The following is a 69,881-nucleotide window of genomic DNA, read 5'->3' as shown; positions in this document are numbered from 1 at the left end:
GTGGATTTTAAGGTGAAAGATTCTGATAAGAAGAGATATCTAATATGTTGTAAAAATAATATGTGCAAGTTTTGTCTATTGGTGTCCTATAGAAAAAGAAGTGACTTATGGGAGATAGGCATTATGAACCCCCAACATAGTTGTTCAACAACTATCTTTAATCAAGACAATCGGAAACTTAACTCTCACCTGATATGTCAATATTTAATGCCTTTTGTAGACAAGGATACTTCATTCAAGGTGAGTGTTTGTATCAGTAAAATTGTTTATGAATACAAATTTACTTCGTCATACAGGAAAAGATGGATCGGAAGGAATAAAATGATTGAACAAGTATACGGTAACTGGGAGAATTCATATAAAGAACTTGCACATTACTTGTTAGCACTTAAAAAATTTGTTCCTGGTACAGTGGTAGAAATGGAAACACTACCCATATATATAGATGAAGACACTATTGTTGAAGGGGAACACATCTTCCATCCACTATTTTGGGCATTCCATCCATGCATGAGAGGTTTTGCATATTGCAAGCCTATACTTCAAATTGATGGAACTTGGTTATATGATAAGTACAAAACGAATCTACCTATGTCGGTAGCACAGGATGGCATCGATAATATTTCCCAGTTACTTTTGCCCTTGTGGAAGGTGATACAAATGAAGGTTAGGGGTTTTTTCTACAGAACTTGAGAAGGCATGTTGCTCCTCAACCTGACATATGTTTGATTTCAGAAAGGCATGCATCAATTTAAAGTGCATACAATAATCCAGATAATGGTTGGCAATAATCTGCCATTTATGCATCTCTATTGTACCAGACGCATTGCGCAAAATTTTATGAGAGAAATCAAGGACAAGAACCTCCGAAAAAAGTTATTAACATGGGTAACTATCTATCTATTTGTTAACGTTATATCTTAGTCAAGAATATATATTATAACATTAACCAATTTTTTAACATATAGGGTATGCTTTAAACCAACCAACATTTCACTATTACTGGAATGAAATTGGCATGGCTAGTAGTGATGCTTTAAGATGGGTAGACAATATTCCAGTAGAAAAATGGACGAGGGAATTTGAAGGGGGTCGGCATTGGGGTCACATGACAATGAACCTCGTCGAGTTGAATTCAGTCTTTAAAGGCACCCGTAATCTTCCCATTACAATATTGGTAAGTGCAACATACTATAGACTGAGATCACTATTTGCTGAAAGGGGTTCACAATGGAGTGTTGTGTTGGGATCAGGGAAAACATTTATAGACAATTGCATTAAGGTGATGAAAGAAGAAACATCAAAATCTAACACGCATCAGGTAAGAATTTTTTACTATAATTAAAACACTTTCAAGATGAAGGAAACAATGTACCACATTGAGGGGAAACCTATGAGACATTACAAGGTCAACCTAATAAATGGTTGGTGTGACTGCGGAAAGTTTCAGGCATACAATGTTCCTTGTTCACATGTTATCACTGCATGTTCTATGGTGCGCTAAGACGCATATGCTCTTTTGTCCGACATTTACAAGGTCGCAAACCTATTTGGGGTTTACAACACAAGATTTCTAGTGCTACAATACGATGAATATTGACCCATTTATGAAGGATATCAAAATTTCCATAATCCAAGAATGCAGAGGAACAAGAAAGGTCGCCCAATGAGCACACATGTTAGAACAGAAATAGACACATATGATGTTGGAGAGAAAATGTTCCATTGTCATATTTCTGGACACAACTGAACTCGGTGTCACAATGTTGGAACTAGTAATAATTAACTTTTTACTTTGTTATCAATTATCATTTTTAGACAGCCATCAAACTTCTCAATTATTTGAACCATTACTAATTAAGTAACAAATATAAATAACAAGAATCCAGATAACACAAAGAGAACAACAACAAGTCTAAAAAAATAACACATACAACAAATATCAAAACATAAAAAATACTTAACCACAACATTTAATCACAATATTTCTAACTGATTACAACAATCAAACTGATATCATTTGATCCAAACATCATTTCCCTAGCATCCTTATCATTTCTAACTCGCACCTACCCACACTGGGCATCGTGCCTCTCAATACTTCTATTTTTTTTTTTGCCTTCAGGTATGTCTCAGTCTAAGAAACGAATCAACTCCGTCTGTAGTTGCTTGAAACTTTGGATGTTTCAAAAGAGCATCTCCATCGGAGACTTGTCTCTCGAATGAATCAGTTTCCCTTTGCGGCGAATCATGTTAGCACTATTACAAGAAAATGAGAACATATGTGAAAAATGGATCACACTACACCTCTATGTATATTAGATTTGCCACGTGGATCCGCCAAAATAATTGGCGGACCCATTATAGATAGATAAAAGGATCTGCCCATTGTAGTGACGAAGTTGTACTTAAATAATAAAATAATCAAAGGATTTGTCCATTGTATTGACAGAGTTGTACTTAAATAATAAAATAATCAAAATATTCGTCCATTATAGTTACAGAGTTGTACTTAAATAATAAAATAATCAAAGGATCCACCAATTGCAGTGACAAATATGTATTTCTTTAATAAAATAATCAAAACATCTATTAATTGCAGTGACAGAGTTGTACTGTAATTACTAAAATAATTATATACATATAAATCAATTAAAATTATTTAAAATTAATTTATAATAATTAAAATCTAATTAACATATATTCATTAATAATTAAAATATAAAAAATCATTCAATTAAAATGATTACATACATAAAAATAAATTTAAATTATTTTATTATAACTTCAAAACTAATTAATATATATTCATCATTATTTTTTATATTTTTTTTAAATACTAATTAATATATATTCATTATTAATATTAATTATATTCATTATTAATATTAATTATATTCATTGTTAATATTCGTTATTAATATTAAATTTTAAAAAAAAAAATGTTATATGGTGTCGCCCATTCAATGGGAGGGTGTTATACTATTTTATGAGGGAGCACCCATTCATTGGGTTGTAGCTCTATAAATCAATTTTTTTTTGTTTGGAATAATGGTAGTTTGGAATGTATGAGTGAAACACATGACATAATGGATATTTGTTTCTAAAAACAAAGTAACATGGTAAAAAAATTCTAAATAATGAGTGTTAGGTATACTTGGAAAAGAAGAAAAAAACTTTAATAAAGTCCAAATCTTGAGATAAATGACGCCGCACATATAAGTTGGTAAACACGATTCAAATTGTATGAAATGAGCCTTAAGTAATAGGGAATGATGAGACGGAGTTTCTCCTATCCTTGTCTAGAGCGAATTTGCGTATGGGGCGTAGGCCCCAAATATTCAAAGCGTTCGCCCTTATTCATAGACTTTAGTACAATATGAATCGATTAAACTACCAAGTCTTCTTCATACAAAATCAACATCAACACAAGGATCAACAATGAAGATTTTTCACCAACAACTTGTCAATTAAGAGAAGTATCATGTGCTACGAGCCTTAAGTAGTAAGAAATGATGAGACAGTTTCTCCTATCCTTATCTAAAGCGACTTTGTGTATGGGGCGTAAGCCCCAATTATTCAAAGCGTTCACCCTTATTCATAGACTTTAGTGTGATTCTTATAAACCGACTGTCAAGTCTCTTATTAATCCATCTCACCATTCAAATCATTTATATCCAATCATTCAGTCACATTCTTTTGCCTCCAATCATCCTTGCTTTCAGCCATAGTGGGCTGAACTACGAAAGCTCTGATTTCCTTATTTCACTATAAGGATACGTAGGCATAAGAGCCCAATTTCTTTGCGAGCTACCCTATTTATTAATCAATCATTCTTCATTCATCAATCAATACCATCTTTTTGAGATCAAATATCACTTTTCCTTGGTTCCCATGTTCATCCTTTTAGGACGCCTAATGAATAGTCTGCCTTGTGAACCAAGAGCTGTTTAGATTGCGCCCAAACATTTAATTCGCTTTGTTTATGGTTATGACAGGAGTGGGTATGCCTAGTTTCCTCCACATCCTAGTCAATACCCCTTTCGCTCTTTGGTTCTAAGTTTATTCCTTCATGGATCCAAGATACTATCCTTCTTTGATCTCGAATTATTTGTACTCCAGGAAGTGATACATTCTTCCTTACATCCAACGATACTTTCTTGTGGATATCATACTCATCCTCTTAGGATGCCTAATGAATAGCCCGCCTTGTGAACCAAGAGTTGTTTGTGCTATGCAATCAAACACTTAATTGAATATTTTTTTGGTCGTTCCACTAGTGTTGTAGGCCCTCACTTGTTGGTTCATACCAGTTTTACTCTTGGATTAGAAGCCAGTTATTTTGAGTTCCCTTGATACCATTCTGTTGGTGTAAGTTATACTTTTCATCACTGTATATCTTCCTCCCTATTCTCGTAGTTGCGAACTACGATTGCTCTGATTTTCTTATTGCACAATGAGAATACGTAGGCACGAGGATCCGAATCCTTGGCGAGCACACTTATAATTATTCCTTCTTCATCCCTAGGCATCACTCATATCTTTCATAATCCAGTATCTACCTTCAATCGTAAATTGTTCACCCAGTGACATACTATTTCTTTGAAATCTGATACATCTTCTTTGGATACCCATATACACCCTTTTAGGACACCTAATGAATAGTCCGCTTTCGTACCTAGAGTTGTTTGGCTTATTGCAAGATATTTGATTCCTTCTTTTTGGCCCAGATGCCCGTTTCCCTCTATGGTACGAATCCCATTTCTCTTATGGATTCCAATATACCTTGACTTTTGGTTTCAAACTATACATTTTTCAGCCACTTATCACCAAATACTCTATTCTGTGACTTTGATCACTTCACTCCATTCATCTCCATGATGCATTCATACTCTATCTCCATTCACGCCATGTGATATACCTATTCTTTGAGCCAAATACAATATTTTTTTGTGCTCTATCTTGTACCTCTTTGTGAACCAAGAGTTGTTTGTACTATGTAATCAAACACTTAATTCAATCTTTTTTTGGTTATTCCAATACAGTGTTGTAGGCCCTCACTTGTTGGTTCATACCAGTGTTACTCTTGGGTTCACATTTTCACCCTTGTTGGAGTTCAAACCACACAATCCTTCGTTTCAGACCATACTTCGATCACAACTTATTTTCATCTCCCACCATTAGTTCTTTTAACTACGGAGCTCTGAATTCCTCATTGCACTATGAGGATACGTATGCATGAGGGCCACAATCCTCATCGAGCACTTTATCTATTTCTTTTCCTTTTCCCATTCTTTTACGAGTAATTTTTAGATATCACACATATTCAAGCGAGAACAATCAATACGGTTCCCATGGAGTACCATGGATGTATGGGGTGCTAATACATTCCCCTTGCATAACCGACTTCCTTACCCAGCATATCTCTTTCCCCCGGGTTTTATCTATGTTTTCCCTTTCCTACGGGAATAAATAAAGTTCGATGGCGACTCTGTTGTATGTTCGAGTGTGCGATACGTTTGGGTATATTTCCGCTAGCTTCACTTATCACGGTTAAAAACACTCTTAAACCTAACACATGCCCAGTCCTAGGAGAGGGATTTATCCAAAAGAAATATGTCTACATCACGAGGATGCCCCCCATTAAAAAGAATATTATTTTTAGAAAGCTAAATTTCCCTAACGGTTGCAAACCAAAATAAGAACCTAAAGCCTTTAATATTATTCCTTTTCATCATCCTGTCAAAATTCATCACATGATCAAAAATACTGGTGGCAGAAGTAGGAGTTCAACCAAGCCCTATCCACTCCAACACCTTATCTCAAATTAACACATACTTTGAACACAACAAAAATAAAACCCAGAGATGATACCACGCTTCACTAACTCGTAATTTGTTTGGAGACGGTTGAGGAAAAGCCTCCACAAGAACACTTGGATGTTAGACGTAATATTAGCCTTCCACTGTCTACACAAAATCGAAAAGAGCTCTGGAGAGATAGGAGAGTTGTCACACAAGAGAGCTTACAGACGAAGGAAAAAAGTTAAAAACTGACACTTAAAAAGGAACGAAAGAAGTATCATTTTTTAATTTTCTTCCATTTGTAGCACCTGCACACTAGTCCTAGTGACTGAACATGATTCAATAACATCTCTTGGTATTTTCTTTGCGCTTTCTTGCTTTGAACCAATCACATACACTCTAATATTTCCCTTTCTTTCACAAACTTTGTCAGCACCTATTAACTCATAAAAGTGGATAAAAACTCCAAAACTCACCGAATTAGAGAGAATCACAATATTTTTTTTCATAAACTAATAATGGAAATCTTAATATAAAAGTATCAAATTCTAAAGCAACTACTGAAAATACATAAGTAATGATTTAAAATAAACAAATAAAATTAATAAAAAAATGATTAATCACAACACCAAACTTATCTTACCTTCTTATTTATACTCAAATAACCATATGGATTATAGAGTTTATTGAATTTATTCTTTAATAGAACTTACTCATGAACACAAATTTATTTTCTCCGTGTGTGAAGAAATCATAAATAAAATCAATTAAGACCTAATGCATGTGCTGAAGAATTAACACATATTATAATACTCATAATAGAGTTGTTGAGAGTTTGGATTTCGTTGCTCACAATGTAGGTTTCTGAAAGACACAATGCTGAAATGCCATAAAAAGTCATGTAGAGTTAAAATCTGTTAAGGTTGCTTTGTTCAACTATCATGATAACTTAATACTACATGAGCATTTGTTTGAATTTGTAGCAGGTGAGATAAAAATAACCAGTATATTGTATAAAATGGACAACTCTTAATAATTTTGAATATAAAATCATTATTCAATTTAGAATTATCATGTGATATTTTGGATCGAACTCTAGTCTCGACAGAGATAGTTTCATGTTTTGAAAGAGGTGTGCATGTCAAGAAAATTGGCTTGATGCATTTTCATTGCATTTGATACTATATATAATAGTGTCAGTAATTATAGGTAATTACAACTCGTAATGACTAATTTTTTATTCTATGAAAGTAAATTATTTACAATAAATGCAAAGATTATTTCCTGATTAACATCCCTCCTTAAATTGATGCGGCTGGTCAAGGAGCATCAATTTGCTAACAAGAAACTAATGTCGTGGGTGTGGAACAACCTTGGTAAGAATATATGCAACCTGCAACTGAGTACTGACGTGAGGAAGTGATATCACTCGATCATCGTAGGCGTCACATATTGAATGACAATCAACTTCTATATGTTTGGTGCAATTTGAATGACAATTGAATGACACTTGTATTGTCAGCATAAAGTGAAGTTGACTCTGTTTGGGGAAATCCAAGTTCAGCCAAAAGACCATGAAGCCAAAGTATTTTTGAACAAGCAGCAGACATGGCACAATACTCTGATTCAGTAGAAGATTTAGAAACTCTTGCTTGCTTCTTACTTTTCCAAGAGATCAATGAAGAACCAAGAAACATGCATCAATCAGTAACAAATCGACGAGTATCAGGACATCTTGCCCAATCAGCATCACTATAAGCAATCAACTGAAGAGAAATTCAAACGAAAAAGAATAATTTGCGGTGAGAGGTTCCCTTTAAGTAGAAAATTATACGACGAACCGCAACCAAGTGAAGATGGAGAGGAAAATGCATGAATTGACTTACTTATTGAACAACAAAAGATATGTCAGGGTGAGTAATAGTCAAGCAGTTAAGGCTACCCATAAGTTATCGATACAATAAGGGATAATGCAAAAGATCACCATCATCACAATGATATTTAACATTAACCTCAAGAGGAGTATCTACTGGATTAGCCGATTGAGATCGGCCATAGAAATCAAATCTGTAGCATACTTGTGTTGATGGAGAAAGATGCCCTTGGATGTAGTATGAACCTCAAGACCAAGAAAATAATGTAGATTACCCAGATCATTCATGTGAAATGAGGCATGTAAATTTTGCTTAAGTCGTTGAATGGAAGCATGATCAGAACCAGTAACAACCATATCATCAACATACAAAAGAAGCAGAACAATACCCGCAGACGTGCTATAAATAAATAAAGAGGAATCATACTGACTCTGAGTAAATGAGAATCCAAGTAGAGTGGAGCAGAATTTCTCGTACCATGCTTTGGGTGCTTGTTTCAAACCACATAAGGAGCGTTTGAGCTTGCACACGCCTTTAGACGAAGAGAATAAGCCTTGAGGTGGAGTCATATAAATATCTTCTGTCAGGTCACCATTAATAAAATCATTCTTCACATCCATTTGATGAAGAGACCACCCACTAGAAACGACTATAGAGATGATCGTGCGAACAATTGTCATTTTGGCAACCGGTGCAAATATCTCATCATAATCAATTCCATATTCCTGCTTGTTTCCTAAAGCAACCAAACGAGCCTTATAACGGTTGAGGGATCCGCCAGAATTCAATTTCACAGAATACACCCATTTGAAACCTATAGGTTTGACATCAGAAGGACGGGAGACAATGTCCCATGTGAAATTCTCTTGAAGAGCTTGAAGTTCTTCATTCATTACTTTCATTCGTCGCACTTCTTTAACAGCCTGTGAGTAACAAGTAGGAATAGATATGCTAGAGAGTATGTCAGATAGAGAAGTATGTGAGGAATCATACCTGTCTAGTGAATATCTATCTGGTGCGCAAGATATTCGACCAGAACGCCTTGGTTCAACTGCTACAGGATCAGGTGGCGGTTCAACATCAGGAAGGGGTGTGGGAACCTGCTGTCTGTGTTTTCTGACATATACATGACTTAGTTTATAATGTTCTATAGATTGAGGCATAATAGAAAATTTAGAAAGAGTAAAAATATCATTAATGGCAGGGAAACACATGGAAACATAAATTGGTTATCAAAAAAGTCACATTCCTAGAAATGCGAAAACGATGGTTAGTGACATCATAACATATAAATCCCTTATGAGAGTGACTATAACCCATAAATGTACATTTAACGTACTGTGCTCCAAGATTATGCTTTTCAAATGGAGGTAAGTGAACAAAACACACACACCCAAAAGTATGTAAAGCACTACAATCGGGATGGATTTTAAAAAGACGAAAGAAAGGAGAACCAAGATCAATAACCGTAGAAGGAAAATGATTGATCAAGAAGACAATTGTGGAAAGAGACTCCACTAAAAATCGGGATGGTACAGAAGCTTGGAGAAGTAAGGTACATGTTACATCAAGCAAATGATGATTCTTACGTTCTGTCATACCATTTTGTTGATGGGTATTGGGACAAGATCGTTGAAACAAGATTCCTTTTTATTGAAGGTATTCCTAAAACTTATGAGATATGTACTCACCACCAGAGTCAGAGTGAAAATTTTTAACACTTGCTTGAAATTGAGTTTTAACACATGTAAAAAATTTTGTAAACATAGAAAACATTTCAGATTTAGAATGAATAAAATATATCCAAGTAAAACGACTATAATCATCAACAAATGTGACAAAATATTTATAGTGAGCATGAGAAACTATAGGAGACACTCCCCATACATCACTATGAATCATCTCAAAACAAGTGGAGGCACGGTGAGCATCAGACGAAAAAGGAAGTGTTTTACTTTTAGTCAATTTGCAAACAGAACATGAAATAGAGGCATTAGAAATAACAATTGTATTTCCCAGCAAACCAGTTTTACATAAATGAGACAAAACAGAAGAGTTTGAATGACCCAATTTTCTATGTCAATCCTCATAAGAATTAAAAACATTATTACAAGCAAGCGATAAATGACCTGAAATAAACTGGAGTGGAAACATTCTTCCCACTTTAGGCATATTCACGATCACCTTCCCTGTCACCTGCTCCTACACAAGACAACCAACACTAGAAAAGTTATCATCATAATTTTTATCTACCAATTGACCAACATATAATAAATTAGAAGCAAATCCAAGTGATACAAGCACGTCCCGAAAATCAGAATTTATGTCGCCAACATCAATAATAGGTAAAGTATTACCATCAACTATTTGAATTTTTTGATTACCACGATAAGATTGTAAATTGTGCAAATATTATGAAGAACCTGTCATGTGATTGGATGCACCCAAATCAAGAAACCATGGGAGAGAAATATTAGAAGACTTACCCTGAATTCCCAAGCTAGAAAGAGCGGAAAGTACCATTTGTTGAATCAATCCAAGATGTATAACACCATTTTTTGGTGTCGCATTAATGGAAGGACCAACTGCATAATTTGTAGTTGCATGGAATGCCTGCACTGAATGTTGTGTTGGTCGTGGAGGACGTGTGGGACACTCAGAGATAATATGACTCCATTGCTTGCAGTAATTACAAAACTTCTTATTGTAGCTACGAGTAAAATGACCAAATTGTTTGCAGGAGAAGCATTGAACCTGTCTCATATCACGACCTTTACCTCTTCTTTGAGCAACATATGCAGCTGTCACTGGCTTGGAAATGACTGCATCATGAGACATGGATCCTTGAGTAATAAGTCGTTGTTCCTCCCTTAGAAGTTCTCCAACACATCTGTCTAAAGAAGGAACGGTATTCCTATTCAGCAAGGCACCTCTGACAACTTCAAATTCTGGAAGAAGCTTCATGAGAAATTGTGTTATAGACCTCTTGGATAGCCGCGAGAGAAGTCTTAGGAACACAACATGTATAATAGAAGAGTGTTTTATCCATAGATTCAGAAAACCAGAATAATATTCTTGAATAGATAAAGTACCTTCTTTGTAATTAGCTATCTCCAACTCCAATTGAAAGCACTTGGCTGCATTGTCTTGGTTGTAAATACGCTTCAAATAGTTCTACATTTCTTGAGCAGTTGAAAATGGGCGTAAATTATTGATCAGTCGAGGATTAATAGTACTGAGGATCCAAGTGACTATTTGAGCATCTTTAGTTTCCCACGTATCTAGTGCAACTTTCTCAGTTGGTGCCTTGGAGACACCATCTCGGCGACTCCACAATCTTTTTCCCTTGACATAATTTTTGAATTGAAATTTCCAAATTGAATAATTCTTTCCGATAAACCGGACACAAAAATTCTTATCATTTTCTAAAGCCATCTAAATTATTATGCCACTGGATACAATCACACTAATTATTTTATTATTATAATTATTATTATTACTATAATAACATAATAATATAATAATAACAATAAGTGATCAACAACAAGAAATAATTAGAAACCGTAGTAATAGTACCACCCACGAACAACAACAAGACCACAATCCTATACCACAATATGGAAGGAGCGAAAAAAGTAGAAGATTATCACTATCCAGAATCATGAACCAAGAACAACCAAGAACAAAAAAACAAAATTGCAACACCAAACCGAAGCCCTAAACCCAATAGATAATCACGATGGCAATAGGTTTGATCGACGAGGTTGAACGCAACCAAATGAACCAGAACAAAAATTGATTAAGATAACAACGCAGCAAGGAGAATCTCCAAGACGAAATCACGAAACGAGGCCATGGATTTAGAATCTCAAGCAGTTACAAGGTTTCAATTTCGAAAGAAAGGATTTCGAAACGAACACGAACAAAGAACATAATTACAAGAGCAAACCAATGAGGTATCACTATTCAGTCAAGATAACAAGATTTTCCAGGTTTGATCGAACCTACTGATACCATGTTAGGAAAATTGGCTTGATGCCTTTTTCATTGCATTTGATACTATATATAATAGTGTCAAGAATTACAAGTGATTACAATTTATAATGACTAATTACAACTCGTAATGACTAATTTAATATTCTATGAAAGTAAATTATTCACAATAAATGCAAAGATTATTTCCTAATTAACAATGCATGTTGTAGCTGAAGCCTGTTCAAAGATGTACAAGTCGAAGATGTGTGTGTTGCAGTCAAAGCATGTTCTAGGATGCAGTTGTATAATTAAACTTGTTGCTTAAATAAACTTAGCGTATGTTTAAGTTAGCTTGTAGTCTATAAATAGGCCACTCTCTCAAGTTGTTGAGAGAGTTAAGCGTTGGTTGTTGTTAGTCACTTGTAACTTTTTGTATTAATTGGAAAAGTGAATAGAAACACGGTTATAACCAATCCTTGTTTTTCTTTCCTCTTCTCTATCTTTCGTAAAACAAAAAAGGTTTCTTGTATTTGTTCAAGAAATTCAACCGTTCTCATAGTTTTTATTCTTTCTTGGTGCGACGTTTGTCACAAAAAATTGGTGTGGCGAGCGTGGATCAAATTGCCGTCAATGAAATATGAGTTGAGAAATTCCCCGATGGAAATGATTTCAGTTTGTGGCGCTTGAAGATGCAAGCCCTACTGGTTTAACAATATTTGTTAGAATCATTTAAAGGATCGGAGAAGATGGATTTTTCCCTAACAGAGAAGGAGAAGACGACGATGATCGAGAAAACACACAATGCAATTATATTGAGTCTTGGTGATAAGGTTCTCTGGTAGGTCTGATGTAGAAGACGAAAACACGTGTATGGAGCAAACTCGAAGGGTTGAATTTGACTAAATACCTGGTAAATTGTTTGTACCTGAAGCAGGCTTTGTATTCATTCAAGATGCGTGAAGATAGAGTATTGATGGAGCAGTTGGATATGTTCAACAAGATGATTCTTGATCTGAAAAATATCAATGTTAGTATCAATAATGAGGATCAAGTGTTGTTATTGCTGTGTTTTTTTACCTAAGTCTCATGCTCATTTCAAAGAAACTCTCTCGTAGGGAAGAGATTCTCTGGCCATTGAAGAAGTTTAATCAACCTTGTACTATAAGTATTTGAACGAAGGAAAGGAGAACAAGCCATCATCTATTGGTGAAGGTTTGTCTGTTCAAGGGAAATTCTTGAAGAAAGATGGCAGGTTTGAGAAGAAGAATAGTAAAGGTCAGCATAAGTCTTATGGTGGTGATGCTCATGAAATTAGGTGTTACCACTGTAAGAATGAGGGTCATATAAAAAAGGTGTGCCTTGAACGCCTGAAAGATCACGGTGGTAAGGATAATGGGAATTCTACCAATGTTCAAGATGATTTTGAATCGTCTGATGTCGTGGTAGTTTTGAGCAACAATTCATGCAAGGAATGGATCATGGATTCAGGTTGCACTTGACACATAACTCCAAACAAAGTTGTGTTTGAGGAATCATGTGGTCAAGATGGTGTATAGGTGTTATTGGGAAACAACAAAGCCTACAAAATTGATGGAATTGGATCTATGAGATTCAAGCTCCATGATGAGTCAATAAAGTTGTTGACTAGTGTCAAGTATGTACCTGATCTGAAGAGAAATTTAATTTCTCTTGGTGAATTCGACAAGAGGGGATGTGTTCTCAAAGGAGAGAAAGGTATCCTAAGAGTCATGAAGGGGTTGGAGGAAGTCTTGAGAGGCGTGCAGAAACAATGCTTGTATACTCTTGAGGATGAGGTTGTAAGTGGAATATCGGATTTTGCCTCAATGAAACCTATGTCGAAGAAAAAACTATGGCACATGAGATTGGGCCATGTCACTGAAAAGGGTTTGGTTGAATTGGGGAAACAAAATCTCCTAGGTGGTGACAAAGTTGAAAAGCTAGAAATTTGTGAACCTTGTATGTTTAGTAAATCATGCAGAGTGAAGTTTAACAAAGGCAAACAAAAAACACATGGATCCACTGATTACATTCATGCTGATCTTTGGGGGTCTGCAAGAAATCCTTCATACTTAGGTGCAAAGTATTTTCTATACATAGTTGATAATTATTTCATAAAGTTAAGGGTATTCATTCAAAATACTAAGGATAAAACTTTTGAAAATTTCAAAAGTTGGAAGACTCTAGTAAAAAATTAGACTAACGGGAAGGTCAAAATGTTGAGAACCGATAATGACCTTGAGTTCTGCAATGAAGCTTTCAACAATTATTATAGTGTGTCTGATATTGCAAGGCACAAGAATACTACGGGTACTCCTCATCAAAATGTCCTGGTTGGAAGATTCAATGGAACTATCATTGAAAGGATAAGATGCATGTTCGTTGGTGCGAGATTGAATAAGGAGTTTTGGGTTGAGGCTGCGGTGACTGCAACATACTTGATAAATAGGTGTCCCTCGACTGCCATGGGAATGAAAACACGTTAAGAAGTCTGGTCAGGGCATCCATCTAATCTCATTAGACTTAGAGTATTTGACTATTTTGCCTATGCTCACATTAGGAAATACAAGGTTGAACCTAGAGCTCTGAGATGTATGTTTCTTGGATACCCTGAAGCAGTCGAAGCTTATAGGTTGTGGTGCCTAGAGCTAAGTCACAGAAGGTGTATCAAAAGTCGAGATGTAGTTTCTAATGAAGCTTATATGAATTTCAAGAAAACTGACGACGTTGGTCGAAGTACGAAGATCCATGTAGATGAGCTAGAACAGGAAGAGATTCTTGTTTAGGTGGAGCACAATGATGCTTAATTACATAACCCATATAAATTCGAAGAAGAAGCACAAGTTGCTAATGAAGATGAGGAGACTGATAATGGCTACCTCCTAGAATAAGATCAGTCAAGAAGAGTCATCAAGCCACCCCATAAACTTGGTTATACATATCTCATAACTTTTGCCTTAATCTTTATAAGTGAGGTTCTTGATGAATAACCTAGAGACTACAAGGAATGTGTGAGGAGTCTAACTAAGACTGAATGGATGAAAGCCATGGATGATGATATGAAATATATTCATGATAATAACTCTTAGGGCCTGATCAAGAAACTTCCAGGGGCTAAATTAGTCAACTGTAAGTGGATTTTTAAGGTTAAGGAAGGAATCAAAGGAGTGATGTCAAAGATATTTAAGGTAAGGTTGATTTCTAAAGGGTTCACTCAAAAAGAAGGAGTCAACACCAATGATGTGTTCTCACCTATTGTAAAGCATAGATCCATTAGAATGTTGTTAGCCATGGTGGTGAAGTTCGACCTAGAGCTTGAACAGATGGATGTGAAGACCACCTTCTTATATAGTGATCTAGATGAAACAATCCTGACGAGGCAGCCTGAAGGGTATGCAGAAAGAGGAAAGGAAGATTATGCGTGCAAGTTGAATAAGTCTCTATATGGCCTGAAAAATATCCTCGACAACGGAATGAGAGATTCGACAAGTTCATGACACACATAGTTTTCATTAGAAGGCAGATCGACCACTATGTTTACCTCAAATTTTGACTTGGAAATTCACTTGTTATTTTGTTGCTTTGTATGGAGGACATCCTCATTGCAAGCAATGATGTCGAGAATGTCATGAAGGTGAAAGATAAACTCGATAAGGAGTTTGACATGAAGGATCTAGGAGTTGCCACCAAGATTCTTGGGATTGACATATGGAGAGATAGAAAGCATTCAAGACTATGTTTATCTCAAGAGACATACTTGAAGAAGATTTTCGACAAATTTGGTATTTCGAATTTAAAGCATCTTGTAACACTGGAAAATCCTCAATTGAAGTTGTGTACAACTCAAAGTCCTAGTACTGAAGTTGAAAGATCATATATGAATAACATTTCGTATACTAGTACAGTAGGTTCTTTGATGTATGTTATGGTCAGTACGAGGCCAGACATAGCATGCAGAGTGAGCCTTTTAAGTAGGAGTGTACATGGATCAGTTTGGGTTGAATTTAGCCAAAACCATGGACCAACCCATATAGGGTACACTGGTTTAGGTGAGGTAAAATAACCACACACAACATCATTGGGTTGGGTTGGATAAAATCACAAATTTATGGGTTGAATTGGGTTGGGTAGTGGGTTACCCAATTTTTTCTCTTTTTTTCTTCCTTATATAATTATTAATGATTTGTCATATTTTTTATTAATAAATAATTTAACCTATTATCGTTATTTTTTAAAAAATCAAATGTTTAAATGCATAATAAAATTCATCATAAATATATTTACAAAAACCAAAGTTACATTAGAGTAATACCTAGAATTTATGAAATACTTACAACTTACAAGAATTAGCACCAAAATAATCAAAGTCAAATATCCTAAATAAGTTAAAATCATTACTTATAAAATAAAAGATGTTCAAAAGGTTGTAATTGAAGCAACTAAAATTAAAGACATCAAAGTCACCGCTCATTAAATTATAAAAAAATAACTAAAAAATAATCATTCAATAACCCATGGGTTTTATGGGTTGGGTGTGATTTTACCCATAACCCAATTATTTTAAATGATTTTTAATTTTTGAAAATTGTGATCACTCAATGACCCAACCCAACCCATTTTACTAGGTTGGTTTGGGTGGATTTTACTAGGTTTGTTGGGTTTATCCAACCCATGTACACCCCTACTTGTAAGCAGGTATATGGCTAAACCTAGGAAGGAACACTTGAAAGATTTGAAGTGGATTTAGAGATACATAAAATGATCTCTTAGTAGGGTCATGATTTATGGTGGAGCCATAAGTGATGGAGAAGCCGAAGTCGAAGGATTTGTCAACTTTGACTATGCAGAATCTATGGATACCATAAAATCTCTTTCTGGATATGTTTTCATAATGTTTGGCACAATAATTAATTGGAAATCCCATCTTTAGAAGGTTGTTTCCTTATCAACCACTAAATCCAGATATATTGCCCTCACTAAATCCAGATACATAATCAATTATAAAGACTTCCTAATCAATTGTCATTTTGTTCAAAATGTTTTGGCCCAATCCACATTGCTTTTTAGAGGAGGTTCTTAAAATAGATGGAGTTTTTAAAAAGAAGTTTTATGATTGTGTGTATGAATTTAGTACACTTAAATTACAAATTTGATTCTAGAAAAGATAATACACCTCGAGGCCAAGATCAAATGGATTATTTTTAGCATATACGTCAGTTTCTTGATGTTGTTCTTTAGCATTTAATTCACTTAAGACAATCATTAAAAAATGATTTTTTTTACTTAATTCAATCTATCTTCGTCATTTTGATAATTTTATGATGTTTTCTTTGATCCAATTTGTCATCATCAAAACATGTTAAACATGTTAAGCACATAGAACCACATGTACAAAGACAGACAAAAATAATACAAGTAATTGGAAATGAAGTCAAGTATCCTCAATGTGGAACTGGTCATATGCCTGCTGAAAAGTATTATTATGTTGAAAACCGTGTTTGATATCGAATTCACTCAAGTAAAAGACAGTGAACTAAGGAATGTGTCTCAACTATATAAGACCATGTTGCCTTCTGTGATATTATCCATGATGTGGGGGAGGTGATGTTCCAAATGTGATATCTCGATAATGCTAAGTTGTGACCTAGGTCTATACCTCATGTGTAAGGTAGTTTCCTAAGATACCTAAACTCACATACATATCTTGTATGAAGCAAATAGATTTAAGAGAGTTATTATAGATGTCATATTAAAAAAATCAGATAACTTTCTTACTAGGAAGGGAATTTTTAGATGGGGTTACAATGATTAATAAAATGATATATTTTCTAAAAAAATGAATGGTAAGTGTGAGGATGAGACTTCATTAAAGTGACCCGCTAGCCTTTTTTTTATCGATGAAGGTTTGACAAATATAGTAAAAAAGGAGGGAAATATTAATGATTTCAAAAACAAATGAGCATTTGCATTTCAATATTCACTGGTATGTGAATGCTATAGTTTAATAGAGAGGAAAACTTGATAAAATTTATGGAGTATTAGAGCACCCACATCCATTATTTTTATTTGGATTCTTTAAATGGGTCCCACATAACTTTTTTATTTTATTTTATATTATAAATTTTTTTAAACAAATAAATAAAAATTTATGAATATCCATATAACTCATAAAAAAATTCTGAGATAGGTCACACCAAATCCTACATTATACACCATATATAACACACACAAAATAGAGAATATTCTTTCCTATAATAACGTGCATAAATTGAGGAACAATTTCATTGTCCAATTATCCATCCATTACTGACAGAATCACTTTGGTAACAATGTAGAACCATATTTACACCGATAATCACGCTCTTAAAATAATCTTTGTGGAGTTTTGAGTTGGCTATCCGAATTAAATGTGATTTTTTTCAAGAGTAAGTTTTATGGGTTAAATTTGTACAAGCGCTTTTTGGAAGCAACTTCAAATTTATTCTTTTATACTATCGATAAAGTGTCTTTTGGATTCTTGGATTTACAAGTTGGAGAAAATTCAAAGGGATCAACAATGTAGATACATGTGGTTGAATTTATAAAAAATGTTGTCTTGATGGAAGGGAATACATATATTCATAGAAGGAATGAGTGTTCATAAACTTGGTTCTAAAAAGTATTTATTGTGTTAGTTTTCTTTTTATAGTTTTAAAGAAGATTCTAAATAAAATTGTTCAAATCCAAAATTTGATTTTTTTTGTGGAGGAGCAGTGGAAAAATCTAATTATTTTGATAAGTTAAAAGAGATTAAGAGTAAAAAATAATGAAACTATTTAATTTGATTTTATTGAAATAGTGGATGTGAAGATGTACTGAAGAACCTAACACCACACAATATGGTTTCATTCAACATAGACATGGAAAGGGAGGAATACATTTCTAAATAAGATGGAGACTTTAATTGTGAGTCATGTGTTTACTTTGTTCAATTGGCATCCATCAAGTTAATGTTGAGAAAAAACAAATGCATAGAAAAAGTAAAATAACACAATCACAATACAAACATATAACATGAAAACTCTAAAATCGGAGACAAACCACGGTCGTTGTCAAATGAAAACTAAAGAATAACATTATGTGAAAATTATTACAACACATAGTTTACCTTCAACCGTCCACAAACCCCTAATACACTCACACATTCCAAAGAAAATATTTAACTACATCTCACAACACTCTAACACAAGAGTATAAGAGAACACAGAAAGACAAATACAATCTTAAAGTGCTTTTGACGGGTGTATCTTGTAAGAAAGAACTTGAATATTTTATAAAGCCTTAGAACCCCTCTTCCTTTACAAAACTAAGAGATGTGAGACTTTCTCAACATGTATATTTTCAATCAACCCCAAAAAATCTTTATCTTGATTGAAAATAATACATCAACTTTTATTGTCTTCAGCAACAATCATACTTCACCATAAAGAGTATAGCCACTTGAAGCTACACCACTCCAAAAATCTTCACATTGTCCTCACCGACAATCATAATTTAAAAATCATCATACTCCACCTAAAGTAGAGTATACTTCACTTGAAATTAAACCATTTCAAGGATTTTCACGTGTCGAAAATTAGGTTAAAAACTTATGTTGTAACTTCCATATTGGTAGGAAGTTATTCAATCATCTACATAATATCACAATACACCTTGTGTAATCCTGATTGTATCAACACATCTTTGACATGAACTTTCCACAAGTCAAAAACAATCTTTCCATCAATTTTCTCTATCCCAAACTACATAACGAAACTTGTGACTGCAACTCAACAACTCTCTCACACCACCACCCTTCTTTTATGATGTGGAAGATAAAACAAAGCTGCAACCACAAAGCATACTAAGAACTCAAATACCCAGATCGAACCAAAAGCTTTAATACCAATTATTGGGAAAAAAACAAACGCATATAGAAAATAAAATAACACAATCACAACACAAGGATATATCATGGTAACTCTAAAATTGGAGAAAAACTACGGTCGTTGTCAAATGACAACTAAAGAATAACACTATGTAAAAATTGTTGCAACACATAGTTTACCTTTAACCACCCCCAGACCCTCCAAATCAAATATTTAACTACATCTCACACCACTCTAACACAAGATTATAAAAGACAAAAGAAAGACAAATACAAGCTTAAAGTACTTTTGATTGGTGTATCTTGTAACAAAGAACTTGAATCCTTTATATAACCTTAAACTCCCCCTTCCTTTATAAAACTAAGCAAATTGAGACTTCTTCAACGTGTATATTTTCAATCGATCCCAAATAGTTAAGAGAGTGAATAAATAAAAAACTTCATAAGCAAATTCACACTCAATATGACTTGCAACATATTAAAGTATATGTTTGGAATGAAACAATATCATCTTTAAGGGGTAGATATCAAATATGTGATTGGTACGTTAATAGTGAGGGTAGAAAAAGTTTCATAGTTTTTTGAATAAGTATAATTGTCGACTACAATATCTTCAACTTATATGACTTTATTCTTATTCTATTGTAATAGATTTTAAGTACATATTTATATATTGTAATGGTCAAAAAGTACAGGTGTGCGTAATTTTCCTGCAAAGACATGGGGACTTAAAGGCCCTTAGTGGGTTTATAATAATTTATATGGTAAAGGCTTACCCACGACGGCGAGAAGTCATGTATGGTGGTGTTTTGTAGTTGTTTTAGGAGTATTGCTCATGTGAGGTGAGAGGCTCTTTTATGGGGGGGGTTCTGTTTAAGTGTTATGCTTAGAAAGTAATGGCTTGTCCCTTTTCTCCTCTTAGGGAGAAGTATTTATAAAGGTCTTTTGGCCTAGGGTTTAGAGTTAGTATGAGGTTATGCTCTATCTCTATGAAATACTAAGTCTCCATAAAATCACGAAGGAAGTAGCTTCCCCTTTGACTAACTCTTTGGATTACGTATCTTAACCTAAGTCCAATATGGACCCCCTTCCCCTATTTGGGCTAACAAGTGATAGCCTTTGGGATACCACTTTTGGGCCAGCAGGTGCTAGACTACGGAACAACCATTTTGGCCTAGCAAGTGCTAGCCCGTGGGGGACTAAGTACTAGCCTCGGAGGACTCGCCCCTTCTTTGGGATCACAGGTTCTAGCAATTGGGCGAACACTGTTGGGTTAACATGTGCTAGTCTGTGGGAGACCACTTTTGGACTAGCAGGTGCTAGCCCGTGGGAGACTAAGTACTAGCCCCGAAGGGCTCACCCCTTCCTTGGGATCACATGTGTTATCCATTGGACGAACACTGTTGGGCTAACATGTGCTAGCATGTGGGCGACCATTTTTAGACTAGTAGGTGTTAATCCGTGGACAACCATGTATTAGGGCTCGGCCCTTCTTTAAGTTAATAAGTGCTAGCCCCTGGGAGACTATTGTTGGGCTAACACGTGCTAGCCCGTGGGCGACCATGTGCCAACCCTGTTCTTTGGGCTCTAGCCTTTATTTAAGTGCTAGCCTCTTTTTAGTACCCCTTTTTAGATCCAAGAAAATATAACACTACATATTCTGATAAATAAAATCTCTCTCTCTCTCTCTCTCAATATATATATATATATATATATATATATATATATATATATATATATATATATATATATATATTCAGGATCAAATGACACTAAGGTGTCAAACTTAGTAACATAACACTTTCGATAACTCTTTACCACATATCTGCATAACAAAATCTATCGTTGAATTGAAATGTATTATCATATAGATCAACTCTATAAAATTTAGCATCAATCGAAAATATTTTGATATGTTAAATAGAATGATTAAAACTAACAGTTTTGTTAAAGTTTTGTAAACCGTTAATTTTTATATATCTCGTTGGCTTATCAAATGATTTTGGATTGATGTTGAATTTTATAGAGATGATTTATATGATAATAACTTTCAACCAATGATGAATTTTGTTATATGGATATTTGGTAAAAAGTTATCAAAGGTGTTATGTTATTAATTTGACATCTTATTGTCATTTGATTCCGATATATATATATATATATATATATATATATATATATATATATAATATATATATATATATATATATATATATATATATATATATATATATATATATATATATATATATATATATATATATATATATATATATATATATATATATATATATATATATATATATATAGGACCGATCCAATCAATTCAGAGGCCCTGTTCTAATTTTAAAAATGGGCATATATATATATATATATATATATATATATATATATATATATATATATATATATATATATATATATAATTTTAATGATTAAAAAATGACAAACAAAAGATAAAATTATATATTAACCAAATGAAGTACCAAAAAGTTCAAAGGTATTGTTTAAACTACTAACATCATTTCTTACAACTTAAATCATCTAACTACATAAAAAGAGCCTTCATACGAACACTTTTTGAAGCAAAATCGTCAACTAAGTCTTCATATTTTATTGTCTCCAAAATATCATTTTCAATATCTATTAATGTCAATCCATTAAGCCTTTCTTGTGACATGGTAGACCGCAAGTAAGTCTTTAACAACTTCAATTTTGAAAAAACTTCTTTCTACAGAAGCAACTGTCACAGGAATAGTCAATAAAATTCTATATGCAATAACTGTATTAGGAAAACAATCCAAGCCTTTTAAAAATAATAATATATCACTAAGTCTTATGGTTTCTTCAGGCAACATTTCTATTAGTAACTTCAACTCTGGAAAAAATTCATTCCCATCAATATCAGATTGCTCATTATGTTTCAATGTCTGCTCAAAGTTAGTACAACAAGACTTCAAAGTTGTATCATCTAATGATTGTAACTTGTGAGAAGTAAACAAGAAACCAAAACTACTTTCATACTCTTGGTATTGCTCAAACCTCTTATTAAGAGAAACAACAGCTTGATCAACAAGGTAAAGAAAATAATTAACCATGAATGATTCTTCTTCTGATAGCTCGACTGATGGGATATTCAAATTCTCATCAAATTGTCTTTTTCTTTTAATTATACGCCTTTGAGGAAATATTGGGGCAATATTCAATTCCACCGCAATTTCCTTAGCGTTAATCAATACCTTATAAAAACCTGTTTCTCTATATCCCTCAAAATACGAAATCAACCCCTTAATTTTTTGCATAGCAACATCAATAAGCATATCATTTTCCCGTAAAAGTTTGCTAACAGAATTAATTGCAGATAATATTTCAAACCAAATAATTATAGCCACCAAAAACTCAAAATCACCAAGCTCATTTGTTGCTAAGGATTTAGCTTCATTTTGTATTTTAGGATCAAGATCATTTTCTGACACTTCAAGCAAAGCTTCTGTAAATTCTAACATTTGAGTTCTTATAGCTTTGACACTTTCTACACGACTCTCCCAACAAGTGGATGACAATGATTTTGGAGTCAACCCTTTTACATTATCTTTCAAAATTTGCCATCTCTTAGTAGAATTGGAAAAAATTGTATAAATGCGTTGAACAACTCCAAAAAAATTCCTAGCTTTAATACAAGAGTTAGCCATATCACACAATGTCAAATTAAGACTATGACAACCACAAGGAGTATAAAAGGCTCTCGGATTTATGTCTAAAAATATCTTTTGCACACCTTGGTGTTTTCCTTTCATGTTGGACCCATTATCATAACCTTTCCCTCTCACGTCAAATAGGTCGAGACCAAGTTCTTTCAATTCATTTTGTAAAACATCAAAAAGCCCCTGACCACTTGTATCATTCACATTCAAAAATCCTAAAAATGATTCCTCAATACTAACAGAAGCTGAAGAAATATCCACATATCTTATTATCAAAGACATCTGCTCTTGGTGACTAACATCAGGAGTACAATCAAGTATCACTAAAAAATACTTTGCCTGTTTGATTTTTCTAATGATTTCAATTTTAATCGCAGAACCAAGCAATGAAATTAACTCATTTTGTATGTTATGCCCAAGATAATGAATATGAACTTTTTGAGTTGTAACACGTCTAACATGTTCTTGGATGATTGAGTCAAATTCAGCTAACATTTCAGATCTTCCTATAATTTCTCCTTAGAACCACGAAAGGCTAAATTATGTTTAGCAAGAAATTTCACTATTGAAATAACTCTTTTTAAAACATTTTTCCAGTGATCATTTTCTTTCTCAATTAATCTTTGAGTTGTTTTATCAATAGTTTGAAATTTTTGCATTCTTTTGCAATACTCATACCAAGTAGTCATATTTTTAACATGTTACATGCCTAACTCGTGCTCTTTAATTCTTTCACCAACATGTACCCAATCACTATAACCCTCATTTGCTAATTGTCCCCTAACAATCCCATTTTTAAAAACTTTACAACAAAAACAAAATACTCTATCAAGCTCTTTCGAATAAACAAGCTAATCTCTATCACACACCTCTCCATTTGCTAAAGCTCTAGTATACAAATTAGCCGTAAAACGTCTATTCAAACTATCTCTAGGACCCTTCACAATAGAATTATCTCTTTTAGGACCTTTCACAACTAATAAATCAATCAGTTTAGGTTGAAGACGATCCCAATTTCTTGGATCAAATATATCATAATCAACATTATCATCATCATCATCATCGACATCATCATCATTATTAACTTCATCAACAATTGGCACACTATCAAGATTATCATTTTCAATGGGCACACTATTAAGATTATCATTTTCAATGGGCACACTATCAAGATTATCATTTTCAATAGGCACACTATCAAGATTATCATTTTCAATAGGCAAACTATCAATATTATCAACATAACGACTTTCATTTAAAACTTGTGGTTCTTTGATTAAAAATTTATCAAGAGCTCCTACTTGAGATTGAATTAACTCTTCAATTTTTTTCTTTTTCTTACGTTTATCATTTCCACATTCAAATTTTCTATTCTTAGGAGGCATCTTAGGAGGCATAATAAGAAAAACCTGAAATTTCTCACAATGTCTTTTGTGTCCGTCGATGATCTACTAATTATCCTGTTGTGAAATTGTGTTCCTACATCAATAATAAAAAAAAACAATTATATTAAATAAAAGAAATTATAAATTAATCATCAAAAAATATTAATAATTAAATCATGGAAAAAAGTCTTTAATTAATATTCAATTATATTTTATTATGTTGTGTTCTTCTCTAATATAGTACCATAAAAAATTAATAATTATAAATTAAAAGCAAATAATAAATTAATAGTAAGAAAATAAATTACATTTAATTAAATAAATTATAAATTAATCATAAAAAATATCAATACTAATACATATTAATTTTGCTTTGAAAGATTCTAAATTGCAATTTGGTCTTATGAGAAAAAGTAGGTATAAAAATCGTCACCAACACCAACAATATTCTTGTGTTTGTATTTTGATACTATTGAGTAGTATATACAGTATACTAGTATCCCATTTCACCCTAAAATTTTATTTATTTATATATTATAAATTTATAATTTTATAAAGAACACAAGTTACCCTCATTTCCATCCTAAAATCTAAAATCTAAAATTTAAAATCAATATTGATACAGGAACTAAAATAGGATTTCACCCTAAAATTTAAAATAAATCTAAAATTACTATTTTTTCTACATTCAAAATCAAATAATCACAATAAAAATAAATGGAAAGTAACTAATTGAATAAACTAACCTAATAAAAGAGAGGATTGAAAAAGAAAAATAAGATTTTTTTTTCTGGTTTCAAACAGCTCTAACAGAGAAAGAGAGAAGAGAATAACGTTTGAGAGGAGAGAGAAGTAAGAACGTGTGAGAAAAGAGAAAAAAACGTTTGGTTTCCAAAATATCATATTTTCAGCATTTAATATTTTATTTATTATATTCACTAATAATAGTTAATTTGATGCCCCACAAAAAGTGAGGCTATGTGCTACTGCACAGCTTGCACAAAAAAAGAACCGGTTACACACACACACACATATATATATATATATATATATATATATATATATATATATATATATATATATATATATATATATATATATATATATATATATATATAATATATATATATATATATATATATATATATATATATATATATATATATATGATTATTTTTTATGGCATATGCATGTGACAAGGGACCATCAAGAGCAAATAATTTCTGAAGGATGTATGTCATTAAATTCAACACCCAATAATGAATACTTTTTAAATTCTGCCATTTGAATATTGTTTGTCACTAGTATTTCTTTGGTGATATGGAAACCCTCATAGTATTGTCTTCAACCATATCTCTTAATTCATTGTGGTTCACTCCAACAAAATTAAATAATCAGCGACATGAATGAAATTGATATAGTTATATTTTATCAAATTAAAAAAGTTGCAACATCCCAATTCTACAATAAACAACTCACTTTAAATTTAAAAAGTAAAATAAGCAAGTGTTTGCATCATGGTCTTTTATATATACATTTGTAGATTCTATTTCTAGATCCACAACCTCATAAATTGGTAGATCCTTTTGTTGGGGGATGCGATTTGTGGAACGTTTTGTTAAGCAATGCAAGATGGACACTTGGTCTCATCATGAGTGAAGTTGAGGTGGGTGTGGCCATATAATTAATTCCTATATTCTTATTATATATGTTTGATGATTGATCTTGGTGTCGTGGGGATCATAACGTGATTTCGTAGTTCACATTGTTAATTAATATTTTAAAATAGCTTAGTATGAGGTGATTTTGAACAAGGAAGGAAGCCTCACTTAATTGCTTGAGACAAAGTTTGTAATACTAAACAATTGGTGGGTTGGGATTGAGAAAAATAGAGGAAGTTGCTTTTACAACTACAATGAAGGTAAACTTGAGTTTTTCTTTTTTATCAAGAGGAAAATACAAATAAGTGGAAATGATTAAACTATTGGTTGCCTAAACACCGCATGATATATGCAAGTAAGATAATTTGTTTTCTAAGTAATGAAATTATATGAGTACAAGAGTAGTCTCTCCATTTACAATATAATTACCACGATTACATCAAGTTAAGAGAGTCAAGGATTCATACACCAATTGTAAAACAAATCCTTGTCACAACAATTTAGTTGACTTCCTCAAGTCTAGATCCAACCGATGATCTTCTTAAAGTTGTATCTTTAAGTTGTCCCCGCTTTTGATAATGTATTTTTCTTATGTTTCAGAGAACCAGATAATGTTATCTTCGAACTCGTCTCTTAGCTTAATCTCACAAAGAATAATCGGTAACTCTTCTTCCAATAGAAAGGAATCTTCATTTCCAGACAAACATCATTCTATTCACGTTGTTAAGTATATGTCTCTAAGTTAATTTAACTATATGATTAAAGCCCACATAAATCTCCAAAAAGTTTGAACATAACTGAGTCCCTGCCACAAGCTATAAAAGAGGAGGAAGATTGCAAGAATAAGTCATCAATATTCAGCCTTATCAATTTATTTTTGAAGAGATTAATGCACAAGTCTGAAATCCGCTCAAAGAAGTGTCTTAATACACCAAAGGTTCTTCCAAAACCCATCCCCCATTATAATGACATCATCGGCAAATTGGAGCAATTGGAAATCCAATTGATTGTTAACCTTATAGCCTTGGAACTCTCCTATGTAAACAACCTTTGACATCATGCCTGATATATCCTTATCTACCAAACAAAAAAGGAAGGGGGAGTGGGTCCCCTTGCCTAAGCCCCTTGCACATCTTGAAATCTTTTGTTGGGCTTCCATTGACCAACAATGATAAATTATTATGGTATATACAAGCATCAATCCACCTTATCCACTTTTCACTAAAACCAGTCCTACCTAGCATGTACTTCATAAAGACCTAATTGACATCATCATATGCTTTTTCATGAAAATCCAAAACTCCATCTAGAATCTGTATTCCAGACACGAAAGCAGTTTGACCCTTAGAAACTAGTTACCTATCATCTTTTTGAGCCTATTTTCCAGTAGCTTTGATAAAACTTTGTAAAGAATACCCACCAAACTAATGGGTATGAAATCACCTAGTTTCTCAAGGTTATCTAGCTTATGAACTAGATATGAGGAAGAACCCACATCTTTAACGAGTCGATATTCAAAGTACTATATTATCCAATTAATCAACACACTCGTTTCCTTCTCATAATGTATGATTAAAGGAGACCACTCATGAAAGAAAAGTGAACTTCCTAATGTGTGAGAGATAGAGGGTAAAATTGCATGGGATGAAAGTCATTCTACATAGTGTCAACAATTAAATCTAAAGCTTCTTGAGAGTGAGATTCCATGATCATGGATCTATATCCAATATATCAAGCCAATTGAGGATCTATCCAAATATTAGACAGTTCTGCCAATAGATTATAAGTTCTTCTACAATATCAAAAAAGTCATAAATCCAATTAACTCCATCATTTCTCAAAAGACCTCCAAAATGGAATTTCCGAGATTACCAAAAGAAGAACCACCCACGTTAACTTTAATAATGCCTTCAGGGGGATCCCAACGAACATGACAAATTATATGATGCTTATTTGTTATACCAAAGACTTAAACCATAGAGGAATGATACATTGATATACGATCAAATATCAAAACAAGTTATTATGAATATAATGTATGCTTCAGTAGTAGAATATGGTGTTTTAACAAACTATGATAATTGTGTATCCAAGAATACAAGATCACGAAGACAAGGATTTGAAACACTTGATGATTATGTAGTGTTATATTTGTGAGAGTCCCAAACGGGGGGTGACTCCAGAATTCCCTCCTAGCGGGCTATCACTCGGGTGGTATCCTTAGAGAACGTGGGGTCTCGTCCTTGGGGAAAGTGAGGTGTATAATATCATTATCTTCTATTAGTCATATGAGAAGTTATCATATCACGACTCCTTAGAAAGTAGGTAGTCAATAGTCTCCCCTAGCTATGGGGAGTAGATACTGCCTACAAGGGTTTCCTAAACCCTAGGCCAAAAAGACACCTATATATACTTCTCCCTTAATGGGAGATGGGACATGTCATAACTTACACATAACACCCAAAGCACAACGCTTATAAACAAAATCTTTCACCTCGTGTGAGCAAGTCCTCTAAAACCATTGTAACATCACCATACATAGCTTTTCGCCGCAGTGGGCAAGCTCTAACCACCCCACAATCGTTATACACCAACTAAGGCCTATGGGTATCCCTTATCATACATTTCCAGCAAGAATCTAACCCCAATAAAAGATGAAAATGCTGGACCCCCAACCTCTCTCGGAAGAAATATGGGAGGAGCCTGTCCGTGAAGGATTCAAACCTCCCTCTTTGGACATGTTTGATGGGAGCAAAAATTCTTATGAGCATGTCACCTCCATCAAAATTCAGATGGACATCTTTGAAGCGCCTGACTCCCTGAAGTGCAAAATGATGTCCGAAGCCTTTAAGAATGCAGCCTTACGATGGCACATGGATTTTTTCCGAGCTTCTATAACCAGCTATCAAGAGTTGGTAGGAAAACTTGTACATCAGTTTGCAGCCAGCCGTCATAAGAAGATGTCAACCACTAGCATGTTCAACATGCGACATGGTCCATCAGAGTGTCTAAGGGACTATCTCGCCTAATTCAACGAATCTTTCATCAAACTTGTCCCTCCAAACCAAGAGATGTTTGTGGGGGTGTTCTAGAATAGTCTCAAGGTGGGACACTTTAATGAACCTCTCACCCAAAAACAAGTGATTTCGTTAGCAGAAGTGGTTACCAGGGAGGAATGCTACATAAAAGGCGAGGAAAACAACAATGAGAAGAAGGTGCGAGATGTCATATAATGTATTCCCAATGCCGAAGGTTCACTCCACCATAGGAAAAGTAATTATACCTCTCCCATCAAAGACAAAAGTGTGTTTAAGAGAGTAGGTGAGGTGGCGGGGAGCTTCATGCCTCTGAACACTCGCTGTAAAAAAATCTGGCACGAGGTTTTTCACTTGCACAATATCTCTACGCCTCCAGCTCCGAAGGCAGATGGAATTGGTCATGAACCAGGCAGGTGGTTCCAGTTCCACAGAATCAAAGGGCATCACACCAATGACTTTTACCAACTCAAGAAAGAGGTCGAAAAGTTGATCTAAGTGGGACACCTCAAGAAATATGCCAATGGTGATTCCTCATGTGGACCAGACAAATCCAATTCTCACAGGCAAGATGACACAAGGAGTCCTAGGCCCGCCAAGGCGAAGGAAACATCCTAAGGCGAGGGCAGCAAAGGCGTATGCCATATGCTCAACACCATTTAAAGAGGATTCACAAGGGTCGGGGATACTAGTTCTGCCCGTAGAATGTGCACTTTCCAGATTCTTAATGTAGAAGACCTCTACAGTGTTGAAGACAAAGGTGAGTCAAAGATTCCCGAAGTAACAAGCTCCTTCTATGAGAATGATGCAATTGTTATCCACCCCCACAATGATAGCCCCATTATAATTATAGTTAGGTTTGATGAATGGGAGATCAAGAGAGTTCCCGTAGACCACTGAAATTTTGCACATACCTATATCAGGATGCGTTTGAATGAATCCACCTCGACCTAGAGAATTTAAAACCCTTCAAAGGATCGCTAGTTGCATTCTATAGGGAACATGTGCAAGTGAATGACTGTATCACATTGAAGACCATTTTTGGAGAGCATGATCAAACCCGAGAAATTAAGGTCAGGTACTTGGTTATTGATGCACCTCTTCTTACAATATGATTAAGGTGGCCAAATTTTAATTAGTTGGATGCCGCCATGTCCATTATGTATTTGTGTATAAAGTACCCGCTCCCTAGAGAAAGAGTTGGAATCGTCCAAGGAGATCATGAAATTTTCAGGAAGTGCTATATTGGGAGCCTCAAGTTGAAAAAGGTCCGTACTCTAGGCACGAACACCAGGAAGCGAAACTTAAGAGTAAGGTCACTAAGAGAAGCTTTTAAAGTCGAGAAGGTTCCCCTCTAGCCAATGAAGAAATTGAGGATTGAAATCCTAGGGGTAATTCACCATGGGGTTACTCTTTTTATTGTATCTTGATTGTTTTCTTTATTTTTAATCATTTGTTCAGATGATTTTTTAGGCGAGTATTGAATTTCTTTCGCATGTAAAAACATATTATTTGGGTGCACTATTTTCCCTATGTACCTTGTAGGGGGCGAGGGCTTTTAATAAGACCCCTTGTTTTTTTTTATTCTGAAGAATTTCCCTTACTACCTTTTAGCAGGAGACGTGAGGGTTTTGGAGAAGATTTCCCTTATAGGCGACCAAATTGTTGGACCCCTAAAATGGGATCCTTGCCACCATTAGTGGTAATTGAAATGCTGGATCGATAAAGTCGGATCCTTGCCTCCCTTGGTGTAAACATAAATGTTGGGTCCCTAAATTATGATCCTTGTCGCCCTTAGTGGAAATTAAAATGTTGGATCCTAAAAATGGGATCCTTATCACCCTTAGTGGCAACAGAAATGATGAATCCCTAAAGTGGGACCCTTGTCTCCCCTTGTGGTAGTTGAGATACGGGCCCCATAAGTGGGAGCCTCTCCTCCCTTAGTGGAGACCGGATTTCCGGAACCCTAGGTAGGATCCTTGTCGCCCTTTGGGGGTATCAAATCACTAAACTCCCATAAGAGATCCTTATTATTCCCTTCGAAGGGGAAGCAACAGGTATACCCTCAAATCAAGGGATGTAAAACAATCATACACAAATGGCATGGAGAAAAATAGTGGTAAAAAGTAAGTAGTATAAAAGACGCCCAAAGGGTGTCATTGTTTTAACGATTACAAAACCTCGAATGAATAAATAAATATGATAAAAGGCCACTATGGGCCAAGAAAATTCAACCATTAACTCTCCTCCTAGTCTGCCATTTTCCTGGCGATGTCATTCAGACAAGGGGCTTGAGACTCATTTCCTTCCATCGCCACACATTTTGTGTCATTAGAGGGAGCTGAACCTTTAGGTTTTGAAAGGGTCACCACATATTCATCAACTAACTAGAAATCTTGGACGACTTTAAGGAAGTTCAATTTTCTCAAATCCAACTCGGGATAGATGAGGGAAACATGCTCTTTTGCCCGCTTAAAGTAAATACCATGGGTCGACACCAGCTCACCAGTAAGCTCTAACACTTCCCCATCTAGCTCCTTTTTATAGGCGAGGGCGGCGTCGATAGACTTCTGTAGGGATTTCTCCTTAGTAGGAATTTTTGCAGCCTTGCATTCCACATCTGCCAGCTTTTTCTCCCAGGTCTCCTTAACTTTTTGCATGGCCTTAGCAACCTATGGCTCTCATTATAACTACCCACATACTTCTGGAGCTTTGCCTCCATATCCTTCTCAACCTTATCCCTTTTATCTTGATCAACATCCTCCAACATCAACGCTCTCAACATAAGGTTATCCTTCATGCTTACAATTGCATGAGTTTATTTAGATTGGAGAGTTTGGTAGTCACTAGGAAACTCCTTGGAGAAAAGGAGGCGAGAGCTCTTGAGTTAGAGAGTTTCAAAACAAGCATCACTCTACAAAGTAGGAGGAGGTGGGGGAGCCTTGTCTTTAAATGGAATCTGAATTCTTGCCTTCACTGAAGCATGTGTGGAAATACCAACAACATGAGAAGAGCCCTCTTCCAACCTCTATGCCTTCACACAAGGCGTATTAAGAGAGGGTTCTTCAACTTGCCATTTTTTGTCCCTTGATGGTAAAACCTTGTAGGTGACTCTGGGGGTCATCAATCTCCCCACAAGCAGCCTAGATCATCTCCAATATTCTTATTCTCTCCTCAACAGAAATCTTCATCATCTGATTTGCAAAATAATGCACAAAGATCAAAGATTTTGTTTGAAAATACCTATAAAATAGGGTATCCAAAACTTACCAAGGTAAATAGCGAGATGATCGTCACCCTCCAACCACAATGTAGTTATTCTATGCAAGTCCATAACTTCAAACTACCCTAGAAGGCAAACAATCCTCCCCTCCTTAGGAGTAAGGTATTTTTTTTGTACATCGTGATTATCACATGATCATTCGTTAATGCTAAGGGAAAGAGAGTGGTGCCATCATCCCCTAACCGTCCAAGAGAACCCTCTCGTCTCTCATACGGGAGAACATGTCTTTTAGATTCTTGTAATGGTTAGAATGAGACATAAAAGGGCTTTCCCCAGCAAACATCCTAAAGACACCCAATTTCCCTTTGCATGTCTAGTAGTATAAAAGGAGAAAAAGAATCATACCGTAGGAATAATCTCCAGGTATTCAGAGACCATCTTAAAATACCTGATAAAAACCCAACTACTAGGGAATAACTGGGAGAACGCGACTTAAGAACTCTCATAACCTCCATGGAAAAAGGGGAAAGAGGGAAAAGAACCCCCATATATTTGATAAATGGTAGGTAGAAATAAAAACAGGGAGGGGGTCAGAGGAGACGGACATGGTCAACCTTACTATCGATGAACAAGCCTCTAGGATAACAATTTCCTCATCTTCTAAGGAAGAAACCCCCAATGTTGTTTGTTAGTGGAGGATCTGTTCGTCAGAAATGTAATAAGGTATGATGTCTCCGACGTCCTTGGGCATGACGGGAGGGGCAACCATTTCATTTTTGTCCTTGGAAAAGCATTAGAACAAAAAGAAACCAGCACCAATGTCGCAATCGTCAAAGGGGTGACTATAACCCTCAAAACCTACAGCTCTACGCTAATCTAAACCCTATTTTGAACATTTCTTCATAAACCATACTCACTAAAAGAGAGGGGAGAAAAAGGGAAATTCATACCTGAAAAAGGTTATGAACGATGAACTAGGGTTGTAGAAGATTTATGCAATTCAGATGAGCCTGGAGAAGTCGTTGGAGCAAAATAGAGCAAAAAAGTGGAAGGAGAAACTTTTATAAAGGAGTTAAAACTACAAGGGACCCTTTTAGGCTGACTCATAACATTGAAAACCTCAGTAACTTGCTGACATGTGCCACTAGAGTTTAAGGTCTCAAAAAATAGGCCATCATTGCTTACATTAAATAAACATAAGCATGACCATTTGAATGCTTGATTGACATTTCGAACTCACATTTTAGATAATCATGAGACATCTGGAAAGGGGAGATGATTCTCCCCTTAATTAGGAAGCTTATACAAATAAAGGGAGGGACTCGCCTCATATTAAAAAGGCTACCTTCGGCTGAGGGAATTGTCTCAAATTAAAAATTCCATCTTTAGCTGAGGGACTCGCCCCAAGTTGAGGGACTTGACTTACATTAAAAAAGAGTCTCCTTCAGTTAAGGGATACATCCCAAATTGAAAGACTCACCTCACATTATTAAGGTCTCATACAACTGAGGGACTCGCTTCCCAAAGGAAGGAAGTCTTAAAAGCACTTTTCCCTTTATAAACCTTTATGCTTAAGAGACTCTGTAGTGTTATATTTATGAGAGTTTCAAATAGGGGGCGACTCTAGGGTCCCCTCCTAGTGGTTTATCTCCTAGGCAGCATTCTCACAGAATATGGAGCCTCGCCCTTAGGGCATGTGACATGTATGATATCATTATCTTCTATTAGTCATATAAGAAGGAGTCGTATCAAGACTCCTTGGAAAGTAGGTAGTTAACAGTATCCCCTAGTTATAGGGGCGTGACTATTGCCTCTAAGGGTTTCCTAAATCATAGGCCCAAAAGGCCCATATATATACTTCTCCCATAACAGGAGAAGAGATAGATCATAACTTACACATAACACCCAAAGCACAATGTTGGTGTACATAATATATCACCTCACGTGAGAAGGTCCTCTAAAATCATTATAACATCACCATATAGGGCTTCTCTTCTCCGTGGGCAAGCCCTAGCTATAACACCCTATACCCTAAAACTTATGTATTAAGAATTATACGACAATTTAAGGTATCTCCAACGACAAGCCTATAAAATCATTCAATAATTAATAAACATGCAGCGGAATATACTAACGTCATACAACACCTGTCATCGCATGCTCACATTCACTTAGGGTATCATTGCGGAGTTATCGTTCCTAATTGGATAAATAAACATAAACTCAACATTTAGTCTTTAAAACTCATCTAAATAAAACTTTTTCAAAAACAAGAGTTATTAAACTCAACTCTTAAACACTTCAATATAATGCAATGAACTATTAAACTTTAACAGAATAATCAAATAAAATGTTCCTGACCCTAATGTTACATGATCTGAGAAAGACTTCTAAAATAATGAAACTAAATAAGCAACTCCTTGATCTAACTTCACTTACTGTAGCAATTACTCCTGAGTATCTGCATGATGCCCATGTAAATGCAACATTCAAACAAAAAGGGTGACAAATACATTCAAATAATAAACGGCGCATAAACAATCAGATTAGATTAAATACAATACAATTCAAATAGAATCCATTATACAACACAACACATGCATTCAAGTTTCACCACTTCACAATAATACACAATCAATATGCAATGTGACTCTTAACAACATTATAGACTCACATGCATGCAGTACAAATCTCAACAATAGTTCCAATTATGAACCAGGTTATAATTAACTGCGAACCCATGAGCCCCACACCGAGATCCAAGCCTCAACATCAAGCTTGAGACAATTACTGGTCACCAACATCGAAACCTGTAATCGCCTCTTTCATAAGAACAACAACTCATGATGTATGAATGAATGTATGCGTCAACACAACAACTCAACAACACAAGCGGTATCACATCAACCACATAATTTCCTATACAACATCAACAAGATAGTTTCACATGGAAACCATGTATCTCAACCCACATGTCATCAAAATACAACAATCAAAAAACCTGCAATTATATTAGTAATTTACCACATCAATTCATCGACAACGGAAACTAAACGTTTTGCTAAACGGTCCATCACATCATCATGAAAACCACAACAACAGTACACATATAATCCTACTTTAATCATCCCAGCTTTCACTACCACTGTGTAGTTCAACGTGTCATATTTCTAACACTTTAAACGACATCTAATCATACTTATTGAATGAAAGTTATGACCAAAATCGTCGGGATATGTCAACTAATTTAAAAACATATTTTTCTCAAAATTGTATTGTGCAATCGATTGCAGTCAGGGTGCAATTGATTGCCACTGAAGCATTTCTAAAAATTTGCATTGTGTAATCGATTGCAGTCAGGGTGCAATCGTTTACACATAGGTATTTTTCAAATTTTGCACTAGTGCAATCGATTGCAATCAAGGTGTAATCTATTGCAGCTGAAGGGTTTTCTAAAAAAAATAGTTTTTTATGTTATGATTGTAGAAACAGTTCCAACCCTTCAAACCTCATACCAGTCCCAAATTAATCCATAAAAAACTCTCAAAATCACATTCTAACATCACAATGGATCAAACATAATAAAATCGACACAAATACAATTTTCTTCATGATTTTATCACCCAAAATCATGCCCTAGAACCCCAATTTTTCATCAATTCTCAAGAATACAACAATCACATATCAATACACACAATTGCAAATCAAAACATAGCATATAAAAATAGTACCATCATCATATATTCATCAATATTTATCAAGGTAAGAACAACCCTATTTGAGGTTAAGGGAACCTCTCTACTCATTTAAGATTTAGCACACATAAATGAAAAATTTCCCCATAACTTGCGATTATAGAAAATTCTTGATCGATCCTTGACTTTTCCTCTCCCAAGCCCCAAGCCTCTTTTCACTTTTCTCTCAAAACACATATTGTAACCTGTATCCCCTCACAATTCTCTTTTTTTTTATCTAAAAACCTAGTACCCTCATTAGGGTATCCCCATCTTAACCTTAATATTTTTCCATAATGCCTATCTTGTCCTCACGTACTCAACATAAGCCCAATATTGCCCCTCCCCCATTTATTTTCTATTTTATTTTATTTTAGTCATTCTAATTTTATTACTTTCTCTCTAATAATAAAACCAAAATAAATAAATTCACTAACACCTATTTTACTCAAATATTTCAATTAATAACTAAAACTCTAACATTTTAATTATTACACTATTTCTACAATATCCTTCTTAACCATCCCTCGACACCGCACAGACATGAAACACATAATTCACACAAAATACATAATTGAATCAAATAAAATATGGTAAAACATTCTATATAAAAATGGGGTATTACACTAGCCACCCCACAATTGTTATACACCTACTAAAGCAATGAGTATCCATAACCCTTTTATGGATACCATGCACACGTGTACTTTTTTGTCTATTATAGATTCTAATTAAAATTTAAAATTATTTGATATCCTCTATCATGATTTACAAATACTGGAAGCACCAATAGAAGGAACCCAACAGTTGCATATGTTTGAAGAAAAAGCCATACTTCGGTTTCCAAAATTTTGTGAAGAGTTATTTCTAGAAATGTTGTTCGATGAAGATATTGACACCACCACGTCACCATATAAACTATCAACTTTATTCCTATTGAGCTATGGGGGAATAAGACACAATCTAAGAATCTTGAAGTAAATATGTTTATATAAGACATTTTAGCTAACAACTAGGAAAGAGAAATGTGAAGGGATACAAGTTTCAGTATGTATTTTGATTAAAAAAATTGTGAGGGGATAAAATCTCTCTCTCTCTCTCTCATATATATATATATATATATATGTGTGTGTGTGTGTGTGTGTGTGTGTGATAAAAATCTTGAAACTTTTATTTACGAAGGCCTTAACCAATAGTAACATGTTTATCCAATTATCTGTTTATGAAAGTGTTGTCCTCAATGTTGTGCCACTTATAACTTTGAAGAAGTTAGATAAAAACTTGAATGATCTTATCCTGATTAACTTGCATATGGAAAACTTCATGAGGTAACATCTAATGAACTTGGTGTCCTCATAGGTCGTGTAGTGTTTTTTTCTGTGATAGATAGAAAACTGTCTTATTATATTATATTGAGAAATGATTGAATTCATATCAATGAATGGATGCTTTCAACACTACACAAAAGGCTTGTGTTTTGGGTAGGAGGCAAGGTGGAGACTGTGAAAGTTAATTAAAAAAAATCATTTTTCAATTGAAGTCAATATGATTGAGACATTGTTATATTTTCCTCATTCAAGTCCCATAATGGTTCCTAATGAACATTAAGAAGGTGTGTTGGAAGCTTATCAAATTATTAATGAAATATTCCAATTAAAGAACCAGGTTAACCTTTGACCTTTTGATGAGTTGTTAATGAAAAATCCATCTCGAAAGGTAGGGAACCTACTTGGTTGTCTATAAACATTACGAGAAGGGGCCAGAGTATTCGATATTATGTTTTTAGGAAACAAAAGTGAGATGAACTATAAGAATAAGAATCTCAAGAATATTTAGTTGAAGATTTTTGGGATCAGGCAAGTGAATCACCTATTAAAAGGAAACTACCAACTTTTGTATAATTCAACTTAAAGACTTGTAAAAAAAACCTAGGATGGGTAAGATCACTAGTGTTTCCTCTTATAAGGAAGTTTCTTCACTGAATGACATGTATTGGACGTCTATAAGAACATACTATGATTCACCTTTTAGGCATTATGATAAGAGAGGTATACAATTGTACCTGCACACATTCTGACGCCCTAGTCAATGATCGTATCAGATGAGAGGTATACAATTGTAAAGAGAATTTTTGAGTGTAACTTGTGTGATGTCTATAGCCCCTGTTTTTATAGGAGATATTATAGGGTTTCTCACTCTTTCGTCTTCATCTGAATTGTTCATATTGCCATGTGTTGAAATATGTTTCCTTCTGTTATTTTATTATCCTTTTTTCTCCCACTTTTATGCTTGAATTACGTTTTCTTTAGAGCATATCCGGTTCTATCTATTAGGTCCTAGAATCTTCTACTAAATGATAGGTATTTATCTCCTAACGACACCATTCATACATCATTTTTAGACATACATATACTTCGATTAGGCTTTTATTACTTCATGGATCATCTTTTTCCGTTGGGACATAAATCAAGTCTCAGATCATATAAGCTTATTCCTATTGGACTATCCACTAGGACTTGATTGAGTATGAACAACTAGATTATTAGGAAATGACAAACTAAACTAGTTAGTAGAATTAATCAAGCGTAATTGAGACTTTTTAAATGGGATCATTATGAGAAGCCTGATTTGAATATATATGTCTAACATAATCTAGAAATTAAGGAAAGATATAATCCACACAAACAACCTCTAAGAAGAATCAATTATAAGTTGATGCTTCATATTAAGGCTAAAGTCGAACAACTTCTCTAAGAAAGATTTATCCAAATAGATAAATACGTTGAATTGTTATCCAACACATTGCATATGATGAAGAAAATGTTAGAAGAATCGGTAAAATTGAATGGATCCAAGACTGAATCGTGAATGAAGTCACTTTCCTTAAAAGTATTTCAAGCACTCTCTTTATGTCTTAGTTGGAAGCAGGAATACATATGATAATTCAGCCTTATATCAAATTTCCGCAAGACCAACGAAAACTCGATTTGTAGCGAAGAGTGTTTGGAATTTGTTCAAGAGGATATTCAGTTTTTGTGGTGTTTTTTTGAATTCATAGTGATGTATTTATAGGTCATACATGTGTTGTTTCACAAGGTTGCGACCCTTGATGAAACAACACCTTTTAACTGAAAGTTGCATTGTTTCCAAGTATTGCCTATTTTCATTCCTTAGCAACATTTCACGAAGTGTTGCTTCTCTTCGAATTCAAAAATTCAAATGCATGCATCAACCAAAACGAGAGCAATAGTGAGCCCGACCGAAGGCCGACCGCCTGTCAGAGATATTGCTCTGATACACCCACACCCTCAGACCCGGTTCAGGAGCCGGTGTCGTCACTGACGAGAGATGTATGGAGGTGACAAGTTACATAATGCTTGGGACCACCACATTTGTCTATGTGACACTTTGTTCTCTTTTGTCATTTTGTTGAGTTAATGTTCTTAACTCTTTATAAATGTTTTAAATGTAAGTAAATCTTTCTATACAAGACTATTTTCATTACATTTATTAGTATTTACTCCATTCCGATTTATTTATCATTTTGTAACATACAAATGTTCATGAATTTATAACATAAAAATAGAGGTCGTGCTATAGCGGAAATATTTTTGTTAAAAGACCATGGAAGGATTAAAAAAGTTTGCAATATAAATTTTAATTATATATATATATATATATATATATATATATATATATATATATATATATATATATATATATATATATATATATATATATATATATATATGATACGTTGATTCTAGACTCTAATGTGATTCGACTTTAACATAGAACATTGACCATTGATGAGCTACTAGATACTTCCCATTCCCCCAATGTGCAGTACTAAACTTAGAAACGTCATCCGAAAAATATAGTGAGCATAATTCAGTAACATAGAACAACTGTTCAACAATGTTTTCCAACCATGTCGGTGTTTAATGTAGAAAAATTCACTCTATGAAGTTCAGCCTTTACCCTGTGCACTCCTTCATCCTCAACAGACTTTAAAATATTTTAGTAAATTTATAATCAGTTAGATCATAATAATGAAAATCTCCTCAAGTGTGGGAGAATTGCACGTAATTCTAAATTATAGGATGAATTTGTATTCTCTTTTCTATATCTTTACCTTCGTCACTTTTTTAAATATATTTTTATTTTAAACAAATCTGAAACAGTTTTAAAACTTTAATACAATTTAAATCTTATTTTCTTTATTTTTTATGAAATTGTCTCTATCACAATTAGAGTTGGTAAAATACAAAGTCCGGTATGTTTCGAGCCGGTTCGTGATACCAGTTTTCGGCAGATTTGACCACAAATTTGAATTTAAACAAATCATGATTTAGTTGTTTAAGCTCAGTCTTTTACGTTATGTTTTCTTTTCAAAAAAAAATTGTAATATTATTTGACTTAAATACACGTTATTTTTATAAAAAAAACAATTAAAAGGTGATAATATAAAAAGAATAAAAAATCAGGTGCATTTAAAAAAACAATTAAATAATTAAATAAAATACAATGAATTGTCAAGTCAGTCGATAAAACAATTCAGAATTAATACATCATCTAAATAAAATAATCTAAAAATTACTAAGAAAAAAAATATTTTATAAAGATAAATTGAAATTCACTCAAATTACAATAATAAAATAATAAAATATATTCACCCTTTATATTTTTAGTTTAAAAAATGTTCTCTTAAAGAAATAATAAACTATAAACTAAAATCTAAAAAATAATTGTGTCTAAAGTACATATGACATTATATGCTAACTATAAAAAAATATGGGTTTAGAACTGTGTCTAAAGTACATATGACTTTATATGCTAACTATAGATTATGCAAATGAATAACTTTAACTTAATAAGTTAGTTTTACAGTTAGTTAAACATTAAAACATTCATCAACAGGATGAACATTAAATATAAGCTATTTAACAGAACTTCAACAATAAAAACTTCAAGTAATATAAAGAAAATGAAATATAAAAAAAAAATATGAATAAATAAATTTGATAAAGTCTAAGATACCCTTGACTTGAGAGGTTACTCTCTTTTTCTCTACCTTTAATCGTGAAAAATGCACCATTGTGTATTTAAAAACTTTGTAGCAGCAATATATATAATTTAGGAATTAATATAATTAAATTAATTGAAAAGTTCACTCCCACCTCTTCCTCTGATTCAAAATAAGAAAATAAATTGAATAGACAATTTCAACACTCGATGAACGAAACACTTTCCCCCTACATCGTAGACAATTTAGTATCAAGCTAAGTTAAATGCACTCTCTTTAACTAAAAATATTATATCGTCATAGATTGCAAATAAAAGAGAGAAAAAGAAGAAAAAACTAATCGAGCAAAGTCATAATGAACTGTATACCACTATGCCAGTGAAACTTCATTAAAAAAATGGTTAGAGTATGAAAATATAATGCACCATTCTAACAAACAAATTCCCTGACAAAGCAGCTCAACAGTTATTCTTTCATCTATACAAAGGCAACCCTATAACCCTATATTTTCAAGATAGAGTTTGAAATTTCACCAAAATCTATAGAGAATTTTGATGCATAATTGATAATGAAAGAGGAACAAAAAGATGAATTGGAGAAGAAAAATAATTAGGATTTTGGAGAAAAGGGGAAGAAGATAAATATTTATGCAGAGTTTCTCTATGCACTTCAAACTAAAGTTTTTTATTTAAATATGCAACTGCATTCTCTCTTGTGTTACAATCAATGATAAGGGTTACTCCCTATTTTTAAGTTGAGTTTGCTTGCTCACTAAGCAAAACTACAACTAACCTAATTCAGCTAAAATTACAAAATAAACATAAGTCAAAATCTCTGTCGAGCAACATACTTCGACATTTCGGCATAAATGTTTCAACATTTCCTTGTCTCTGTCTAGCAACCTGCTTCGACACAAGAAATTGTAAATGAACATATCACCTAATTCATTGTGTATAAGCTATCTACGTTCATCATAGCCCTTAATTTCTTGAACACTTCGACCTGCACTCCTTTCGTCATGATGTTTGCAATCTTATTCTCAGTTCTGCAATGTTCCAACTTTAGCTTCTCATCTGCCACTTGCTCTCGAAGATAATGGAACCTCATTTCAATGTGTTTGCTTCTTCCATGTGCTATCGGATTCTTCGCCAGATGGATAGCAGTCATGTTGTCGATTGCTCCATGATCCTTCGTTGTAATCTCTTCGACCAAATTCACCATCCATGCTGCTTCACATGAAGACAATGCAATTACTGGTCCCTTTCTTGAACTCCAAGCAACTGGTACACCATCTAGCATAAACACATAGCCAGTTGTGAATTTTCTATCTTCAACATCACTACACCATCTTGAGTCGGTATATCCCACTAACTTGCATTCTTTTCCTTCACCGTCTACAAGAAACAAAATACCATAGTCGGGAATTCTTTTGAGATACCTTAGTATCCTTTTCGTCGTTGCGAGGTGTGATACTTTTGGCTTGTGCATGGATTTGCTCACCATACCTACACAATAATCCAAGTCAAGCCTTGTCTGACACATGTATCGAAGTGATCTAATGAGTCTTCTGTACTGTGTTAGATCGAGCTGAAGTTGGGTTGCAATCTTGCATCTCAAATCTCTTGAGTGTTTCGCCTGCATATCTTCTTTGGTGCATCATCAAGCCTCTAATACTCTTGTAGATTTTGATACCAAGGAAGTATGAGAGATTTTCCAAGTCTAACATTTCAAACTCCTTACTTAAGCCAACTTTTAAGTCTTCAATCTCCTTCTTGCAACTTCCTGTTATGAACAGGTCATCAACATAGAGATATAGTATAAGAAATTCACTATTGCTTAAATATACTCAATGCTCAGTTGTGCACTTAGAAATATATCTATCTTCTTATTCCAAGCTATTGGAGTTTGCTTAAGTCCATACAAAGCTTTATGCAACCTATATACCTTGCTTTCTTCGCCTTGCTTCACAAATCCAAAGAGTTGTGAAACATAAACTTCTTCACCTAAGGGGTCATTCTGGAATGCACATTTCACATCCATTTGACATATGTGATAGTTGTTCATGTTTGCTAGACTGACAACCAACCTGGTTGCTTTGATCCTAGCAACAGGTGCAAAAACTTCGTCGAAGTCGATTCCTTCTTTTCGAAGAAATCCTTTCGCGACAAGTCTTGCCTTGTGTTGAGTTACTTCTCCTTTGGAATTCAACTTCATCTTATATACCCACTTCAAATCGATTTCCTTATTGCATTTAAGTAATTCGACAAGTGACCAAGTGCTATTGACTTCGATGGACTTCCATTCCTCATTCATTGCTTTAATCCAGTTCGAATCCTTCAATGCCTCAACTGCATTGACTGGTTCAACATCTACATAGAAAACATAGTGTACCAACTCATCTTTATCATCGACCATATCATCTAATGTAATCACACATTCTTGCAATCCTGCAGGCATGTATCTTGTTCTTTAAGGTTTTCTTGTGCTTGCTTGACCTCAGACTTCTTTATCTCAAACTTCTCTTTCGACTTCACTTGATGGTTCTTCATATAAGATTCTCACTGAATCCTTCTTTACATTTTTAGTCTAATTCCATTCCTTAAGCTCATATATGATCACACCCCTGCTGATCACTACTGCTTATTCACTGTGCCGAACAATTTATATCCTCCAGTTGAATGATATCATATTAGAATCATTTGACTCGACTTATCATCAAGTTTTCTTCTCAACTGATCAGATGCATGTCTATGTGCTATAGATCTAAATACTTTCAGATGAATCAAGCTAGGGTTTACACCAAACCAACATTCTTCTAGCGTGATTTCTTCTAGCTTCTTCGTCGGACATCTGTTCACGATGTATGTTGTAGTAGACACAACTTCTTCCCATAATTCTTTGGGTGTATGTTTGTCTTTCAGCATACTTCTCACCATATTCAAGATGGTTATATTATTCCTTTCCGCAATTCCATCCTGTTGTGGAGTGTAGGGTGGCACCACCTCGTGCACAATCCCTTCTTTCTCACGTAATCCATCGAAATCTTTCGACACGTATTCTCCACCACCAACAATCCTCAGAATCTTGAGCTTTCGATCACTTTGTCTTTCAACCATAGATTTAAACTTGGCAAATACCTCAATCACTTTAATTTTTTTCTTGATCAGGTAAGTCCATAGTTTTAACTGAAATCATCTATGAATGTGACAAAGTATTTGTTACCTCCAATTGAATCCACCTGGATAAGAACACATACATCAGAGTATATGATTTCAAGAATTGCCTTCGACTTGCTTCATGCATCCTCGCTGAAGTTGTTCTTGTGTTGCTTTGCCTGCACACATTCCTCACACACTTCATTTGTGTCACACACCAATTTTGACCCCGAATCGCAAATCAATACATTCATCACATCATTTGCATCACCTGGATAGCATAACATGCATCTCAGGCTGCATAATGCCTAAACTGCCAGTCGAAATAAGTTTTCAATTCTACAGACAGACCGATTGAATTAATTTTCAAATGTGTCAAATTAGCGGACGAAAATTTTCAAAATTGAGCATGCCGACATCAATTTTATTAATATACATTTCACGTAATTTAAACTGATGTGTTTGTTTTATTTTTTCGGCTACTTTTTCAGTCACATTTTGATCCATCTGAGCATTTTAACCGAGCATTTTTTATTTTAAAATTTGACTAAAATCTGTATGTTTATGAGAAGTTCATTTCACACCGATCACTTTGGTGCAATCATTTTAATTTTTAAAGCACTTTTGTGTTTGATTTTTATTCATTTTTTATCCTTTTATTTTTATTTTTTAGTCAAAATGATCGACATAATTAATTAGAATTAATCGATCATTCAATTTGAATTTTTATTGTGTATTTTTATTTTTAATTTATTTTTTCAAAGTTATCATTTATTATTCAAACTTAAAAAAATATATATATAATATTTTAATAGAATTCATTTTTAAAAATATAATTTTTTTTAAAACTAAAACAAACTGACATTTTATCGACACTATTTTATTATTATATTTTCAAGAGGATCATTTATTAGATTCTAAAATAAAAAGTCAAATGTAGAATATTTGTTACAAAAGTTGTGCAATCAATTTTTTTCTTAAAGTCAAAATATTATATTATTTTTAAAATAAACTTTTATTTTTAAATTCTTTAATTTATTTAAAATTTATTATACTCATCTAATAAAAATATATCATTTGTCACCCCATTTTTTTATTTGTTTATATATTCAATCCACAATTTAGTAATACTTTTATTTTTAAAAAACGCACTAGTTAGGAATACCTTTATTTTAAATAGTTTTTTCTAATATATTGTGAATTAGTGTTGAATAAAAGAGAAGATTTATAAGGTAAATTATTTTTATACTAAATTAACGTATCCATTAAATTAGTCTATAAATTTTGGGTAATTTATATAATTTAATATTAATTAAATATATTTGTAATGTTTTTTACACTTATGGTGAATTAGAATTAAACTATAAATAAAAAAAGAAAAGAAATTGATTTCAATATTTTATAATACTTGTTTTGAAGAAACAAGACAAGAAGTAAAGTTGTAGTACTAGTGGTGGTGGTGTAGTCGGAGGTCCGAGAAGACAGAGTTGACAAAGTCAGTCAGGGTCAATTTCGGAGTTCTCATTCATCCATTGCCGTCTCTCAAACCTCTTCCATTTCTCAATTCTCCTATAACCCACAGAACCCCCTTTTTATCTTCCTCTTCAATTTCAATTTTTCAATCGTAAAACAAACCGTTTTCTCATCTTAAATTATCATGTCTTTGAAACCGTCGATTTCCTCGGAGAATACCATGATTCCTTTGTCGGATCCTCCCAAAACTCAACCCGACGACAAGCTTTTCAAAGGCTCCGCCATGACCAAACGTGGTGCTTACGCTGCCATCTCGTACATGTCCTGCGCTGGTAACTAATCGTTAACAGAAAATTGAATTTTGAATTTGAATTTTGAATTTTGATGCTTCATTTTGTTCTTCCATGGCTTAAAATAATGTTTTTTTTTGTTATTGTAGTTCTATTGGTGATGTTCAATAAAGCAGCTCTTTCTTCTTATAACTTTCCATGTGCAAATGTTATCACACTTCTTCAGGTTTGTTATTTCGCTGTTCTTTCTGTTTTCCTGTTTTATATCCAATGTTTAGTTCTTGATTATATGTTATATGTTATTGGAGTTGATGAATTGTTTGATATGTTCTGTGTAATATTTGGTCATTACAATTTATGATGCTTCACAAAGATGTAACTGATCACACCACATGTGTTGGTGTAGACTCTGGTACAGACACGCCTTCAATCTGAAGTGTCGGTGTAGACTCTGGTACGGACACGCCTTCAATCTGAAGTGTCGGTGTTACATGAAATTTAAGACATACCTTGCGAAACATATTTACTACGGATTATATTGAATATAAAAGCTTAGGATGCTTAGTGTTATCATTACTACGGATTACCGAGACCTTAAAAATTAGCAACTTATTGTTGTGAAAATCCATTTTATCTATCATGTTTTAAAACATGCTTCTATGCTTATTTTTGCTGCAGATGGCTAGTTCGTCTTTTTTTCTTTATATATTGAGGCGCGGGAGAGTAATTAGTTTTACAGCAAGTGAATCCTTACTTATATCAGATACTTCCACAAAATTTGTATCACTCAAAACTTTGAAGCACACTTTTCCTTTGGCCGCGGCATATTTACTTTACATGGTATAAGTCTTTCCTCCACCTTCTCCCCGAGGACAAGTTCTTAAATTTTTTTTTCCCTTTTTAACTAATTTTTATTTATCCTTGTACTTCTCCTTAGCTAGTCACCATGGAGGCTGTTCGGGGAGTAAATGTTCCAATGTATACGACTTTGAGGAGGACAACAGTTGTATTTACAATGTTTGCAGAGTTTGTTTTGGTGGGGCAGAGGTATACGCAATCCGTCGTTTTCAGGTAAAAAAAATTCTTCCTCTAATTAGAGTTACTGAGAAATTTCTTCCTTTCTCGGTCATTTTTGTTGCGAAATCGCGTAAACGAGTAAAAAGTATCATGCGTAATTCCCACAAGGTTGACGAGATTTACACTTTGACATCGGAAACTTGTCATGAATAACATAACTAGTTCACCATTCTTTGTGTTATTTATTTCCCCCGTTGCATTTACAACTTGGTGAAGTTAAAGTTCTAATTGTTTTTATTTTTGAATAAGCATCCCCCTGATTCATTCATTTAACTGAAATTTATAAGGCTGTTATCAGTGTTGGCTTGATTATCTTTGGCGCATTTGTTGCGGGAGCACGGGACTTATCTTTTGATGGTTATGGTTATGCCGTTGTTTTCATGGCAAACATTACTACAGCAATATATCTTGCTACCATAGCCCGCATCGGTAACATTCGTACTCTCACACTCTCATATAAAGCGGAAAGTTTATACCTTGTTTCCCTGTAAATCTTGACTATCTCATTTATTTGGCTTTATGTATTTTTCTCAGGAAAAACTAGCGGTCTTAATAGCTTTGGCCTTATGTGGTGCAACGGTAAGCTGATAGATTGTATTATGGCCTATTAAACTTTATTACCTTGTTTTAGTGTGATAGGGTTTTTGACCCGAAATACTTGTCCACCGTATTATAGGTATCCTTTGTGGGCCAGTTTTACTCGTCTGGACGTATATTCGTGGTGACTTGAAGACGACAATCGATTTTCCTTATCTCTTCTCACCTGGCTTTCTCGTAAGTTCTCTTTATAGCTATTCTTGTTCGACAAGTAGTAGTAGTAGTATTAGTAATTAGATCATCATTGATAATTGGTCAGAAAAATGAAATCTCGAGAAGCTTAAAGCAAATATACTGCAGCCTCATTGGGTTGAACCTCATAATTCATAACCGTAAACCTCTCCTATTATCGGTTTAGTGATTAGTATGAATTTTCTGTTCCTTTTTTCTTGGGCAGGTTATTTTGCTTTTTTCATGCATATTGGCGTTCTTCTTGAACTACTGTATATTTCTCAACACAACTCTTAATTCCGCTCTAACACAAACAATTTGCGGTAATATGAAGGTTCGTTCCCTGCCATTTGTTTTACCATGCTTAAATATACCTACGATTTACATAAGAGAGGATTTTGATAATTTTATGTTTTGAATTTGATGTCATAATTGCTTGAACTCTAATGATTATTCTGCATTGATGTTTAGGATCTATTTACAATCGGCTTTGGTTGGATAATTTTTGGCGGGCTACCATTTGATTTTGTGAGTACTCTGCTCTTCTACTGACTGTTTTGGTGTTCCCATTTGATTCTTGTTTACTGATTATAGAATATGTGTTGATTTGATTTCAGTGGAATGTAGTTGGACAAATTCTCGGTTTCACCGGATCGGGTTTGTATGCTTACTTTAAGCTCATTGGCAAATAACTTGTTCAAGTCCTCCAGATGAACATAGAATATGAATCAAACTTGGTTCTGTGGAACATGTTATGGACTAATCTCAATATGTTTAGGAAATTTTGTTGAATAGAAGATGACACAAACATTTTCTTAGGAAGCATTCTAGTTCTGCTGTCACGGCTGTAATGTAATAAAACCATCGTTGATGATGATGTAGTATGTTCACACTTCACAACCAATGGAAAATGTGAATCTTGTGCATCCTCCTTCTATTTGAAACTGTTAACAAACACAGTATTATTTTAATCTATTAATTTATTTCACTATTTGTTATTTTGACACAATTTGTTGACACCACTATTCACAAATATAGTAAACTTTATCTCTAAATACAAAGAAAATACAGTTTTTTATTCATTACATTACAAACCACAAACCACAAACCACGACAGTTGCAGCAAGGTGACAGTGTTGATGAGCTATCATCAGCAACGGAAGAAGGAATTTGTGATTTCAACCAACATTTTCTTCATCTATTATTAGGGATCTGAATGTTGCAGTACGAGATGACGATGAAGAGGAGTCATCGTCCAATCTATTATTGGTGATCTGAATGCCATTAAGTAATAGTTATGCAAGAATGGGGACAATTGAGAAGTCTATCTTGTTTTATACATCAAACCTTGGAATTAAACTTGGGAGCTTTACATTTATGATAACTAGGGAAACTATCAAAAATGTTATTATGGTTCCAAGACTAGTTATTCATCTTTCCTTAACATATGATGCTGTCAATGTTGATTTTTATTATGCTTCTGTGAACAATTGTATTGAGGGGTTATTATCTTATAAAGAGTTAAAGTTGTTAGCTCTTAATGACCAACGTTTAACTTGACATCCTCCACTTAGATCTAATATTCTCCATCCTCCACTTAGATCTAATATTCTCCATCGAGTATAAAAAGATGGCACTGTCCTTGTAAAATTATTTCAATTTTTTTTTGAAATTTAAGACGCACAAATTTGAAATTGTTGAGGCAATATCGGAAATTTGGAACAAGTATCGGAATTTCAAAAATAGTGAGTAATTATACCGAATTTTTCAAAAGTTTTGGTATTTTGTATCGGAAATTTTAAAGTTTCCGGTATTTTCATGAAATATTTACTGGAAATTTCAATATTTCCGGTACAAAATCTCATTGAATATATCAGAAATTTCGTAATTTTTGATAGTTATAAAAAATTGGTTTTGTACCGAAATTTCTGGTATATATATCATGGGAATTTATATCGGAAATTTTGAAATCTCCGATATGTACCAAAACTTTGTTTTCTACGGGAAGTTATGAAATTTCTGGTAGTTGTTAATTTTTTTTAAAAAAAATTCCTTCTTTTGCATTGAAATAGAGAGGCAGAGACGACACTATTGCAGGGAGAGTTGTTGACCGAGCAGTAGACCAAGCTAGGGTTGCCAAAGGTGCTGAGGTGGAGTCTTCTCAGATACGAATTGGACGAGTGGTCCCAACCAATTCACACCGAAAATGGTTGGTTAAGTAGGGTCAGTTTCGGGCACCTCGTAGTACTCGACGTTGAACGATACAGTCAACCGAGCAGCCTAGAGATGAGGTGATGCCAGATGTTGCTGTTGTTGATGGAGTGGTTGATTTGGTGGTTGAAGAGGTTGATTCGGTGGTTGAAGAGGTTGCAGATCCGATTGTTGTTGAGGAGGAGGCTGGTTTGCAGGAAGTTGCCCGGATGGTCCAGACAGATGTTGATGTTGCTGATTTGGTCCCATCTGTTACTGTTGACACGAAGGTTACATCTCCTTTGACCGAGCCCTCTGTGCACACCGATAGAGGATTCCCTAAAGGACCCATTGACTAATCAGTGCTTATCGAGTATGCTGACCATGTGGTTACGAGTATGGCAGAAAGAGGTATATGTCTTGTATGTTTAACTCTAATTTATTTATATTGTGCCATGAAAGTTAAATGCTATTTTGTTTATATTTTTTTGTCACATGAGCGTCCCACACTAAAGGTCACATCGCACGAGTCGAAGATGAAAGACTTCCCGAAGATTCTGATGCCAGAGCAGGTTGGCCGGATTATACAGGACTTCTAGTTGCTTGATTTTACCCACTGCTCTCTCACCATGCTTGACGCTCCACTACTTAGTGCTTTTGTTGAGAGATGACACAATGAGACATCTTTTCATCTTTCGTTTGGAGAGATGACTATCGTTCTGGATGATGTATCCTCATTGTTCCATCTCTTCATCTGTGGCAGATTTTGGATGACTCTCGTACTTAGCATGTCCCTTGCATGTCAGATTGTTGCACGAGATTTAGGAGTGTTTGATGTGGCTGTATGGGATGAGTTTGGCGTCAACAGGGGCACACATCTTCATATGTCTTGGCTTTGGAAGACGAACGACAAGCTTGTAGCGGTTGGGAGTTATGAGGTTTTCGCTAGGGCGTACATGCTACATATAGTAGCATGTACTTTCTTTGTGGACAAGTTGGTGTTTATATTGATGCCCGATATGTGTGCCTCTTCAGTAGGCCCGAGGACACCATTTGGGCCTGAGGGTGTGCTGCATTGACACTTTTGTATACAACCCTTGCAGTGATGACGATCTTTAAGGCCAAACAACTTGCTTGCTATTTAAGTTTGTTACAAGTATACTTGAAATTATTAGTTGTTGTTGATTTGTTATTTAATTGTTACGAATATCATTTCTTATTTATTATGTGTTGTGTCATTGTTTTGATATTAATGCTTGATATACGAGTATTTCCCTAACATCTGTGATAAGAGTGTGCAACATTGCCCAATGGGGTCCCCATAGGCGAAGAGATGGAAGTCCATGTAGACAATTCCCAATAATGTTGTTGAGTACAAGAGGAGGCTCGACACGCTGACTGTAGATGATGTCATCTGAACACCATACATTGGTCATAGAGTCCACCGTGAGTTTGGGGAGTCGTCATTATATTTAGGTTATATGTGGTGGGAGACCATGGTTGTTAGACACTTGTCTGAGAGGTGTCTTTGATAGTATGGTTATGCTTAGAGTATCCCACGACCATCTCAGATATACCATTTACGGGCATTGGTTGATGGTTTTAGAGTAACTTCATCAGCTCCGGTCGTGCCATTAGAGACTAGGTCGTTAGGGATCAGCATCCATCATAGTGTGAGGATGGTTACTTAGAGTGGTATCTCACTGTATCACACCCTCACATCATCCCACATATTGCTGATGCGAGGCCTTTTGGTGCTGGGGTGCCTGTTGATGACGTGTCGTCGTCGCCTCCTGCAGCTGATGCCGATGCCCAACAACACCTATAGATGATTACAGTTATTATGGATAACCTCATGGATTTGGTAAACTCAAATGGGGAGGTTTATACTGGATTATCTCGGACTGCAAACATAGCCCGTGGGAAGCCTATTTAGACATCTTTTGTATATCATGGATTTTGTATATTATGTATTATTTGTATTATCTGTATACTATTCAGACTTTTTCATCATAAATTTTTATTGCATAATTTTTTTGATGACGTAACTTAAACATCAACATTAACTGAAATACATATGCAACATCAACATTACTTAAACATAACTTAAGAAAACAATAATAAATAAGAAAAACCTAAACACTTTCAGATGATTCTGGACGTTTCAACATCTCCATTATGTCGTCAACAAATCTTGAAAGCCTAGCATCTAACTCGATCGACCATTTTGTTATCCTACGGCGAAATGATTTTCACATTTCCTTTACATCTTCGCCGGTTTTCAACTCAATAAAGTTGTATTTCACCTTCCCGTGAGTATCATCCAATCTTCACGAAACTCGATCTTTCTCAGCTTCCTAGTTTCAATATCATGCAATAATTCATTCAACTTGGACGTCAGGCTGACGAGAGATATGTGTCATCCGAAAGCTCAAACTCTATGAGAAGTAAAACTCCGTTAAAGTTCACTTTTGCCTTAATCAAAAATTGAGGAAAAGAAATTTTTGAGATGTTTTTAACAAACATGTGACCCCTTATTTATACATCTTTGTATTTACTCTGGATCACACAAAATTATCGGTGCAATCACAACCATCCAAAACTGTCGACAAAATCCCGAACGTCCAAAAAATCAAAAAAATTACCCTACCAGAAATTTCATTTAGGTTGAAATTTCTGATAGCCACATGTAAATTTCAAATTTCTGGAAACTAATAAAATAAACCGGAATTTTTGAAATGTCCGGTATATCAAAAATTTAAAATGTATTATCAGAAATTTTGAACTCTACCGAAAATTTTGTTAAAATTACCAAAAAATTTATCCGAAATTTTCATTCAATTTTTAGTAAGGGACAATTTGGATAATATGAAAGCACGGGGTGCCATGTATAATTTGGGGGTGGCAGAAAGAATTCTCTTTAATGATGAAAGAGGTTATACTCAAGATGACATCGCCAAATTGTTTTTAGGGGCACAAGATCTATACATGTTAATTTTTTATGTGGGAATAAAAAAGGAAAAATATTGGGGTTCTCATAATGAATTTCTTTGATATCCATATTTTAGTTCTGAATCAATGCAAGTGAAAGCTAAGGTTGCAATGCTCCTTAAGCAGTTGAATTCTCCCGCGAACAATTTGAAAATGAAGTTGCTTGAAAAGTTAGAACAATCCATTACAAACATTCAGTTGAGTCCTGAAGAAATAAACAATGCTTTAGGAGACCCTTCTCCTTCAGCAACTCTGTCACTTGCAAAAGTTTTAGTAACCAAATCTTGAGCGAGTTTGATCAACTGCTTTTTTGAATCCGGAAATATTACTTAAAAGACACGAATTACCTCCATAAAAGAATCTCCTTCAGCGGTTCATTAATGAGGCCTAAATGTCTTGTTGGACTTCTGTGAGGACGTAAAACCATATTTGTTTTGTAGAAAAGGTCAATGCAATACGAATAATTGATTTCTAAGATGAGAGAAGATTACGTTAATTCACTAAATATGTATCTACTTATAGTGCATGAGACTCTTATAAATAGAGATTTCAAATTGTAGTTTTATAATTGATCTTACCTGATCAGGAGGGCCTTCCAAGGTCTTGGTGAATGGGCCAGAGAATGGAATGAGAGGGGGGTGTACCTGCAAGGTGCTCCAATGCTTAAGTCAGAAAAGGTACAGAATGAGGTTATCAGAGTGTGAGTTAGAATACCTGCCCCTTTGCCATGAAAGGGGTATTTATATTGAGCCCCCAGCGCTGGGCCAAGGCTCCTAATGGGCTGGATTAGCTAGGCCCAAGGAGGAGCTGCCAGGGGACGCGTAAGAAGCGTTAAGACCTAGACCAAGGTCTGCCCCCTGGTCCAACTGCCCCTATCCCTAAGGAGACAATATAGGGGAGTTGGGTGACGTGGTGAGTGAGATGCCGTTATGGCTCTGCCCGACACAACTTAGGTGTCCGCGGCGTGGGTTGACGGTGAGTGGATGGAGATCGTATGGGGAGGACCCGCTCGTTGTCCGACACGTATTTAAGGGGCCGGGGAGACGTTCTTCGGGCGGACGGTCGTTCACCTGACGTGTCCTCGTGGTCGTTTGGACATGGTCGTTTGGACGTGGGCTTGGCGAGCATTGGGCCGTGCCGTGCCTAGTGTCATGGCCCAGTCCAGAACAGGAGCCCCCCAAGTCGAGTCTCTGAGCCAGAGAGATGACTTATGTTTCAACTAAGGGTTCCCCGAGACGATGGGGAAGCTTGATCGTTAGACAGGTGAGGTCGTAACAGACCTGTTCATGACCGACCCTTTCTCCGGGAATGTCGGGGACGGAGGCGATCGGTTGGTCTGCACCTTCCTTGTGGTAAACGTGGGTATGACGCGGGGAGGTGGCGTCTTGGTGAGTCGAGGAGACGGATAGGTGCTCGGGTCGTTTCAGTTTCTTATCTTTGATAGACGTGTCTCAGAATTAGTGGGGTCGCTTCGTTTCGTGTGCAAAGACGGCGTAGGCAGGTTAGGCAATGATGACCTAGCGTGTTGGTCCACGTGCCAAGCCCTATAAAAAAGGGGTTGAGTAACTTCATTTCCACTTTTTTCGCTCACACGTTCACCGGAGTTCTCCACATTCTCCCTCGTTTGCTCGCTCTACCGTCTGGACCGCCGTCTCCGCCCGTCCTCCTATCTGAACCACCGTCTTCTGCTCGGGCACCACCGTACCCCTTTCAACTCAACTATGTCAGGTATGATTTTCCACTGTGACCCACTGTTTTTCCTTGTTGTTTTCTGTCAAACGCATGCTATTTTTGTAGAAATGTGGTTAGGTTTAACTTAGGAACAGTGTAGTGGACTGTAGGTGTATATTAGATGGTAGAAAATAGGGTTGGGATCATACTGTACCGGGCATAAACTTCATATGCCGGGCAATACTCGCATAGGCTGTATGAAGTTTATGCCCGGTCTCCATAGAATGCGCGCGCCACCGAGTTGAGCACGGTTAGTGTCCGTCGCCGCTACGCCCTTTCACTTGACCTGCGGTGGAAGGGTGGATTTGATATGACGTCGAATTCACTCTTTCTGTCTGCGTTTCAGGTGCTACCGGGCGCTTACGACCGAGGAAGGAAGATTCTGGGTCCTCCACCGAAGACGCGACAATCGCTCGTCTCCCTGTCGGGGATGGGAGTGTCCGAGATGGTACCGAACACGCCTCCTCTTCCGGGCAGGTCGACTTCTCATGGGTTGCGGACGAGCCCTTGGAGGAGGAATCAGACTTCTGTGACGAGGCCATCATTGCTTACGCTATGGTCGAGACCATAAGCCGGGAGGATCCACCAAACTGGTATTGCTGCGCCCCCAAGGAAGAAGACCGCATTTGTCATCATTTCCCGGGGAAGCAGTTCACCATGTATGAATTTGCTTTCCGTGAGGCGGGGATTAGACTGCCCTTCAACTCCTTCCAGATGTCGGTCTTCAAGTGGCTCCGGCTGGCGCCGTCCCAACTACATCCTAATGCTCTCGCATTTATGCGGGCATTCGAGTTAGTTTGCCAGTTCCTCGGCATTGGTTGCACCCGGGCTCTCTTCTTCCACGTTTTCCATCTCCAGAGGTCCGGTTCCCGTGGTCGCCACAGTTGGGTTTCTTTCAAGCAGCCCGTGCGTCTGTTCAAGACGTACGAGGATTCTGTTCGCCATTTCAAAAACCGGTGGTACGTGGTGATGCCGATTACCCGGGCTGCCCTTCACTCTCTATACTACTATCAACGGAAACCCAACGGGGAGGAGACGCTGATGTCGAAGATACCGCTGAGGTGGCAGCGTGATCATTTCGATCTCTCCACGGCGCATTACCGGGTCAAGTATGCGATGCTCGGCGAGGAGGATAGGCTCGCGTACAAGAAGCTGGTCGATTACGTGCAGAGCTTCAGCTTGGGGTTCTGGGCGAATCGACAGGACGTGCCCTACCTGGATGAGGCCGGGGAGCTAATCACCGAGACGCGTTATATCAATACGAAGGCTCTGCTCGAGTGTGATACCGAGGAGGAAGCTCTGGCGTTATTGAGTAGGCAGACATTGTTTAGCTTTTTATTTCTGTTTATGACTTCGGTCGCTAATGTTTGTGTGTAATTTATTTGCAGGTGCCATGCCCAATGCTCGTGATCGGGTGCTGAAGCTAGCGAATCAGGTCGGCGCTCCTGACCGGGTGCCCAAGAAGAAGAAGAAAACTGTGGCCCGTGTCTCGGAGACTGCTGGCGATGCCGGGGCCGGTCCCTCGCAGGCGGCGAGCGTGATTCCTTCCTCTCCTCCTCGATCTAACCCGATCAACATTCCTGATAGCAGTCCGTCGCCAGCGGCTTCTCCCCTCCATAAACGGAAGCGTCCGGCTGGGCCTCTCACCAGGTCGTCTCCAGGAAGTCCGAATGGACCGGGCAGCTATCTTCTACCTCCCTGCTATGTGGAACGGTCATTCTTCAAGGCCGAGGAGTCGATTGTTGTGCCTGCGCCTGAGGCCAAGGCTATTCTGGACCAGGACGCTGCTGCCCGGAGAAAAGATCTGGCCAGGGATATTGCTGCTGTCATCCGGGTGATGGAGACGGCCATGGTTATGACCGACACTTCGGTCTCCACCGCCTCGCTGGAGGATGCCCTTTCGCAGGTTCGGACGGAGAAGGAAAGACTATCTAAAGATCTGTCGGACTACAAAGAAGAGCATCAGCTGCAGGAAGGGCTGAGCCAGAAGCTGGAGGAGGTGGAAAAGGAGAGGGACCAGTTGAAGGCTGCTAAGGCGAGCTTGGAAGAGCAGGTGGTCGACCATCAGAAGCTGACCGAGGACAACGCTGGCCTACGGGCTCAGGTTGAGTCTCTCGAGGGAAAGGTCCGTCCTCTGGCAGATGAGACCGAGGAGGAACGCGCCCTTGGTTCGCGCGGTGAGCTGCTAGGGCATATTCGGACTCTCAACCAAGATCTCGTGGCCTGCTTCAAAGAGGGTTTCGACAATGCTGTCGAGCAGCTCGGGCTTCTGAACCCTGAGTTGGTGACAGCAGGGTCGGCCTATAACTGCTGCGTCCGGGATGGTGAGATTATCTGCCCGTTTGAAGTGGAGGAGGAGCTGGGAGAAGAAGAAGAAGAGGATGAAGAGGTGCTCCGAGCGGAGTCTTAGTTTATTTGTTTTTCTTTGATTTTAGTTATCATGGCCTGCGTGCCTTATGTATTTTGGCCTTCGGGCGTTGTAATATGGCCTTCGGGCGTACTTGGCTTCGGCCGCTCTTATCGTTTCTAATGTATGAATCTTTTCGTTAACATTCATTGTGCTCGTTTGTGTTTGATACTTGTTTGTATGAATTCGTACTCTGCTCGACTTTGTTAATCTCCTCGGTTTAGGGAACCGACGAAGTGTCGGGCTTTGTGCCCGTGGGTATCGAAGCCCGGGTCCGTTGTTCGAACCCTGGTCCCGAGGCTTGGGCCCTCCCATCGCGAGCTGGGTGCCCTGCCAGTCCTGGTACTTCGACGTTGAGTCTTGGTCAAGATCCCAACCGTCGGGGAGGGTTGTGTTTGTTATGTGACCCCGGATCGTTCCCGGGTCTCGTGGTTCCTCCCTGGGGTTTTGGGGACGAAGAGCGTGGTCGTACCTGCCACGTCTCCCCGTGGTGTATTTAGCTGTAATATTGTCTAAGTTTTTCTGCGTTCCATGGTCGAGCGAGTTGTTCTCCTTGTAGGTTTTCTAGGTAATAGGCCCCGTTGCTCGTTTTGTCGCGGACGCGGTAAGGGCCTTCCCAGTTGGCCGCCAGTTTGCCCTCTCTCGGGTTTTTCTGGTTTCTTCTGAGGACCAGGGTGCCGACCTGGAACTCTCTTTTTATGACTTTCGCGTCATGGCGTAGTGCTATTTTTTGTTTGAGGGTTGTTTCCCTGAGAGCTGCTTCGGAACGTATCTCCTCGACTAGGTCGAGCTCGGCTCTAAGGGTTTCATCGTTCATTTCCTCGTCTAGGGGCTCCTCTGTCCTCCTCGTTGGCGTCCGTATCTCCACCGGGATGACTGCCTCGGTGCCGTAAGTTAGTCGGAACGGGGTTTCCCCGGTGGTAGAATGTGGTGTCGTGCGGTAGGCCCATAGGACGCTATGTAGCTCCTCGACCCATGCCCTCTTTGCCTCACCGAGCCTGCGTTTGAGGCCACGTAAGATTACCCTGTTGGCCGCCTCTGCTTGCCCGTTCGTCTGCGGATGCTCGACAGACGTGAAATGCTGTGTGGTGCCCAGGCTGGCGACGAAGTCCTGGAAGCCTCCGTCCGTGAATTGTGTCCCGTTGTCTGTGACAAGTGCCTGGGGTATACCGAACCGAGCGAGGATATTGCGTTTGAAGAACCGGAGAATGTTCTGCGCGGTTATTTTAGCCAGTGCCTCCGCCTCGATCCATTTGGTGAAGTAATCCACCCCGACGATGAGGTATTTATTCTGATATGATCCGGTGACGAAGGGTCCGAGGATGTCCATGCCCCACCACGCGAAGGGCCATGGGGAAGACAGTGATTTGAGGTCGTTCGGGGGTGCGAGGTGCATGTCGGCATGTCGTTGGCATTTGTCACATCTTTTGACGTGCTCTTTCGAATCGTTTTGCATGGTCGGCCAGTAGTAGCCTGCTCGAAGGGCTTTTCGTGCGAGCGATCGTCCGCCGAGGTGTTGAGCGTTAATTCCCCGGTGTATCTCTCCAAGTATGTCGGGGACTTTCTCTTCCTCGACGCATTTGAGTAGTGGGATGGAGAATCCTCTCCGGTAGAGTTTGCCTTCGAGGAGTACGTACGAGCATGCGCGTCGTTTGACAGTGTTCGCCTCTTTCGGGTCAGCCGGGAGTTCGTCTCGTGTGAGGTAATTGTAGATGGGTGTCATCCAACAGTGGGCATCTCCAATAGCGTTGACCTCGAGTGGAGGCGGTAGTTTGTCGATGCTGGGCCGAGGGAGAATTTCTTGGATTACTGATTTATTCCCACCCTTTTTCCTCGTGCTGGCTAGTTTCGAGAGAACGTCTGCCCGTGTGTTGTGCTCGCGGGGTATGTGTTGAACTTCCCATTTTTCAAATCTATCAAGTTTTTCTTTGACGAGGGACAAGTACTCGAGGAGGTTGTCGTTCTTGGTTTGGTAATCTCCTCGCACTTGTGAGGCCACGAGCTGGGAGTCGGTGGATATTTTTACCTCTTTTGCTCCCAGGTCCTCGGCTAACCTCAGGCCTGCGAGGAAGGCTTCGTATTCGGCTTGGTTGTTTGATGTTGGGAACGCTAGCGCTAATGATACCTCTATCAGGATTCCTTCTTCATTTTCGAGGATGATCCCGGCCCCGCTGCCTGATGTGCTAGAGGCGCCATCGACGAAGATCGTCCATTTGTGGGCGCTTTCTGCTGGAGTCGGGCAGTGGGTCATCTCCGCGACGAAGTCGGCCAGTGCCTGAGCTTTCAAGGCTTTCCTACTTTCGTATTGTATGTCGAATTCGGAGAGTTCTAGTGACCACTTGAGCATCCTCCCGGCCATATCCGGGCGCCCGAGCAGCTGTTTGATTGGCTGGTCGGTCCTCACCTTTATCGTGTGTGCGAGGAAGTAATATCGTAGTCTCCTCGCTGTGTTGATGAGGGCCAGGGCGACCTTTTCGATTTGCTGATATCGGAGCTCGGGACCTTGGAGTGCTTTACTCGTAAAATAGATGGGCTTTTGTCCTTCGTCGGTTTCTCTTATTAGAACGGCGCTGACGGCCTCGGTTGCCACGGATAGGTATAAGTATAGGGTTTCCTTTTCTGATGGCCGTGATAAGACCGGGGGTTGGGACAGAACCTTCTTTAGATGGAGTAGCGCTTGCTCGCATTCATCGGTCCAGTCGAAGGTAGCCTCTTTGCGAAGGAGTCTGAAGAATGGCAATGCGTGCTGGGCGGACTTGGCGATGAAACGGGAGAGTGAGGCGAGCACTCCATTGAGTGACTGGATCGATTTTTTGGTTTTCGGGGTCGGAAACTCCGAGAATGCCCGGCATTTGTCGGGGTTGGCCTCGATCCCTCTTTCGGTGAGATAGAAACCGAGGAACTTGCCTGCCCGGACTCCGAACGTGCATTTTTCGGGGTTGAACCTCATTTTACACTGTCTCGCCTGCTCGAATACCTTCGCAAGGTGTCGAGCATGGGTTATCTCCTCGTGTGATTTGACGATCATGTCGTCCATGTACACTTCGAGCATGTCCCCTATTTCGTCCTTGAAGACTTTGTTCATCATGCGTTGGTATGTAGCGCCAGCGTTCTTGAGCCCGAACGGCATCACGTTGTAATAGTAATTGCCCGTTGGGGTCATGAACGCTGTGTGTTTCTTGTCTGCGGGCGACATAGGGATCTGGTTGTATCCACTATATGCGTCCATGAAGGACAAGAGTTTAAAACCTGCAGAGTTGTCAACGAGCAAGTCTATATTAGGGAGGGGGAAAGCATCTTTCGGGCAAGCCCTATTAAGATCAGTATAATCAACACACATACGCCATTTTCCATTATTTTTCTTAACGAGGACTACATTAGAGAGCCAGGTTGTGTACTGGGCTTCAGAAATAAAATTTGCCTCTAAGAGGTCTTTTACAGCTCGCTCGGCAGCCTCTGCCCTTTCGGGCGATTGCTTGCGTCTACGCTGTGCTATGGGCTTGGCTGCCCGGTCTAAAGCTAGCTTATGACACGCGATCTCGGGGTCCAGCCCGGGCATTTCTGCGGCATTCCACGCGAAGAGGTCGGAGTTCTCTTTGAGGCATGCTACTAGCTCTTCTCTTGTTTCCTCGGGTAGTCCCTTACCTATCTTCACCGTCCTTTCCGGATCGTCCCCAAGAGGAATGAGTTCGAACTCCCCGTCGGGGATTGGTCGGACCGGGTGTTCGAGAGAGCGTTCCTTGGGGAACCTCCCCTCTTCGGTCTCGTCCAGCCCGATGCGACAGTCGAGGTCGATGGCGTTGACTCCTCGGGCAGGATCCTCGGTTTTGAGTTTTTTGTTGTTGCAGTTGCTCTTCGTGCTGATTACGGCCTGTCCTTTTACTGCGGCGTCGTAGCATCGCCGGGCTGCTTCGATGTCACCATGGATGGTGACCACACGTCCCAATTTGGTGTAGTATTTCATCTTCAGGTGGACGGTGGATGGGACCGCGGTGAGTTCGGCCAGTGTCGGGCGTCCAAAGATGCAATTGTAGAGAGACGGACAGTCTACGACCAGGAATTGGATTTTGACTTCCCTGGCCGTTTCTTGTTCGCCGAAGGTGACGAGGAGCTCAACATATCCCCACGGTATGGTTGTTGCTCCGTTGAATCCTTGGAGATCTGATCCGACGTAGGGGGCTAAGTTGGTCTTGTCTAGCTTCAGAGTCTTGAAGAGGTGGACGTACATGATATCCACTGAGCTGCCTTGGTCGACCAGGATGCGTCGTACGTCGAATTGGGCCATCTTTGCCCTTATCAATAGTGGGATGCCCGAGTTCGGGGATCCGCCCGGGAGTTCCTCCAGGAAGAAGGATATTGGGTTGGATTTTCCCCGGTATTTTGTCAATGTCGCTTTCTGCTCGGGGGCAGTCAGTAGGAGTTCGTCGAACTTACGTTTGACGGAGAGGGCCGCGGATTCCCCGTTAGTTCCTCCTCCTGATATCACCAGTGTGGTAGGGAAGTTTTCCCAGGGGCTGAGTGCAGTGATCTTGCCCTCGGGCAATGGTTCGGGGAGGAAGAAATCTTCCGGTCGTGACACGCAGAGGGCCACTTGATAGGGAGAGTTGTCAGGGGGTGTGTCTTCCCGGGGTCTCTTCTTCTCTGGCTCGTCGTGTCTGGGAGCTTCGTTCTTCCTCGTATACTGCTTCAGGTGCCCCTCTTGGATTAAAATTTCTATCGCATCCTTCAGGTGGACGCAGTCTTCGGTCACGTGCCCGTGACTTCTGTGGAACCGGCAGTACTTTGATTTGTCGGTGTGGGGCTTTGGTGCAGACGGTTTTGGGAACCTGACCCTGCCCTGCTTAAATTCAGAGTTGATACATTCTGCGAGGATGCGCTCTCGAGGAGCTGTCAGTAAGGTGTACTCGCTATATCTGCCCGCGGGGCCTCTTCCTTCCCGGAGCTCGCGAGGTCTTTCTTCTCTTCGTTTGTCTCTGTTGCGACGGGAAATGCTCGTGTCCTCGCGTTTTGAGTGCTCGGTCTCCCCAGCGTTACGTCCGCTGCGGGCATTGTGTGCCACCTGCTTTTCCTCGTATCTGATGTAGGCCTGGGCTTTATGCAGGAGCTCGTTTAAGGTGCGGGGAGGCTCGATCCCTACGGCTCTGCTAAGTTCACTGCCGGGCAAGAGACCTCTCTCGAGGAGATACTTCTTCATGTGCTCGGTGGTATCTACCTCGACAGCCTCCTGGTTGAATCGCTCGATGTATGAGCGCAGTGTTTCATTCTTCTTCTGCACTATGGCTTCAAGGGTCGCCTCAGTCTTGGGGTGACGACGGGAAGCTGTAAAGTGCCTGGTGAACATGGACCTCATGACTCTCCATGACGTAATGGACTCAGGGGCCAAGCTTTTGTACCAAGCCATGGCCCCTTTCCTGAGGGTCGTTGAGAACAGTCGGCATTTGAGGTGCCCGGTTATATCATTGCGGTAGTCGAGCATCGCGTTGACGTTGTCGACGTGATCGTCGGGATCTGTAGTCCCGTCGTACACAGCTAGATTTGGCGGTTTCTCCATGCCTTTGGGGAGCGGGGCTTCCATTATTGCCCGAGATAGGGGGCAATGCAAATCTTCCTCGTCGCTCCTTAAGGGAGACAGTTCGTTGTTGTCGGGGCTGTGTCCGCGCCTTGGTGATGTTCCCGCTCGACCACCGTCACGACGGGCGCGTGCCCTGCTGACGTGGGGTTCTGGAGAGCGACGTCCTCGCTTCTTCGTTGGCTCCGAACGTTGTTGTATCCTACTCACCGGCTGGGGCCGGGCCTCTTGTCGTTCGGCTTCGAGGGCCATGATTCGTTCGTGCTGCTGGTGGAGCATAGAACCGGCCTGATTGAGGGCATTCACCATGGCAATCATTACGGCGTCTCCTTCAACGGGAACGGGAATGGGATGAAATGTCTCTGCCCCTAAATTGTGGGCGTGAGAGGCATCCCCGTTGTTTTGGGGCTCTGGAGACGGGGTGGATGGATGACCGTCCCGAGCGTCCGTTTCATGGGATGGCGGGCCGTCGTCCATATTGTAGTTGACGAGGGGACGGCTGTGATCGCTATGTTGTTCTCCGGCCATGTTGGAAGGACAGAAATAAATGAGCTTTTGATCCTCGTTTGATGAAGATGGGGATAGCTACTTCCCACAGACGGCGCCACTGATCTTACCTGATCAGGAGGGCCTTCCAAGGTCTTGGTGAATGGGCCAGAGAATGGAATGAGAGGGGGGTGTACCTGCAAGGTGCTCCAATGCTTAAGTCAGAAAAGGTACAGAATGAGGTTATCAGAGTGTGAGTTAGAATACCTGCCCCTTTGCCATGAAAGGGGTATTTATATTGAGCCCCCAGCGCTGGGCCAAGGCTCCTAATGGGCTGGATTAGCTAGGCCCAAGGAGGAGCTGCCAGGGGACGCGTAAGAAGCGTTAAGACCTAGACCAAGGTCTGCCCCCTGGTCCAACTGCCCCTATCCCTAAGGAGACAATATAGGGGAGTTGGGTGACGTGGTGAGTGAGATGCCGTTATGGCTCTGCCCGACACAACTTAGGTGTCCGCGGCGTGGGTTGACGGTGAGTGGATGGAGATCGTATGGGGAGGACCCGCTCGTTGTCCGACACGTATTTAAGGGGCCGGGGAGACGTTCTTCGGGCGGACGGTCGTTCACCTGACGTGTCCTCGTGGTCGTTTGGACATGGTCGTTTGGACGTGGGCTTGGCGAGCATTGGGCCGTGCCGTGCCTAGTGTCATGGCCCAGTCCAGAACAATAATCATCCAAGAGTTTAAGTTACATTATTTCTTCTTATTTCTCTAATCGTGTTTCATATTTTAGCTATGTTAATATTATTTCATGTTACTCTGTTACCCAACAATGGTAGCAGAGTTATTGGTGTTGGTCCCTATTCCGCTACAAATATTATTCATGGTTACTATTCATATATGTTATTGTATACTTTTATAATGATTGTTAACATATATCATATTTGTTCCAGTGTGCGGTAAAAATATACAATACTGTCAATATATACTTTGTTATTCACGATGAAATTGTGCAAACCAGTTTAATTGAAATTACCATGATAGCAAAATTTGAGATTGAGAAGTTCAATGGGAGTAATTTCTCCATGTGGAAACTGAAGACAAAGGCAATCCTGAGGAAGAAAAATTGCTTAGAAGCAATAAAAGATAAGACTAGAGATAATATCTGATGAGAAGTGGAATGAGATGGATAGCAACGTTGTTGCCAATTTGCACTTAGCATTGGTAGATTCAGTTTTATCTAGCGTTGCAGAAAAGAAAACTGCAAAGGAGATTTAGGATGTTCTCATCAAACTGTATGAGTTGAAGTCACTTCACAACATAATCTTCTTAAAGAAGAGACTTTACACTTTTTGAATGAGTGAATCTACACTTGTGACAGATCACATTAACACTCTAAATACGATGTTTGCTCAACTTACATCGTCAAATTTCAACATAGTAGAAAATAAACGTGTATACGTTCTACTTTAGAGTTTACCAGATTCATATGATCAACTCGTTATCGACATGACAAACAATAATGTTGCTGACTCTCTATACTTTGATGATGTTGTCAGAGCTATTCTTGAAGAAGACTTTATGCGCATGAATAAGGACGACCGTCAAGAAAGCTCAAAATATATACAAGGTTTGGCAATGACGAGAGGTTTTTCAATGGAGTGTGGCCTTAGTTAGAGCCAAAATCATGGCAGATCAAAGTCTCGAAGTAAGATAAACTTGATATGCTACAATTGTGTCAAGAAAGGGCACTTGAAAAGAGATTATTGGTTTAAGAAGAATGGTGATAAGTCTTCTAAAGAGATGTTGGTTTAATAAGAATGGTGACCAGTCTTCTGAGGCAAGTTCGTCTCAAGGATGTGTTTCCAGTATCTCTGATGATGGAGAGATCCTATATAGTGGAGCAACAGCTGGTTCCAAAGGTAGTAAACAACTCACCAACGTTTGGATAATTGATTCAGGAGCAACATGACACATGAATCCTCTACAAGATTGGTTTTACATTACCAACCTATCTCAGAAGGATCAATGTTCGTGGGAAATGATTATGCCTTAGAAATTGTTGGTGTCGGTACTATCAAAATAAAAATGTATGATGACACAATTTGCATAATTCAAGAGATATGACATGTGAAAGGGTTGAAGAAGAATTTATTATCTATTAGACAATTAGATGACCTCGGGTGCAAGACCCATATTGGAGGTGGGATCTTGAAGGTGGTGAAAGTTGCTATAATAGTGATGAAGGAAGAGAAGTTATTTGCAAACTTTCAAGAGGGTGATGTGTCAGTTGCATCAACTAGTCAAGAAAACTCAACGACAATGTGGCATCATAGACTGAGCCATATGTCAGAATGAGGATTGAAAGTTCTTGTAAAATAGGATCTCTTACTCGGGCTCAAATCGGTAAGTTTACCTTTCTATGAGCACTGTGTGATAAGCAAGCAACATAGTTTAAGGTTTGATAGATCAACTACTAAGAGCAAACACATACTTGGACTGATTCATTATGATGTGTGAGAGTCACCGCAAATGTCCCTAGGAGGAGCAAAATATTTTGTACTATTGATTGATGATAACTCTATGATATTATGGGTATACTCAATCAAGAAGAAGTCATATGTGTTTTGAATATTCAAGCAATTCAAAGCACTAGCGGAGCTTGAAATTGGAAAGAATATTATGTGCTTGAGGACAAACAGTGGAGGAGAATATATAAACAATGAATTTCTAGCATTCTACAATGAATAAGGTATAATGAGACAATTTACAACTTCTCACACACCTTAGCAGAATGGTGTAGCAGAACAAATGGATAGAAATATCCTAGAAAGGACTAGAGCTATGTTGAAAACTGCGAAATTAGCCAAGTCGTTATGGGTAGAAGTCATAAAAACTGCTTGTTACGTGATAAATCAATCGCCATCAACTGCAATTGGTTTAAAAACACAAATTGAGGTGTGGAAAGGAAATCCAACTGAGTATTCTACTCTACATGTGGTTGGATGTTCTGTGTACGTGGTGTACAACTTCCAAGAAAGAACTAAGTTGGATCCAAAATCCATGAAATGCATATTCTTGGGCTATGTTGATGGTGTCAAGGGGTATCGCCTATGGGATCCCACTTCCCACAAGGTTATTGTCAGCGGAGATGTAATATTTGCAGAGAATGAACTGCAAAGGGAGAAGGAAAATGACAACATATCTAAAGATATCACTACTGTTCATATAGATGGAAAGTCCGTAGAAGATGATTCTTTTGAAGCAGAACCAGAGCACGGGGTACAAGAACTAGAGGAACCCAATGGTGTTGAAGTTTGACGATCAACACGATAGAAAAGGAAACCAAATTGGAAGTCAGACTATGTTATGTCAAGCCATGATTCATATTGTCTTCTAACTGAAGATGGAGAACTATCAACCTTTCAAGAGGCTGTGAGTTACTCAAATGCTTCTTTGTAGATGGAAGCAATGCAAACAGAAATGGAAGTCTTACATAGAAACAAGACACGAGAACTTGTTGTACTTCCAGAAGGCCGGAAAGCCATCGACAACAAATGGGTCTATAAGATTAAGCGTGATGATAATGATCAAGTGGAAAGATATCGTGCAAGAATGGTGGTTAAAGGATATGCTCAAAAGGAAGGAATTCATTTCAATGAAATATTCTCTCCAGTGGTTAGACTTACCACTATCAGAGTAGTGTTAGCTATGTGTGATGCTTATGATTTACATCTTGAACAATTGGTTGTAAAGACTGATTTTTTTTCATGGAGAACTTGAAGAAGAAATATATATGCTCAAACCAAAAGGTTTTGAAGAAAAAGGAAAAGAAAACTTGGTTTGCAGGTTGACAAAATCTCTGTACGGTTTAAAGCAGGCGCCAAGGTGTTGGTACAAGAGATTTGATTCCTTCATTATTAGCCTTGGGTACAACAAGTTGAGCCTAAACCATTGTACATATTACAAGAGGTTTGAGGAAAAAGATTTCATCATTTTGTTGTTGTAAATGGATGACATGTTGGTGGTAGGCCCCAACAAAGATCGAATATAATAATTGAAGGCACAATTAGCTAGGGAGTTCGACATGGAATACTTGGGACCCGCAGGCAAAATTCTAGGGATGCAAATTTACCGAGACATAAAAGATAGAAATATTTGACTCTCTTAGAAGAATTATCTTCGGAAAGTATTGCAACACTATAACATGCAAGACTGTAAGCCAATCTCTACCCTTCACTTCCCGTAAACTATAAATTATCCTCAGGTATGTGTCCTAACAATGAAGCTGGGAGGATAGAAATGTCTCGAGTACCATATGCACTAGCTGCGGGAAGCCTTATGTATGCAATGATTTGTGCTATACCAGATATTGCTCAACAGTTGGGGACGGTCAAGCAGTTTATGGAAGATCTAGGTAAAGAGCATTGGAATATTGTGAAGAGCATTCCAGGATACATTAAAGGAACCTTAGATGTTGCATTATGTTTTAGAGGATTGGAGTTTTTTGTCAGAGAATATTTGATTATGCAGGTGATCTTGACAAATGAGAATCTACTAAGATGAAAAGAAGAGGATTGGAGATTGTGATGAGATAAAACCATATTTGTTTTGCATAAAATGTCAATGTAATAGGAATTATTGGTTTCTAAGATGAAAAGAAGATTACCTTAATTCACTAAATATGTATCCATATTGTAGTTAGTTTGAGTTAACATGTTAATATTAATTCAAGTACTCTATTATTACCCAACAGTTCCACATAATTTTAGATGATGACTTCGGGATCTTAATTAGACTAAGAGAGTTATTTGTTGATTTGGTTCAAGAAGGATTTAAAGATTTTTTTAGGCAACATTGTTGAGAAAGCTTTCCCTAACATTGTCCTAGTGCTGTCGCAATTGTCTGCTTTTATTGAACAAACTGTCATCCCCAAAACCACAGAGGAAATAGCTGCTTCCTTTTCTGAGATTTGAAAATGTTGAAATAACTTCTACAACATTTGGAGTATTTATTATTTTTGTAGTGGTGTATAAATTGAAAATTCCCAAAATTAATCATTTTCTCTTTAAAAAAATCCAATCTCAAATCCACAAAGAAAAAAAAACGAAAAAGTAACCGTTGACGGTTTCATTAAACCATGACTCATTCTTTTTTCTCTCTCTCACTAAAACCCTTTTCAGTTCTTTCTCCTTAAGAAAGCAAAGCACTATCCATAGAAGTAGAATCTCCCTAACACAAGTTTCAGAATCCATAACACTTCCCGAAAAGCAAAAACCCTAACTAATTACTCCAAGAATCAATTTCTTATAATTCCGTTTTAATTCCAATTTATTATTTATTAAACTCTCGTTAATGGACTTTATTATTTTTACGCTCCAATTTAAATTAACTCCATTTTTCACACAAACCTAAAATTTCTCCATTCTTCTAACCTTCTTCCATGGCGGAAACTGCTCCTTCGTTGGCGAAGAAGAAGAAAAAAACCGCGCAATTTTCTTCTTCTTCTCCTTCTCCACTTGCAATTTTTTCGAGGAAAAGTTTGTTCTATGATAGGCTTCCTTCACAGCCTTTAAGACTCTCTGTTCTCAAATTGGACGGTTCTTCATTCGGTAATAATTTTGATACAATCATTTTTTTTATTTAATTATTGATGCTGTTGTTGAAAATTGATTCATTTTTTTTTGTGGTTTTCAGATATTCAAGTTTCAAAGAATGCAACTATTGCGGAGCTTAAGGATTCAGTGGAAGCTGTTTTTAGTTACATGCCTCAGAATGGTCCAGGCAAAATTTCATGGTATTTCTTTACTCACTGAATTTTTTTGATGAATTAAGCTCAACTTACAAATTATTAGTCACGTTTCCTGTTTTATAATATGTGGATGAATTTATTTTTTAAGAATAATGTTAGTTAAAAGTGAAGTGAGTTATGTTTGAGTTGAACGAAATAATCTGAATGTAAAAATCATGTTTCGAGTGTGAGTGTCCGTGTCGATGTCATGTCTGACGTTCGTGTTTGTGTCCGTGTCGATGTCATGTCTGACGTTCGTGTTTGTGTCCGTGTCGATGTCATGTCTGACGTTCGTGTTTGTGTCCGTGTCGATGTCATGTCTGACGTTCGTGCTGTGTCCGTGTTGATGTCATGTCTGACGTTCGTGCTGTGTCCGTGTCGATGTCATGTCTGACGTTCGTGCTGTGTCCGTGTCGATGTCATGTCTGACGTTCGTGTTTGGGTCCGTGTCGATGCCATGTCTGACGTTCGTGTTTGTGTCCGTGTCGATGCCATGCCTGATGTTTGTGTTTGTGTCCGTGCTACTTTGTGAGAAAGTGTATTTCATCTTATTGCATCCAATATCTCACTGATTTGGATGGAATTTAATGAAACATGTCTTTTCTTTTCATTT

General features: G+C 37.3%; 5 protein-coding genes across 5 annotated transcripts in view; 2 read left to right on the top strand and 3 right to left on the bottom strand.

Annotated features, from left to right (window-relative positions):
• Nucleotides 1–22,237: 22,237 nt before the first annotated feature.
• On the bottom strand, nt 22,238–23,776 carry LOC127093815 (uncharacterized). The gene has a single exon (XM_051032717.1). The coding sequence runs from the start codon at nt 23,774–23,776 to the stop codon at nt 22,238–22,240; it is 1,539 nt and encodes a 512-aa protein (XP_050888674.1).
• A 356-nt stretch (nt 23,777–24,132) lies between these two features.
• LOC127093814 (uncharacterized) lies at nt 24,133–32,022 on the bottom strand. The gene is made up of 3 exons (XM_051032716.1): nt 31,869–32,022; nt 24,691–24,760; nt 24,133–24,445 (listed from the first exon to the last, which is right to left on the bottom strand). Exons 1-3 carry the CDS (start codon nt 32,020–32,022, stop codon nt 24,133–24,135), a joined length of 537 nt encoding a protein of 178 aa, XP_050888673.1.
• Nucleotides 32,023–43,097: 11,075 nt separating this feature from the next.
• Nucleotides 43,098–43,802, bottom strand: LOC127093813 (uncharacterized mitochondrial protein AtMg00820-like). Its single transcript, XM_051032715.1, has 3 exons — nt 43,467–43,802; nt 43,290–43,361; nt 43,098–43,127 (listed from the first exon to the last, which is right to left on the bottom strand). The coding sequence occupies exons 1-3, from the start codon at nt 43,800–43,802 to the stop codon at nt 43,098–43,100; spliced, it is 438 nt and encodes a 145-aa protein (XP_050888672.1).
• A 2,098-nt stretch (nt 43,803–45,900) lies between these two features.
• Nucleotides 45,901–49,099, top strand: LOC127093587 (UDP-N-acetylglucosamine transporter UGNT1). Its single transcript, XM_051032534.1, has 10 exons — nt 45,901–46,305; nt 46,413–46,489; nt 46,942–47,103; nt 47,201–47,334; nt 47,639–47,769; nt 47,875–47,919; nt 48,017–48,114; nt 48,335–48,442; nt 48,580–48,636; nt 48,726–49,099. Exons 1-10 carry the CDS (start codon nt 46,158–46,160, stop codon nt 48,798–48,800), a joined length of 1,035 nt encoding a protein of 344 aa, XP_050888491.1. The 5' UTR covers nt 45,901–46,157; the 3' UTR covers nt 48,801–49,099.
• Nucleotides 49,100–68,552: 19,453 nt separating this feature from the next.
• Nucleotides 68,553–69,881, top strand: part of LOC127096715 (uncharacterized) — a 3,140-nt gene continuing 1,811 nt past the window's right edge. The window contains 2 exon segments of the mRNA XM_051035268.1: nt 68,553–69,089; nt 69,175–69,274. Of these exon segments, the coding sequence (XP_050891225.1) occupies nt 68,921–69,089; nt 69,175–69,274 (269 nt within the window). The 5' untranslated portion in view covers nt 68,553–68,920.

This window comes from Lathyrus oleraceus, chromosome 6 (assembly GCF_024323335.1).
Source record: "Lathyrus oleraceus cultivar Zhongwan6 chromosome 6, CAAS_Psat_ZW6_1.0, whole genome shotgun sequence".
Lineage (NCBI taxonomy): Eukaryota > Viridiplantae > Streptophyta > Magnoliopsida > Fabales > Fabaceae > Lathyrus > Lathyrus oleraceus.
Note: the sequence above shows the minus strand (reverse complement) of the source record. Positions and strands in the feature narration are given on the sequence as shown.

What these genes read in the sequence shown, in the direction of transcription:
- LOC127093815 (XM_051032717.1), bottom strand. Translation starts at nt 23,776, where the DNA reads ATGTTAGCTGAATTTGACTCAATCATCCAAGAACATGTTAGACGTGTT.
- LOC127093814 (XM_051032716.1), bottom strand. Translation starts at nt 32,022, where the DNA reads ATGCAAAAAGTTAAGGAGACCTGGGAGAAAAAGCTGGCAGATGTGGAA. An exon ending in GGAAGTGTTAGAGCTTACTG is followed by an intron (nt 24,761 to 31,868) that starts GTGAGCTGGTGT and finishes TTATTGATGTAG; the next exon opens with GAACACAATTTCACAACAGG. An exon ending in GACATTGTGAGAAATTTCAG is followed by an intron (nt 24,446 to 24,690) that starts GTTTTTCTTATT and finishes TAATCTTGATAG; the next exon opens with TGTGCCCATTGAAAATGATA.
- LOC127093813 (XM_051032715.1), bottom strand. Translation starts at nt 43,802, where the DNA reads ATGCCTGCAGGATTGCAAGAATGTGTGATTACATTAGATGATATGGTC. An exon ending in AAGGAATCGACTTCGACGAA is followed by an intron (nt 43,362 to 43,466) that starts GTTTTTGCACCT and finishes TGTGCATTCCAG; the next exon opens with AATGACCCCTTAGGTGAAGA. An exon ending in AGCAAGGCGAAGAAAGCAAG is followed by an intron (nt 43,128 to 43,289) that starts GTATATAGGTTG and finishes TGTTCATAACAG; the next exon opens with GAAGTTGCAAGAAGGAGATT.
- LOC127093587 (XM_051032534.1), top strand. Translation starts at nt 46,158, where the DNA reads ATGTCTTTGAAACCGTCGATTTCCTCGGAGAATACCATGATTCCTTTG. An exon ending in CGGCATATTTACTTTACATG is followed by an intron (nt 47,104 to 47,200) that starts GTATAAGTCTTT and finishes ACTTCTCCTTAG; the next exon opens with CTAGTCACCATGGAGGCTGT. An exon ending in TCTTCTCACCTGGCTTTCTC is followed by an intron (nt 48,115 to 48,334) that starts GTAAGTTCTCTT and finishes TTTCTTGGGCAG; the next exon opens with GTTATTTTGCTTTTTTCATG.